Here is a 60,775-nt window from a genome sequence, read left to right as displayed (position 1 = left end):
CTTGCATTTGGTAACAGGAGGAGGTCCGTCTTAGTACAGTATATGTAGTATGAAAGACCGATGGACAGCATTGAAGAATCTAGGCCAAAGTCCAAAACAGAGAACACAGGTAACAATCCAACCGCCTTCTATTTTTTAAAGCATTTTTTGTCTCACCTGATGTGTTGTTGCGGGATTGTCAGAAGCAGGAGGTTTATCTGCTTTTGGCACGCTCGACGCATTGACGAGGAGGAGATCATCCCCACGCCTGCCCACTCTGTTCATTTGTTGCGTCTTTCTTTTCCTCTGAGCTGCAAGTTCGACATGTAGCTTAAGTTGTCCTGGTGGATTCTTGTATGTGTGGGCATGATGTTGCTTCCGAGTGTTGATTGGTATTCGGTGTTGATATGATTTGAATTTGAAGAGAGCAAACTGCTTAGCAATACATGAGCTTTTCACCCTGGAATTGGTGTTGCACGCATATCTGAAATGGATCCTACTTATGTGATGTTGTTATACCAGAGTTCTGATTGATATCCAGTGTTGCTATGCATCGAAGTTTTCTAAGACTTTCATAGTCGGAAGCATCACCCGTGACTCTTTTTTTTAAAAAGGAGGATAACCCCCGGTCACTGCATCAAGCAATGCACACAGCCATGCCCGTGGCTCTTGTACCATCGAAGTTCTCTAAGACTGGCTTACCCGTGACCATAACAGTTATGAGCTGACTGTCTATGTCAAATAGATCACTGAATCTAATATACCTTTTTAGAGGTTTTCTGCACGAGTATATATATTTCTCATTTTTTTCCATCCTACATCAACCACTACCGGAATCGCACCCTATGCCGACGGCCAGGGCCGTCGGCATAGCCCTGACTAGCCGTCAGGACAGGCCTATGCCGACGGCCCCCGTCGGCATAGGGCCGTCGGCAACATATCCGTCGGCGTAGCCAGGATGACCGTCGGCATAGGAAGGCAGTCGGCATAGACCCTATCCCGACGGTGGCCGTACATCTATGCCGACGGCCCTGGCCGTCGGCAACGCCATTGCCTATCGGCGGCTGCCGTCAACTGCTGACCAACGGCGACTCGCCACGTGGCACCTTTATGCCGACGGCCTGGCCGTCGGCATAGTACTAAACTACGCTGACGGCCAGGCCGTCGGCATAGAGGTGCCACGTGGCGAGTCGATGTCGCTCCTGGGGCTTGCCTATGCCGACGGCCTAGCCGTCGGCTTAGTTTAGAAATATGCCGACGGCTAGGCCGTCGGCATAGACGTGCCACGTGTCGGCAACTGGGCACTCCTGGGGCAGAACTAAGCCGACGGCCAGGCCGTCGGCATAGACGGCCACGTGTCAGCCACTGGGAGCTCACGCCAGGCCTATGCCGACGGCTAGGCCGTCGGCATAGTTTCTGTCCAGTTTTTTTTTTCCTTTTTTCTGTTTCTTTTCAGCTCAATTCATTTGAATATACACAACATATATAAGAAGCAGCATATATAAGAAGCAACATCACGTAACAGTAAGGAGCAGCATCACACATCATAAGAAACATCGCAAAGCATAAACATATAAGTATCATCACCACCAAGCATATAAGAATCTCACAAACAACAATAAGATAAGAAACATCACAAGCATATAAGTATCACAACATCGAGAACCGCCACAATGTGACCCAAAGGCTTAAGCGCCAGGACGTCGAGCACCGCGGAGGTCGTCACCGCCAAGAGCGCCGAAGCCCAGGTCGTCAGTGCTTCTGCCAGCGCTACCGCCAAGACCGCCTCCACCTCCGCCTCCGCCTCCGTGGATCGGAGTGGTCGGGCTCCGTGTCTCCGGAGTGCTGCGAAGACCACCGCCAACGGTAGATCCACCTGTTCCCTGGATGTTGAAAAGACATATTAATGGGATATATGACTATGTTGAAAGGCATGACATGCTTTGGGTGAATAGATTGGGGATGAACTAACCGGCGAGGGGCCAGCGTTCTGTGCCACAAACTCCTCAAAGGTCAGCAGCACTGGTTGTGCTGGAGGGCATTGTGCTGGCTGCAACTGAGGACACCTGCCAGCCGCCATTTCCTGAAAAGCCTGCTCCAGTTGGTGATCCCTCTGCACTTGGTGTTCATGAAGCCTCTGATGCCACGCCATGGTCTCCTGGCGTGTGTACTCCAGGTAGGCCTACGGTATGACATGATGGAACTCATAAAACTACTAGATGCGGAAAATAAGGTGAGCAATGAAGATAAGAGGGAAAATACTTACAGATTGTTGCTCCTGAAAGAGGGACTGTGAACTGGACACTGGCTGGCTCGTGCGCTGGCTCAGGCTCGGGTCGATCCGACGGAGCTGTGTGTAGGAGATAGTCGGAGTGACAACAGCATCGAGAACCGCCTCCCGACCGTGCTCCTTGGGCCCCATGCTCACCACCGCCCTGTCGTCCAGATCCGCCGCAATGGGGTCAGGTGTGTCAGGATGTAACTTCAGATACGCTGCGGAGTAGGCCTCCTTCCTCCACGCGGTCTTCTTGTCGTAGTACTTGGGCTCGCCAGGCTTGGGGTCCTTCCGCGTATGGGCGATCTCCCACGCCTGCATGTGTGAGAGCGGCCGCTTCAGTTTCTCCTCCTGCACCACCAAACAGATGTTAGTCATACATAAGTAAAAGGCATGATAATAAACACATTAATAAAAATGCATAAAAAGGCATATTCCTAAACTTGTAGCTCACCCTCGGCTGTAGAGGAAGTAGTCGAACAGCAGAGGGATCCTTAGGGGGACCAACGCGTCGGACAACGGTCACTCCAATGAAATGCGAAACCACAAAGCCTGCAAATTCCATCGCGACAAAAAATTAGAACATCACAACTCATAGAGCATATTTAAAACATTTAAACATGCATTCATTTATTTTTGCATCATGTAGGCAAAAAAACTAACAACATTAACAATATATTCATCATCGTCATCACATATTCATCATCATCATTATCACCTATTCGTCTAACCAAATTTTTTTACTACCTATATTCATCATCGTCATCACATATTCATCATCGCCATCACATATTCATCATCGCCATCACATATTCATCATCGTGACCAAATTTTTTTTCAAGGTATGCAACATATAGCATCTCATCTAACCAAATTTTTTTACTACCTATCTCACTACCTATCTAACTATCTAACTATCTAAATACCTACCTAAATACCTATCTAACTATCTATATCTAACTAGCTACAAAATTACTAAAAACACTAAAAACTTCAAAAAAAATCACCTTCGAGAGGGCCGGCCGGAGTTGGGGCGGGGAGGCGCGGGGTAGGGGCGGGGCAGCCGGCGCAGGGTCGGGGCGGGGCGGCCGGCGCGAGGTCGGGGCGGGGAGCCGCGGGGTCGGGGCGGGGCGGCCAGAGTGGGAACGGGGAGGCGTGGGGTCGGGGCGGGGCGGCCGGAGTTGGGGCGGGGAGGCGCGGGATCGGGGCGGACGGAGTCGGGGCGGGGCAGCGTGGGGTCGGTGCGGGCGACCGGCACGGGGTCTGGGAGGGGCGGCGCGGAGTCGGGGCGGCGCGGCGCGGGCGGCGGCGGGCTCGGGGCGGCGCGGCGCGGCCTCGGGGCGGGGAGGCGCGGGCGGCGGCAGGCTCGGGGCCGGCGGTGGCGTGCTCAGGGCGGGCGGCGGAGGTGGTGGGCGGCGGCGCGGGTGTGGGTCGGGGAGGAAGGGGGAGATGGCAAATGGGTGGTGGGGGCGAACCACAAGGAGATAAGGTCGGCCCTATGCCGATGGCCTGGCCGTCGGCATAGGCCTGGCCCTTTGCCACGTCATCGATCCGTGGACATGTGCGCCGCTATGCTGATACTTTGTATTTTTTTATTTTTTTATTATGACATATGTGTGACTCTCAGCACACTGTAAAAAATAGTCCCACCTCGCCCAAAGACAAGCATAGGAGGGCCCACCGTAACACATGGCGGCACCGCTACCCCCCTCCGGTACCCCGTCCCATCTAACCCTAACATAAACGACCGCCCGATCTAGCTCTTTGACTTCCGCCGGACTGGGTCTGGCCGGGGGACCTTTTCACATGGTTGTCGTAGCCCAGACCATAGCTGCACACCCCAACACCATTCCGGCCCAACCCACCCAAAGATACCCTCCGTGTCGGCCCGACGTGGCCGTTTCCCCCGTCCGGGACACGGCGGCAGCCACGCCCGTGAGGTCTACACGGCAGGACGGGGGCCCTGGGGGAGTAGTAATGCCACCGGAGCGTCGCACCGGGCCCTCATACATGCGGGGTGGTGTAGTGGCATGTCCGAAGAGGCGGCACACGTGTCCGGGGTGTGCCCGCCCTCACGGACGGCGCCGCCGCCGGCACCTAGAGGGGGGAAACGGACGCGTCGGGTCTACACGGAGGGGATCTTGCCGTGGGTCGGGCCCGGATGTTGCTCCAGAATGTTCCTATGGGTTGACGTAACACAACCGGGTGGGGAGGTCCACTGGTCAAAGCCCGTCCATGCAAAGTCAAAGGGCTAGATCGCGTGGTCAAACGCTACAGGGTTAGGCGGGACGGGGGCACTCGGGGGTACGAATGCCACTGGAGCATCGCAACGGGCCCTCATACATGCGGGGTGGTGTGTTGGCATGTCCGAAGAGGCGGGACGCGTCTCCAGGGCGTGGCCCCCCCTCATGTACGGCGATGACACGGTAGTAGAGGCCAGAACCGCAGAACGTCTACTACGGTGTCATCGCCGTACGTGAGGGGGGGCACGCCCCGGACACGCGTCCCGCCTCTTCGGACATGCCACCACACCATCCCGCATGTATGAGGGCCCGGTGCAACGCTCCGGTGGCATTGCTACCCCCCAGTGCCCCCCTCCCGCCTAACCCTGTAGCGTTTGACCACGCGATCTAGCCCTTTGACTTTGCACGGACGGGCTTTGACCAGTGGTCCTTCCCACCCAGTTGTGTTAGGTCAGCCCATAGAAACACTCTGGAGCAACATCCGGGCCAGACCCACAGCAAAATCCCCTCCGTGTAGACACCACGCGTCCGTTTCCCCCCTCCAGGTGCCGGCGGCGGCGCCGTCGATGAGAGGGGGCACACCCCGGACACGCGTGCCACCTCTTCGGACATGCCACCACACCACCCCGCATGTATGAGGGCCCGGTGCGATGCTCCGGTGGCATTGCTACCCCCAGTGCCCCCCTCCCGCCTAACCCTGTAGCGTTTGACCACGTGATCTAGCCCTTTGACTTTGCACGGACGAGCTTTGACCAGTGGACCTCCCCACCCGGTTGTGTTAGGTCAGCCCATAGGAACACTCTGGAGCAACATCCGGGCCAGACCCACAGCAAAATCCCCTCCGTGTAGACCCCACGCGTCCGTTTCCCCCCTCCAGGTGCCGGCGGCGGCGCCGTCCGTGAGGGGGGCACACCCCGGACACGCGTGCCGCCTCTTCGGACATGCCACCACACCACCCCGCAAGTATAAGGGCCCGATGCGACGCTCCGGTGGCATTGCTACCCCCCAGTGCCCCCGTCCCGCCTAACCCTGTAGCGTTTGACCACGCGATCTAGCCCTTTGACTTTGCACGGACGGGCTTTGACCAGTGGACCTCCCCACCCGGTTGTGTTAGGTCAACCCATAGGAACACTCTGGAGCAACATTCGGGCCAGACCCATAGCAAAATCCCCTCCGTGTAGACCCCACGCGTCCGTTTCCCCCGTCCAGGTGCCGGCGGCGGCGCCGTCCGTGAGGGGGGGCACAACCCGGACACGCGTACCGCCTCTTCGCACATGCCACCACACAACCCCGCATGTATGAGGGCCCGGTGTGATGCTCCGGTGGCATTGCTGCCCCCAGTGCCCCCCTCCCACCTAACCCTGCAGCGTTTAACCATGCGATCTAGCCCTTTGACTTTGCACGGACGGGCTTTGACCAGTGGACCTCCCCACCCGGTTGTGTTAGGTCAGCCCATAGGAACACTCTGGAGCAACATCCGGGCTAGACCCACAGCAAAATCCCCTCCGTGTAGACCCCACGCGTCCGTTTCCCCCCTCCAGGTGCTGGCGGCGGCGCCGTCCGTGAGGGGGGCACACCCCGGACACGCGTGCCGCCTCTTCGCACATGCCACCACACCACCCCGCATGTATGAGGGCCCGGTGCGACGCTCCGGTGGCATTGCTACCCCCTAGTGCCCCCGTCCCGCCTAACCCTGTAGCGTTTGACCACGCGATCTAGCCCTTTGACTTTGCATGGCCGGACTTTGACCAGTGTACCTCCCCACCCGGTTGTGTTAGGTCAGCCCATAGGAACACTCTGGAGCAACATCCGGGCCAGACCCACAGCAAAATCGACCCCACGCATCCGTTTCCCCCCTCCAGGTCCCGGCGGCGGCGCCGTCCGTGAGGGGGGCACACCCCGGACACGCGTGCCGCCTCTTCGGACATGCCACCACACCACCCCGCATGTATGAGGGCCCGGTGCGACGCTCCGGTGGCATTGCTACCCCCTAGTGCCCCCGTCCCGCCTAACCCTGTAGCGTTTGACCACGCGATCTAGCCCTTTGAATTTGCACGGACGGGCTTTGACCAGTGGACCTCCCCACCCGGTTGTGTTAGGTCAGCCCATAGGAACACTCTGGAGCAACATCCGGGCCAGACCCACAGCAAAATCCCCTCCGTGTAGACCCCACGCGTCCGTTTCCCCCCTCCAGGTGCCGGCAGCGGCGCCGTCCGTGAGGGGGGGCACACCCCGGACACGCGTGCCGCCTCTTCGGACATGCCACCACACCACCCCGCATGTATGAGGGCCCGGTGCAACGCTCCGGTGGCATTGCTGCCCCCAGTGCCCCCCTCCCGCCTAACCCTGCAGCGTTTCACCACGCGATCTAGCCCTTTGACTTTGCACGGACGGGCTTTGACCAGTGGACCTCCCCACCCGGTTGTGTTAGGTCAGCCCATAGGAACACTCTGGAGCAACATCCGGGCCAGACCCACAGCAAAATCCCCTCCGTGTAGACCCCACGCGTCCGTTTCCCACTCCAGGTGCCGGCGGCGGCGCCGTCCGTGAGGGGGGGCACACCCCGGACACGCGTGCCGCCTCTTCGAACATGCCACCACACCACCCCGCATGTATGAGGGCCCGGTGCGACGCTCCTGTGGCATTGCTAATCCCCAGTGCCCCCGTCCCGCCTAACCCTGTAGCGTTTGACCACGTGATCTAGCTCTTTGACTTTGCACGGACGGGCTTTGACCAGTGGACCTCCCCACCAGGTTGTGTTAGGTCAGCCCATAGGAACACTCTGGAGCAACATCCGGGCCAGACCCAAAGGAAAATCCCCTCCGTGTAGACCCCACGCGTCCGTTTCCCCCCTCCAGGTGCCGGCGGCGGCGCCGTCCGTGAGGGGGGCACACCCCGGACACGCGTGCCACCTCTTCGGACATGCCACCACACCACCCCGCATGTATGAGGGCCCGGTGCGATGCTCCGGTGGCATTGCTACCCCCAGTGCCCCCTCCCGCCTAACCCTGTAGCGTTTGACCACGTGATCTAGCCCTTTGACTTTGCACGGACGAGCTTTGACCAGTGGACCTCCCCACCCGGTTGTGTTAGGTCAGCCCATAGGAACACTCTGGAGCAACATCCGGGCCAGACCCACAGCAAAATCCCCTCCGTGTAGACCCCACGCGTCCGTTTCCCCCCTCCAGGTGCCGGCGGCGGCGCCGTCCGTGAGGGGGGCACACCCCGGACACGCGTGCCGCCTCTTCGGACATGCCAACACACCACCCCGCATGTATGAGGGCCCGGTGCGACGCTCCGGTGGCATTGCTACCCCCTAGTGCCCCCGTCCCGCCTAACGCTGTAGCGTTTGACCACGCGATCTAGCCCTTTGACTTTGCACGGACGGGCTTTGACCAGTGGACCTCCCCACCCGGTTGTGTTAGGTCAGCCCATAGGAACACTCTGGAGCAACATCCGGGCCAGACCCACAGCAAAATCCCCTCCGTGTAGACCCCAGGCGTCCGTTTCCCCCCTCTAGGTGCCGGCGGCGGCGCCGTCCGTGAGGGGGGGCACACCCCGGAGCCCCAAGACGGGCGTCTACGCATGCATGAACACTTTCACATATGCATCGGGACCCGTGTGATGTTTCGGTGACATAGCTACACCCCGAATCCCCCCACCAACCAGAATTCCTTCCGTGTCGGCCGTTTCCCCCTTCCGTGACACGGCGATAGCGACGTTCGTAACGGGGGGCAATCGATATACCATCGGGTATGTTTTTTTAGATAAGGCATAATTATCTTATACAAAAACAAAAACTAAAATAAAGTAAAAATAACAAAACAGAGTAAAAATAAAAAAATTAATTAAAATAAACGTATGCCGACGGCAAGCCGTCGGCATATCTGTGCACACACGGAGGTTGTCCCATGGATCGATGACGTGGCGTGGCACACGGATCGCTGACGTGGCAGAGGGGCCTATGCCGACGGCTTTGCCGTAGGCATACCTCTGCCACAGATATGCCGACGGCCGCCGTTACCACCCGTCGGCGTAGGATCAACGCCGTCAAATGGACAGCGCTGACCAGGCAGGTGGGCCCTGGCTATGCCGACGGCCTGTCCTATGCCGACGGGCCCCGTAGGCGTACCTCGGGCGGTCCCGGCGGCCTTGTCTATGCCGACGGCCCCGTCGGCATAGATGAATGTATGCCGACGGCTTTTCTACGCCTACGGCCTTTCCTTGACCGTCGGCATAGGTCCATAGATGCCGACGGGTGCCGTCAGCATAGATTTGGCCGTCGGCAACCCCAGTTTTTCTGGTAGTGAACGGAGCAACTTAGTGCTGAGTGTTGGCAGTAATTCAACCGTGAGTTGTGACCACTCCACTCCTTTCTTCTCTTGATCTCTGTCTTGCTTTACTACATGAAGCTGTCTGCCTGGCCGAGTTAACAGTAAGCTATCTGCCTGGCAACTTTTTTTGATAGTATCTGCCTGGCAACTTACCTACCATTGCACGCAGAAACTGCTGCCTCTGCCTTACCTACCGATCCGTGCTAATCTGGATCACATGCATGCATCCATCAATCCTTATCTCTTTTTTTTTTCTTTTTTTTTCTTTTTTTTCCTGAATTCATGCATGAATCTGGATAGATCCTTATAACTTCACCTACAGTATATATTGGCCAAGTTGGAAAATGACGTTATGCACGAAAGCTCATGCATGATTTGATTACATTAACATGGTTTGAGTTGGAGGTACCAACTTGCAGACCCGCCTTCATTTTTTTTGATTGATGGTTGAGTAACAATAGTTTAACCTCCAAGGAAAACGATGTTGTACCGAGAAGATACACGTTAACATTTATGACTTACAAACAAAGTTGTGACGTGCTGATGTGAGGAAATGCCTCCATGGCTCTTCCCTGTTTAGTTGAGGCGTCCCTCTCACTATGGAAATTTGTCTCTATTTTTCTATAAACTATCTCGTCTGCCGTCCAAACTACATAGTTTTGCCCTGCTTGAGCATCCATCTTCCCAATAGTTATATTTTGCATTGCTGTTGAGGCATCACGATCCCATCTACTCCATGTTTTGTGCTCATCCTAATGGAAGATGCCCAGCATCCAGCAGCAAGCAGAGTAGCTTGACCAATCTCTGCTAAACTGAACTTAATTATTAGGAGCGCAGCCTTGTTGAGTCTTGGTCCCCTTCCTTGTATTGAGGCAAAATCACCTTGCGGACATGCTCTTGTAGCCAAGCAAGCTCCTCCGTTTAGTCCACCAGCTTTTGCATCTGCATCTACATCGCCCAAGCTTGCCACAACTGCCTCTATCCACACGAACCAACCACCAGCTAATGGAGGCCACTGCGCTGAGCCTTGGCAAGTCTGTGCTCAATGGAGCTCTTAGCTACGCCAAATCAGCGCTGGCGGAGGAGGTGGCTCTGCAGCTTGGAGTCTGCCGTGATCAACTCTTCATCACCAATGAGCTGGAGATGATGCAAGCTTTCCTGATGTCTGCCCATGACGAGGGAGACAGCAACATGGTGGTTAAGGTATGGGTGAAGCAAGTCCGCGATGTCGCTTACGACGTCGAGGACTCCCTCCAGGAGTTTGCTGTGCGCCTGGAGAAGCAATCTTGGTGGCGCATTCATCGCACACTTCTCGATCGGCGCCGTGTGGCAAAGCAGATGAAGGAGCTCAGAGCCACTGTTGAGGATGTTAGCCAGAGGAACATGCGCTACAACCTCATCAAGGGCCCTGGCTCCCGGCCTCCAACCACCGATGGACAGTTTGCAGTTGCTAGTACAGCTATGTCTGGCATCGACGAAGCAAGGCGGCAGCGGGACAGAGCAAAATTTGATCTCATTCGCTTGATGTACAAGATGGAGATTGACCTTAGGGTGATCTCCGTGTGGGGGAAATGTATTGGTGATCTCCGAGAGACATCCATCATCAGAAGGGCTTATGAAGATCCAGAGGTACATAAGAAGTTCAAATGCCGAGCCTGGGTTGCTGGGTTGATGCGACCCTTCAATTCAACTGAGTTCTTGAAAGGCGTGCTTGAGCAGTTCTACGTTAATTTTCTTCAAGAGGTGGGGATAGAAGAAAAAGCAGCTCTTGGAGCCCAAGTTCTGAAGATCATGGGGACGATTGATGAAGGTGATTTTGCTCATGAGGTCAAGAAATATCTGAATGAAAGGAGTTACTTGATTGTGCTGAATGATGTACACAGCATTGGAGAGTGGGATCAGATTAAAACATGCTTCCCAGACAATAAGAAGGAAGTCTGCTCTTGGTTTCCACACAGCAAATTGGAGTTGCAAGCTTATGCATAGGGGCAGAGAATGGAGCACCAGAGCATAAGCAATTGTTTGCTGACCATACTCTTCATGTTTTCTACAAGAAGGTAATATGAAGATTCTTAAATAATCTAACTATTGCTCCTTTAATTGTTTTTTGGTTAATCTTCTTGGCTGATTTGCGCAGAGTTTTTGTTAGGAAAGTTATGGAATAATAACCATCCCACATGATTCAATTCAAATTGGATCGTTAACTCTCTCAATAGAAATATCTAGGAATTTTATCTTCTTGGATAACAATTGAAATGTGCAATTTTAACCAAAGAAACGTGGCATGTCTTGGCAACCTGTATCAGCAGGACCATAGTCAACCATGAACCCCCATTCGAAACCAACATCTGTTTGATGCAACAACATGCCGATAAAAAATCTAGCTTTGAAAATTTCTCCCACCTCAAACAATTTTCTCTCACAATTTGTATCTATTTTTTAGGGCATGTCGTCATCATAGTCAACCAGCATGTTATAAAATCTCCGTCGAGGGATTAGCCATGGGATACTAGTCTGTTGCCTATACAAATAGAATAAAAATACAGAATGATGAAATAAGAAAAAAAAGGGAATTGTGTTAAAAAATTATCAAAAAAAACTGTGCAACTAGGACAAAATAAAAAATGATAATTTATAGCGAGATGTAACCAAAAATATCCACGCAGAAATCTTGAACAAGGATCAGGCTAATCCTGCGGCTAAGGTGGACATGGACTGAGCAGTAGCAAAACTTCTATTTATATATACTGAATTAAGACTTTCAGACCAATACGATCCCTTGAATTACGGTCTGAGCTGCACTTTAGAGAAGATTTTATAGTTGTAAAATGTTTGCTTAAAGCTAAAGAATGGGAAAAAAAAGTATAGACCACTTTCAAGGTTGAACACGCGACCAGCTATCATCCTAGGAAATGAAAGAAAGCAGCAGCTAATCAGGAAGCGGATTTGTAGCATCCGGGTGCTCCACACCCCTATACGAACATTAAATACAAATAAATACCGAGAAATTTGAAAAAAAATCTGGGATTTTGGGATATCAAACCTGGGTTCCCGATCTACTCCCATGTGAAATTTTGTGAAAAAAAAACCAGGAAACGTAGTCGTGCAATAAAGACAAAAATGGATGGATTTTTGTTCGGACAATATTTACTTAGCCATGGATATATCTCCTGGTATATTTTTCATGAAATTTCACACGGGAGTAGATTGAGAACCCAGGTTTGACATCCCCAAATTTCAGAATTTTTTTAATTTTTGGGCATTTTTACATTTGAAATTCATATAGGGTTGTGGAGCATCCAAGACCTCCTGTGTATTTTCCCACCTAATCATCGCTTGCTTGTGTCTAGGGTTCGCAAGTTGGAATGGATTTAATGGAGGCGGGGTCTAGCTCAAATGTGGACACCAACAGCAGTGACAACTCTACCAGTAAGAAGATGCTCAATCGCACAGAGACGATGCTAGTAGCTTTTAAGGAATCTCAGCTCATCGGGCGAGAGAATGAAAAATCAGATATTCTCAAGCTAATTGCAAATGAAGATAGCCGGCGATGTGAGGTGATCTGCCTATGGGGAATGGGCGGTGTTGGAAAAACCACAATAATCAGAGATGTCTACCAAAGCCAAGAACTCATTGGCAATTTTGAGAAGCGTGCTTGTGTCACAATTATGCGTCCTTTCAATCCTCAAGAGCTCCTAAAAAACTTAGCTGAGCAGTTGGAATGCAAGGATGTGGAAGATTTGGTCAAACAATTAGAAGTGAAGAAATACTTGATTGTCCTTGATGATCTATTAGCCACCACAGAATGGGACGCCATAATACCATATCTTTCTCCAACTGAAACATCCAGCCGAATCATAGTCACCACAAGGATAAAGGATATTGCTAAGCATTGTTCGAAGAATTCTGAATATGAGAAAATATACGAGCTCAAAAGTCTAGGACAGAACAGCGCACGTGACCTCTTCATTGAAAAGGTACAAACAGTGTATGGTCATGTGCTTCATTTGCTTGGATTTTAAAAATGCATATATATCTTGTAGATTTTAACGTCATGTGGTCGGGTTATAAGTTATAACGCATATAACTGATTAAAATTGATGCAAATACTTATGATCTTAACTTGTATCAATTTCAGGTATTTGATAGGACTACGAATTTGAATGAGCAGTATCCCGAGTTAGTTGAACAGGCAAACCTGATCCTAAAGAAATGCAAGGGACTTCCTCTTGCAATAGTCACAATTGGGGGCTTTTTGGCAAACCAACCAAAAACTGTTGTAGAATGGAGGAAATTGAATGAGTATATCAGTGTCGAGTTGGAGATGAATCCAGAGCTTGGGACCATAAGAACTATCCTTATGAGAAGCTATGATGGCTTACCTTATCATCTCAAGTCTTGTTTCCTGTATATGCCCATCTTTCCCGAAGACTACAGGATTGGACGAGGACGCTTGGCACGTCGGTGGAGTGCAGAGGGTTACTCAAGGGCGGTGCACGGCAGGTCTGCGGAGGAAATAGGGGCTAGCTACTTCATGGAGCTTATAAGGAGGAGTATGATCCTACCATCTCAACAATCAATTCACAGTGCAAAAGGATTTAATTCATGCCAAGTCCATGACCTCATGCGTGAAATCGGCATGTCAAAGTCAATGGAAGAAAATCTTGTTTTTACACTAGAGCAATGCTGCAGCGTAAACACCCAGGGCATAGCACGGCACCTTGCTATAAACGGCAATTGGGAAGGAGATAAGACTGAGTTTGAGAGCATAGTGGACATGTCTCGTGTACGATCAGTAACAGTTTTTGGTGAGTGGAAGTCATTTTTCATTTCTGATAAGATGAGTCTTCTGCGAGTGCTGGACCTCGAAGACACCACAGGTCTTTCTGATCATCACCTTAAGCATATCGGGAGGCTTCTTCACCTAACATACATTTCTCTTAAAGGATGCGAGAATATTTTTGACCTTCCAGATTCGGTGGGTGACCTGAGAAAACTTGAGACACTAGACATCAGAGATACACACATATTTATGCTGCCAAACACCATCATCAAGCTTCGGAAGCTACAATATCTTCGTGTTGGTAGAAACTCGTATGATGAGGATGTCTCATATGAGGAAGAACTGTTAAAAGCAATTCCAGAGAAAATGAGGAACAGGCTATGCCTCTTGCCTCAGTGCTTGCTGTTTTCTTATTTATTATCTAAATATCGTGATGACTTGAAAATCCATGATAGATGCACTATGATGTGCTGTTCTATACTCCCTGCTTTTGCAATGTGCCTGGACTTGTATGGTGTTCTAGTGCCTAGAAGGATGAGGAAGCTTAAAGCCCTGCGCACACTGGGTGTTGTGAACATCGGGCGGCGTGGGAAGGATGTTCTACTGGACATAAAAGGACTCGATCAGCTGCGCAAGTTGGGAGTGACTGGCGTCAACAAGGGAAATGGCAAAGAGTTATGTTCAGCAATTGTTGGTTTGAGCCACCTGGAGTCATTGTCAATCCGGTCAGAGGGGAAGCCAGGTTTATGTGAGTGCTTGGATGGAAAATTCTCGTTTCCAGAGACACTTCAGAGCCTCAAGCTGTACGGCAACCTGGTGAAACTGCCGGGATGGATCCAGGGGCTCAAGAATCTTGTTAAGCTGAAGCTGCGGAGCTCCAGGATAACAGAGCACGATGCTGCCATACAAGTCCTTGGGAATCTACCCAATCTGGCTTTCTTGCATCTGTTGGAGAAGTCAATCAAGGGTGAAGAGGTCTACCTCAGTTTCCAGCAGGGGACGTTCCGGAACCTGGTGGTGCTGGAGCAGAGCATGGGACTCTACAGAAGGCTGAAGTCCGTCAAGTTTGAACAAGGAGCAGCCCCGAAGCTTGAGGTGCTCAAGTTTGGTTTAGGTACATACATCGACAGTTCTGTTTTGGGTCTACCATCTCTGTCAAGCCTCAAGGAAGTTGTGAAGGAAGGTGGCATAAGTGAAACCGCATTGGCATTCCTGAGAACCGAGCTTGCTGAACATCCAAATCGGCCTGTGGTGAAGACGGTCTGAATGTCTGATCGAGCTTCAGAGGTCAATCACGCTAGGCGTACTGTCGTTCTTTCATTTGTGTGCAGTATCTAGCAGTTTTTCTTTCTTCCTTTTTTTGTTGGAAGGTCATCTATGAGAAGTAAATCGTTGATATTTCCATCCGTGCTGGTCAAGGAATCGTTTCAGTTACATATGAACTGTAATTATGCGTAGGTTGCGTTGGACGGTTGATCATGCACGCATCTGAATGTATCTCCTTTTCGAAAAAAAAATTAAAAATCTGAATGTATCTGGGATGGAAACCTGATCATGCATGTATGTATCTGAAATTCTGAATCGTTTCCAGACAGTTTGTTATACTACTTGTTTATTGTTCATCCGGGTTGGCAGCCAACTCTGGAATTTGGTGTAATGCTTTCTTCTCGTATAACAGAACCGAATTTGGTGTAATACTTTCTTCTCGTATAACACATATGACCTGCCAAGTAATGTGTGCGTTTCAGTGACAGTGTCAGCTCCGGCTGCTGAAACAGCAACCGAATTTTCAGCAGCACTTAACTCTCTTTGGTGATGTATAACAGAGTGAAGGCGCTCAATTTACACCGAGACTGCATGCAGTTCCATGGCACTCGAGATCTGATGATAATGGCACCCAGAAGAAACTACATAGAGTTCCTCAAGCAGGAGTAGCCATGCTTCGAACCATCTACACATATTGCAGCTCTATCTCCCCGCCACCACCGTCAAACCTGTCGGTCGCCGCAAGTCCTATATATGAAAGTTGTGTCGTCTCCTCTCCAAACATGTTCTAAATATTACTTCCTCCGTCCCAAGTTACTTGTCGCATGAATGGATGTATCTAGACTTATTTTAATTCTAGATACATCCATTTCTATCCAATTTTGCGACAAGTAATTTCGGACGGAGGGAGTACTATTGTGCTTACGAAAATTTGGCTGAATACCTTTTTTTTATGAGTAACTATTTGACTGAATACCTATGAAGGAAAGTCAGGGCAATGATGGTACTGTATATGCCCTCCGTATGCATGTACGATACAGCTACCTATTTTTGTCCTCCTATACGGCCAATAAAGGTCAACACAAGGTTCAAACTCGCACAGCTACCTGTTTTTGTCTGTCCTCCTAAACAGCCAAGTCAGGGCAATGCAATTTATTGTCGCTCGTATGGGCGCCCAAAACAAAGCAAGCACGTACTCATGGGCCAGCCCTTGTGCGGGGCGGGAAGCCCTTGGTTTTTTCTTTTTTCTATTTAAGTTTTTTTCCTTTTTAGAAATAAGTCAGGATTTCAAAAGAGTTGATAATTGCAAAAAGATGTTTGTGTATTTATCAAAAATTCATGAATTAAAAATTAAAACAAATGATTGTGAGATTTGAAAAATGTTCATGAATTTGTAAAAAATGTTCGAGTATTTAAAACATGTTTGTGAATTCAAAAAATGTTCAAGGTTTAGAAAAAAATTGTTTTATTTTTTTGCCAAATTAAAAATATGTTGGCAATTTAAGAAAAATATGAACATTTTAGAGTTTGATGGACAAATTACGAATTCAAAAAAATGTTGGTCCTGATTTGAAAGAAAAATTGTATTTCAATAAAGTTCACTGACTTGAAAAAAAAACTTGTTCCCGGATTTCAGAAAATATACGTGAAATTTGAAAAGAAAAAATGAAAAAGAAAGAAGTACATGAAATTCAAAAGGTCACAACCTGCCGAAAAGCCATCTATCAAACAAAGTTGTGGATCGTTGGGATGACTTGTTGCGGTAAAAATTCTGCACCCTAATGCCTAGTAATTACGGTACCTAATGCACATGCTTATTATGGATGCTAATCATCTGTTGGAAATTTTTTGACCTTGATGCTCGTGCATCAGGGACAATCCATTTAGCTCTGCCCCTGGTAGGCGCTGTGCACGAAATCAAGTACCACCTGCTGCTCATCCACCAGGTCAGGAATATTATAACTGAGCATGTCTGATTCAGATATGCTAACTCCACCACACGCGAAGCCTTTGACTTTGCAAAGTAGTGCCAATTGTTGTTAAAGAGAAAATGCCACTATGGATCTTCCTGTTAGAACAACTACAGTCAGCAAGAAAATGCTGCCATGGCCCAAACCACCAGCTGGGTGGGTGGGTGGTACAATTTTACTTCTGATACGGGGTAAGCAGGGACAGGCATGGTTCTGAGAGATTCAGAAGGAAACGTAATCCTCTCTGTGTATAGGTACCTCTTCCATTGCAAAGATGTGTTAGAAGCTGAAATCAGGGCTGTATTGGAAGGCCTCTCTCTCAGCTTTCAGCTTTCAATGTTAGATGTACCTATTACGTTCTAGTTGCTGCTTTAACCAATGAATCATTGGACAAATCGGCTTATGGACACCTCATACTGGAAATTAATAAGCTCCTGGAGATGCGTCGTTTTATTCCTCAGAAAAATAGATTGTAAATCAAAATAGTGTCACCCATTGTCTAGCTAATATAGGTTGTTCTGGAGGCAGCATCGCCTGTTGGTGGCACCGTGTTCCAGACAGTATTTCAAGCTTTGTATTAGCAGACTGTAATAGTATACTAGTGGCTGGGGCGCCACCTTGTGGCGCCTGTTAAGGCGGAATTGTGCGCACTAATCTAGCTGTAGTATTTGTTAACATGTTTGTATGATATTTGTTACGTACTAATCTTGTTGGTGCATTTGTTAACATCGGTATGCTGTCCAACTGAGCGTCAATTGTTAAAAAAAGGAATACATGGAATAAAACTTCAGCCGATGGTATGGTGCCTGGTAGGTTGACGTCCTTTCCAGTTCCATTTTTCAATCTAGTGTCCAACTGAGCGTCAATTGTTAAAAAAAAGGAATACATGGAATAAAATTTCAGCCGATGGTACGATGCCTAGTAGGTTGACGTCCTTTTCAGTTCCATTTTTCAATCTAGTTTACACAGAGGAATGGATAGCTTTGTAATACCACTGAAAGTAGTATGTTGCTGCTTCTTGAAAAAGATAGATACATCAATAGAAGTAGAGTGTCATGAAATACATCTTGGCTTAGGAGCAAAGACAGGAGCATAACTATAGAATGAAATAAATGGAGACAGAGCAATTACAAAAAGTGTAGGTACAACAATATGCTGCATATTGAGATCTACTCCTATAAGACAAATGTCAGTCAATGATATCATCTGAAAAAATAGCACAAACTACACCAGCTAAAGCAAATGGATGCTCCCAAATTACACCAGCTAAGGCAATTATCAGAGGAATACTACGAACCCTACATCCAGTAAGAGCAAATGGTGGCACATTTCATATTTAGCACTGCAACATTACAGAACAAGCCATCTATATTATGCCTATGTGCTCAAACGGAAGTGCTAACTGCAAAAGTGTGAAGACTTTGTCAGAACTTGATCCTATAAATAGAGATTAAATGAATTATATGATACACATATCCTTGGAATTAACAACTACACTCATTGGACTGCTCCAAGGAAATGAAGCCTCCACCAACAATGACCCCTCTCCTTTAATCTTCTTTCTATTTGTTCACATGCTCCAATGTAAGTCAAATCATAGGCAGATGTCATCACTGTTTGTTTTACAAATTTCCTATCCACCTGTGTATTTCACAAATAAGCACATAAAACTTCACTTAATTAACCTATATTATCGGCGGATCTATGAGATATCAACCAAAACCAATTACAGAAATTAAATCATCGTATGAAATGGCTAACACATACTTTATTCAGCACATTCACAAACAAGACAGGATAGAGCACGGAGTGTTGCTACATAATCTTCATTCACGTTCATTAGCTTTGCGAGGGTGAAAACTGCAAGCAATATTCAAATTTATAATGTGTGATGTGATATTGGTATGAGAGCAAGACCATGCTAAACATGTTTATGAGCAAATAAAATTAGTAGTGGACAATCATTCTGTGTTGGATATCTTGTGCGTTGCAATCTTTTCTCAGCACATAATGTGCTTTTGTGGTGCTAGATAGGAAACACACTTTCTGCTGGGTTTTTTGGTCATTGGTGTGACATATGGAGATGGAACTAAAGACGTATTCATAAATACATAAAGCTAGCGGAAATTCGTTAGAGGTGACAGTAGATTTAATTTTGGGGAGTAGCACTCAACCGAGGACCTAGTTAGATGATGCATTTACATATATGGTAGCTGGTTCAAAAGTCAGGTGCCTGAGTATCATATCAAATAGCAACAGTTTTCAATAGGACAGCTTCTAAACCCAAAGCAATCGCAGGAACTATGCCATATGAATAATTAAGAATAAAAGAAAGCATGCTCTTGATAGCAATGGAACTTTCCAGCATCTAAATATTATAGGAGCTAATCAGAGTCATGTCAATGCATTTGCATCAACAAAAGATCACCAAAAGGCTCATCGCATTTTATATACTACATAAGAGAAATTTTAGTAACAGTATAGAAACGTCCAAGCTCATTAGTAATTGAGAAAGCATGTCCTTCTCTCTGCGACTTGATGTTGAATCCATCAACGGTTCCTCACTCACATATTAATAACCAAACGAAGGGAAGAAAAGAGGGGAGCAAAGAAGCTGAGGATCAGGGACGACTGTTGTTATGCGACCTCAGTAGATACATCATCAGGCTATCAACACCCTTTGTAGTTAACATGAAAAATTTGACAATAAATCATACTACTCGGATAAGTTGTGTCAGCCAATGAATGGTAAAGTGAAATAGAATAGCTTGCCATATTGTGTGGAACAAAAAAAATATAACCTCCTTAATTAGGTTAGTAGTCTAGTTTCTAGGGATGGGTCGGGTCAATATCTGTCCAAACAACACGATTATAACTCAGTTGTTAATATCAGGAAATATTCATTAAACTAAATGAGCTCTAGTAAATACATTGATAAATTAGGCGACTTTACACTATTGTAATTGTAAAATATTTAGTAATGCATCAGCAACAAAAGGGACTGAATGAAAAATTTAGTATCTTCCCAATTTATACCTTTGGGATCACCTAGCAGATAAGATGACCATGTTTATTTTCATGGAATAGAAACAGAAGGCAAGAGAAAGAGAAACGAAAACAGTATGATGCCTCAATACTGATATACTGAGATGGTGCCCATCTAAAGAACAATACACATGATAGCCAGTTGCAGCAATTCATTTTCTCTTGTATACAAAGTGGGGATCCGAAAAAAACGATGCTCATTATGTCGATAGCTCAGCTAGAAAATGAAGGATGATACTCACTTTATGAGAAGGTAGGTCAAGGTCTTTGTTCTCCTTGATGACCTTCCAAAATATTTGTGAGCTAAATGAAAACCATGATGATGGAACAACACCACACCGATCTCCAGCAAATCCACCAGAAGCAATAGAATGTTGAAGCGTATCTCTCAAACTGGAAACCTTCAGAAATGCAATGTTTTGCATTATTCATATTTCCATAGTTACACCGACCTGCTTTTTGAAATTATTAGTAATATATATTGAAACTGAAACTAAAATGGCAGTATCATGTTGGATTCTTCTCATAAATAACCAAAATCAGCAAACTATGAGTTGAAGATGCAGATGTCAGTTTCCCTAAATGGCTGAGATGCATCTATAGCTCCAACACACAAAAAACAAGAGAAAGTAACTACATATCTGAGAATACAGTACATGTCCAGGATAAACGGGTGCTAACATATCTAGCACCAAGGCCTGAACCAACGTGGCGCTTACCAAATTTCTTAAGTGGATAATTTGAAGGGAGCAAAAAAAGAACAACTTTCATTTTTAGTGCATCACTTTCATCGGTACTCACATGACACAGTGAGACTATGTACAAAAAGTAGAATGTGTAAGATCGACATCTTCTCAGAAGAGCAACATGAACAATTCATCCAGTGGAATTAGAACAGGTCCATGAGGCAGTACTTTCCCATCCTGCAAAATAGCAAAAGGATAACTGAGTACATAACCAACTTAATAGACATACTAACAATGTAGAAATATACATCTACTAATAGATAATCAATGCAGTTATACTACATATATGATCAGATCACCACAGATTGAAAAAAGTGACAGAGGGAAACAACAAATGATAACAACTATATTTACCTGTTTTAGAATGAAGAGGAAGTTTTTGTCAGATATTCCTGGACAATGGCTCTAGCACCAAGGAACAGAAGCCTCATCAGAAAAGTATGTGGTTTATGTGCACAAAACTGGGTACAATCTAATCTAAAGTTAAAACACTGAAACTAAATGGCAAAATTGTGTATCACAATTCACAACTTTACTGCAGAAAAGAGTAGAGCAACACCAGACTGACTCAATCTTGTGATGATCCAACTTATGAGAGAAACAATTGATTAAAATCACTATTTGTTGAATGAGCAATATCAATTTCATGCAACACCTCCTGAATAGCATAACTCCAAATGTTTTCCTGCAGAACAAGTATTAATATAGGAGTAAAATGAATCACCATGAACTCTCCCAGCCTTTTCTCGTCCAATAGGGACAAGCAAGCACAATACATAGCCAAATTGTAAGGGGTGATAGAGCAGACTACAAACTACCTTCAGTACATCAAAACACATAAACTCATAATACCGATCGTCACCGAACGTTAAGTGTGCGGACCCTACGGGTTCGAGAACTATGTAGACATGACCGAGACACATCTCCGGTCAATAACCAATGGTGGAACCTGGAGGCTCATATTGGTTCCTACATATTCTAGGAAGATCTTTATCGGACAAACCGCATAACAACATACGTTGTTCCCTTTGTCATCGGTTTGTTACTTGCCTGAGATTCGATCGTCAGTATCTCAATACCTAGCTCAATCTCGTTACCGGCAAGTCTCTTTACTCGTTCCGTAATGTATCATCCCGCAACTAACTCATTAGTCACATTGCTTGCAAGGCTTATAGTGATGTGCATTACCGAGAGGGCCCAGAGATACCTCTCCGACAATCGGAGTGACAAATCCTAATCTCGATCTATGCCAACCCAACAAACACCATCAGAGACACCTGTAGAGCACCTTTATAATCACCCAGTTACATTGTGACGTTTGGTAGCACATAAAGTGTTCCTCCGGTATCGGGAGTTGCATAACCTCATAGTCATAGGAACATGTATAAGTCATGAAGAAAGCAATAGCAACAAACTGAACGATCATCGTGCTAAGCTAATGGATGGGTCAAGTCAATCACATCATTCTCAAATGATGTGATCCCGTTCATCAAATGACAACTCATGTCAATGGCTAGGAAACTTAACCATCTTTGATCAACGAGCTAGTCAAGTAGAGGCATACTAGTGACATTCTGTTTGTCCATGTATTCACACATGTACTAAGTTTCCGGTTAATACAATTCTAGCATGAATAATAAACATTTATCATGATATAAGTAAATATAAATAACAACTTTATTATTACCTCTAGGGCATATTTCCTTCAGTCACAAACACCAACTGAAACAAATAGTTATGAAAGATAATATACCACATACGAATCATAGACCGGACGAGAGCCGACGCGGGCGGATACCAAAACCATGGCACTATATAATAACAAACAATAATACAAGTAAGAAAATTATACAAGTAGCTATATAAATCATACAAGTAAGAATTTTTTTCTTTTAAAAAGCAGATAAGAACAAGAGGCTCACCGCGGTGGCGCGGGCGACGAGATCGGCGCGGGCAATCGACGGCGGTGAGGACGGGGACGGGGAAGGGACGACACCCTACACATGTGCAAACTATGAAGTTAATTTGAGCTCAAATTGTGCATCTAAATCAAATAAACTCACATACACTACTCCACTATAAACCACAAACCACTCTACTTCTAGAGCATCTGAAATGAGCTAAACTAGCAGTGAGAGATTAAAGGATGAAGTTACTAACCTTTTTAGAATACTTGGATAGTTGGTGCACCGCCAAAACTAGACAAATCTTGGGGAAAATGAAGCTTCGAGAGGAGAAAGCTTAGGTGTGACTCGGACATTTCAACAAACACCTCATGTGCATATATAGGCAAAAAAAGAGTAGGCCACACCTCCCACCCTTCCACGGCAAACAAACAGAGGAGATTGAGGGGGGGGGGGGTGCGTGGGGGGGTGCGTGTATACATATATATATATATATATATATATATATATATATATATATATATATATATATATATATATATATATATATATATATATAGTCCCGGTTTGTGTCTAAAACCGGTTCGTAACACGAGCAGGACTAATGCTCTGATCTGGCCAGGACCAAAGCCCTGTTTTCTGCTAGTGCACACTCGCCGAACAACAACTCAGATTGTCGAAGCGCGTAGAAGACTCGTCCACAGGAGACTGGTCGCCCTGTAGGAGCGTAAAAAATATTTTTCTGAATTCGAAACTAGTGGCCAGCATGACATACGACAAGATAGTAGTACTAGGCGGCCTTTGGATCGATGTGATTGACTCTAGGTCAATTGGAATTTTTCCACAAGCTCGGTCCGCAAGTTCCCAATTCAGAAGTTGACTGTTTGGAAAAAACTTCCCTCCGAGGCTTTGAGAGGGATGGTAGCACCAAAAGCGCTCCGCTCTTGATGTCTCTAAGACAATTCTTTGCTTAGAGGTTGTTCTTTGTATATGCATAGTCTATTAACTAATTAGGTATCTTAAAAAAATCCTCAAATTCAAATCAACAAGGAATGTCCATATGATTTTTTGTCTCTCAAATGAATAAATGATTTTTGAACCATCTGTTGTACTAGGTTTAGTGTATTGCAACGTCCAGGTTGCGTCTTAGAGGCAAGAGCGCAGATTGCCAATTGCCAACACCATGCAAGTTTGCAATAAAAATCATGAGTGCCCGTCAATCCATCATTTTCGAACTTCCCAACACATATTCATGTGGTCTAGAAATAAACTTATTATTATTGTGTCAATAACATTTCGTCCATTGGTTTAGCAAGGGGTAGGTAACACATCACTTTCCATGACTCTAATATTTTTCTTACATGATGTAACGTCCTGATTGTCACCTTACAAGGAAGAGAGACTTCCCATGGCTCACTGAGATATTCCAATGTGGGAGATTCTTCTACATGGCACAAATGACTGAGCCCCTTTCTGTCCACACAATGACTGCATTATTACGGCTAACAAGCTAGGGAGAGTTCTGTTCGAATCAGCAACCATGGCGCAACTTTTGGTGAGCTCGTCCGCCGGGGCCATGGGCTCCGTCCTTGGAAAGTTGGGAACCATGTTAAGTGATGAATACAAGTTGCTAAAGGGCGTTCATGATGACATCAAGTTCCTCAAAGATGAGCTCGAAGCCATGCAAGGATTTCTCCTGATGATGGCTGATGTGGAGAAACCTGACCAACAAGCTAAGGTTCGTGTGAATGCTGTGCGAGAGATGTCCTACGAGATTGAGGACACCATCGACAAGTTTATGCTACTCGGGGAATCAGATGATTCTAGTTCTATGTTTGATGGCTTTGGGAAGGTTTGCAAGAAAATCATGAAAAAGATAGCAGACATCAAGACCTGCCATAAGATCGCCAAGGACATTCATGATATCAAGACCCAAGTTAAGGAGATCAGCAAGAGATACGCAAGGTATGTCCCCTATCATGCTCCCAAAGTCCATAATTTTGTAAGTTGTACTAGAATCCATTGTCTTTAAAGATCATAGCATGTGCACACACAAACACACGCGCGCCGCACGGCTTGCCCCAACCAGTATTGTCTTTGATCTTCCCCGCTGTGTCTAATTTCTTTATCTACAACTGAAGGTACATGGTCAATGAGCCTTCAAGATCAAAAAATGAAAATTTTGACCCTCGAATTCGCGCCATTTATAAGGATGCATCAGATCTTATTGGTGTCGATGGCCCGCGAGATGAGATTGTGAAGTGGTTGTGCAACAGAGATGGTGAATCAACATGTCAACTAAAAGTTGTCTCTATTGTTGGATATGGAGGGTTAGGCAAGACAACTCTCGCCAGACAGGTCTATGACAAGCTTAGAACAAACTATGAATGTCGGGCTTTTGTATCAATTTCCCGAAGTCCTGATATGACCAAGATTTTTAGTTCTATATTATCTCAACTCCGCAACCAAGAATTTGCTCAACCAGGGGATCTACAGCTAACCATTGAGCTAATCAGGACGTTTCTACAACATAAAAGGTATATAAATCCTCGCAAATAAGGTGCATAAATACACTTCTTTGGGTGTGGGGTGGAGGGGATTGAGAAAGACATGAAAAAGTATGGCTACTGAAACCACTCACTAACATAGCAAGTATGTTGCAAGATGTACCTTTCATAAGAACTTGCCATAAATCAAGCCTAAGCGCACAAACACACAACCTCTAAAATATTATGGATCGATGTCTTATGAAACTTGATTTCATACTCTTACATATATACTACATCTTGTGTTTGATTATTTTTTTGTAACTATATTGTAGGTACTTTATCATAATTGATGATGTATGGGACATACATACATGGCAAGGTTTGAATTGTGCGCTATTCAGGAATGATCGTGGTAGCGTAATAATGACAACAACCCGTATATATGATGTGGCTAAGTCATGTTGTCTTTCTTATGGGGACCATCTTGTGTACAAAATCCAACCACTTGGTGTTCCTGACTCGAAGAAGTTATTTTTCAAGCGAATATTTGGTTGTGAAGAGAAGTGCCCATCTAATTTGAAACAAGTCTCAGAAGATATCTTAAAGAAATGTGGTGGTTTACCACTGGCCATCAACACCATATCTAGCTTGTTGGCTACTGGGAAAAAGGAAGAAGAGTGGTATAGTGTTCGAAGTTCTATCGGCTTTGCACAAGGCACAAATTCTGACATTAATACCATGAATTACATATTATCGCTGAGCTACTATGACCTTCCCCTCTGTCTAAGAAGTTGCCTATTATATTTGACTATGTTTCCTGAAGATTATGATATTGAAATGGAGCGATTAGTGCACAAATGGATTTCTGAGGGTTTCATCCATGGCGAAGATGGGAAAGATCTTTTTGAGATAGGAGAGACATATTTCCTTGAGCTTGTTAATAGAAGTTTAATACAACCGATACACATAAGTTATGATGGGGCATCCTCTTGCCGAGTCCATGACACTATTCTTGATTTCCTTATTTACATGTCTACCGAAGAGAACTTTTGTATGTTGTTAAGCAATCATTCGAAGTCGGTTAGCAGAGTTCGTCGTCTCTCTCTTATGGGAAATGAAGATCAAGAAAGCGTGGAAAAATTGGATTTGTCACATGTTAGATCACTTGGTTCTTTTGGGTATCACCTTGAATGCTTGCCTTCCCTTCCGAAGTTAAATGCTCACCGTGTGCTGGACCTGTGCAGTTGTAATGGGCTGAGGAATTATCATCTCAAATGCATCGGAAGGCTTTTCCAGTTGAGGTACTTGAACATCTCTCTCACAAACATAACCGAGCTTCCTAGAGAAATTGGAGATTTGGAGTATTTAGAGACGCTAGATGCGTCAGGGGCGGAATTAAATGAGCTTCCTGAATCGGTTACTCGGCTAAAACGACTAGCACGTCTTTTTGTTCCAAAGCAAACTAAATTTCCTGATGCTGTTGGAAACATGGAGAACTTGCAAGAGTTTGGGTATAGTATAAACACCTTCGTGCAGTCAGTGAAGTTTCTAGAAGAGCTTGGCAAACTAACAAATCTTAGGAAACTGAGCATTCAATGGGACACCCGTGAACTCGAAGAAGCCAGTTGCAAGGGAGAAAAACTAGTGTCCTCCCTCTGTAAAATGGACGAATGCAAGCTTCGCAACCTCCACATTTTACTGTATCTGAGAGAAGGTGATGGCTTCGTAGGACATCCATCCATCCCAGCTCTCAATAGCATCCGGAGCATTACACTTGGCTGTGGGCGAATCTCTTGGATTGCCCAATGGTTGATTTCACTTACCAACCTAGAACTATTAGTCGTCAATGGTGCAGAGATGGAGCAGCAGGATGTTAACATGGTTGGAAGTATAGAAATAAACTTATTATTATTGTGTCAATAACATTTCGTCCATTGGTTTAGCAAGGGGTAGGTAACACATCACTTTCCATGACTCTAATATTTTTCTTACATGATGTAACGTCCTGATTGTCACCTTACAAGGAAGAGAGACTTCCCATGGCTCACTGAGATATTCCAATGTGGGAGATTCTTCTACATGGCACAAATGACTGAGCCCCTTTCTGTCCACACAATGACTGCATTATTACGGCTAACAAGCTAGGGAGAGTTCTGTTCGAATCAGCAACCATGGCGCAACTTTTGGTGAGCTCGTCCGCCGGGGCCATGGGCTCCGTCCTTGGAAAGTTGGGAATCATGTTAAGTGATGAATACAAGTTGCTAAAGGGCGTTCATGATGACATCAAGTTCCTCAAAGATGAGCTCGAAGCCATGCAAGGATTTCTCCTGATGATGGCTGATGTGGAGAAACCTGACCAACAAGCTAAGGTTCGTGTGAATGCTGTGCGAGAGATGTCCTACGAGATTGAGGACACCATCGACAAGTTTATGCTACTCGGGGAATCAGATGATTCTAGTTCTATGTTTGATGGCTTTGGGAAGGTTTGCAAGAAAATCATGAAAAAGATAGCAGACATCAAGACCTGCCATAAGATCGCCAAGGACATTCATGATATCAAGACCCAAGTTAAGGAGATCAGCAAGAGATACGCAAGGTATGTCCCCTATCATGCTCCCAAAGTCCATAATTTTGTAAGTTGTACTAGAATCCATTGTCTTTAAAGATCATAGCATGTGCACACACAAACACACGCGCGCCGCACGGCTTGCCCCAACCAGTATTGTCTTTGATCTTCCCCGCTGTGTCTAATTTCTTTATCTACAACTGAAGGTACATGGTCAATGAGCCTTCAAGATCAAAAAATGAAAATTTTGACCCTCGAATTCGCGCCATTTATAAGGATGCATCAGATCTTATTGGTGTCGATGGCCCGCGAGATGAGATTGTGAAGTGGTTGTGCAACAGAGATGGTGAATCAACATGTCAACTAAAAGTTGTCTCTATTGTTGGATATGGAGGGTTAGGCAAGACAACTCTCGCCAGACAGGTCTATGACAAGCTTAGAACAAACTATGAATGTCGGGCTTTTGTATCAATTTCCCGAAGTCCTGATATGACCAAGATTTTTAGTTCTATATTATCTCAACTCCGCAACCAAGAATTTGCTCAACCAGGGGATCTACAGCTAACCATTGAGCTAATCAGGACGTTTCTACAACATAAAAGGTATATAAATCCTCGCAAATAAGGTGCATAAATACACTTCTTTGGGTGTGGGGTGGAGGGGATTGAGAAAGACATGAAAAAGTATGGCTACTGAAACCACTCACTAACATAGCAAGTATGTTGCAAGATGTACCTTTCATAAGAACTTGCCATAAATCAAGCCTAAGCGCACAAACACACAACCTCTAAAATATTATGGATCGATGTCTTATGAAACTTGATTTCATACTCTTACATATATACTACATCTTGTGTTTGATTATTTTTTTGTAACTATATTGTAGGTACTTTATCATAATTGATGATGTATGGGACATACATACATGGCAAGGTTTGAATTGTGCGCTATTCAGGAATGATCGTGGTAGCGTAATAATGACAACAACCCGTATATATGATGTGGCTAAGTCATGTTGTCTTTCTTATGGGGACCATCTTGTGTACAAAATCCAACCACTTGGTGTTCCTGACTCGAAGAAGTTATTTTTCAAGCGAATATTTGGTTGTGAAGAGAAGTGCCCATCTAATTTGAAACAAGTCTCAGAAGATATCTTAAAGAAATGTGGTGGTTTACCACTGGCCATCAACACCATATCTAGCTTGTTGGCTACTGGGAAAAAGGAAGAAGAGTGGTATAGTGTTCGAAGTTCTATCGGCTTTGCACAAGGCACAAATTCTGACATTAATACCATGAATTACATATTATCGCTGAGCTACTATGACCTTCCCCTCTGTCTAAGAAGTTGCCTATTATATTTGACTATGTTTCCTGAAGATTATGATATTGAAATGGAGCGATTAGTGCACAAATGGATTTCTGAGGGTTTCATCCATGGCGAAGATGGGAAAGATCTTTTTGAGATAGGAGAGACATATTTCCTTGAGCTTGTTAATAGAAGTTTAATACAACCGATACACATAAGTTATGATGGGGCATCCTCTTGCCGAGTCCATGACACTATTCTTGATTTCCTTATTTACATGTCTACCGAAGAGAACTTTTGTATGTTGTTAAGCAATCATTCGAAGTCGGTTAGCAGAGTTCGTCGTCTCTCTCTTATGGGAAATGAAGATCAAGAAAGCGTGGAAAAATTGGATTTGTCACATGTTAGATCACTTGGTTCTTTTGGGTATCACCTGGAATGCTTGCCTTCCCTTCCGAAGTTAAATGCTCACCGTGTGCTGGACCTGTGCAGTTGTAATGGGCTGAGGAATTATCATCTCAAATACATCGGAAGGCTTTTCCAGTTGAGGTACTTGAACATCTCTCTCACAAACATAACCGAGCTTCCTAGAGAAATTGGAGATTTGGAGTATTTAGAGACGCTAGATGCGTCAGGGGCGGAATTAAATGAGCTTCCTGAATCGGTTACTCGGCTAAAACGACTAGCACGTCTTTTTGTTCCAAAGCAAACTAAATTTCCTGATGCTGTTGGAAACATGGAGAACTTGCAAGAGTTTGGGTATAGTATAAACACCTTCGTGCAGTCAGTGAAGTTTCTAGAAGAGCTTGGCAAACTAACAAATCTTAGGAAACTGAGCATTCAATGGGACACCCGTGAACTCGAAGAAGCCAGTTGCAAGGGAGAAAAACTAGTGTCCTCCCTCTGTAAAATGGACGAATGCAAGCTTCGCAACCTCCACATTTTACTGTATCTGAGAGAAGGTGATGGCTTCGTAGGACATCCATCCATCCCAGCTCTCAATAGCATCCGGAGCATTACACTTGGCTGTGGGCGAATCTCTTGGATTGCCCAATGGTTGATTTCACTTACCAACCTAGAACTATTAGTCGTCAATGGTGCAGAGATGGAGCAGCAGGATGTTAACATGGTTGGAAGTATACCTACTTTGCTCGAATTCAGACTGTTAATCAACAGCACCGGGCTCACCATCAATGGCGGGGGATTTCAGCAGCTACAGAAGCTTGTGTTCAACGTCTCTACTACAGAGTTGATGTTTGAGGTGGGGGCTATGCCGAATCTCAAAGATCTTTTCCTTGGTATTCAGTTATGTAACTACAGATCTTCAGCTACAGGTGGTGGCTTTGGTAACTTTGGCATCCAACACCTCTCTAGCCTTGATAGGATCCATGTCAAGATAGATTGCCGCGATGGTAGGGCTGCAGATTTGAAGGCTTCGAAGGTTGTTTTCAAGAGCATGGCCGACGCGCACCCCAACCGTCCAACGCTGGAAATGGACATAGTATTCACTGACATGCTGCAGAATGAGAAATACAAGCACGTTGCATAGGTACATTCAGTTATGTAATATGGACTGATAGTCTTGTTTCTGTTACCTTTTTGCTAGTCGAGTAGCATGGTATGTATATCTCCCAGGGTATGGTAGATTCATCGTGTCATGCATCACAAATTGACAGTAGCCAGTATATGTCAATTGCTTACTTATGATTGTTATTTCTTGATTTTCTTTTGCGCATATGCCATGCATGTCCCTGAATGATATGTCGATACTGCCAAGTTATGAGAGATAAAACAAGTATGCAAAAGATCAACCAGGTCCCTAATGTTTCCCATTGTGCTGCCGGATCTCCACACTTGCACGGAAGAAAACATTGGAGTCGATTAGTAGCTAAACAATAGACAGTGTACATGCGGTAAACAATTCCAGCAATAAGTTCGTAGAATTTTGACATACATTCACTGATGTAGATATCGACGATCGTCTTGACTTCTTGTGCTTCAGTCCTGTGGTCACTAAGAAGTTGATACGTGATGGTGCAAACACTTCCTAGTTCACAGGATGTGGGCGATATGGTGACGGCAGTGTCGTCTCTGCAGACAGATTTAGCGACAAGTCCTGTGATTTTATTTGTCTTTTGGCACTGTCAGATTGAGTGATAGCCAGGTTCGGATCATGTGGTGTATCACCTCAGGCTCCACTATACATATATAGATAGGAGGATGAAACAAGTAGCTGTACACACTCAGGACATAGTACTGTTACCTGATTATCCTTCATAGTATTCAGCCAAATTTTGATACCATTTAAAAAGTTGTTTGGAGAAAAGATGATGCAACCTTGACAAAGGACTTCCGCCCACCTTCCCTGTTGTTGATAGAAACCTAGAGGTTTTGATGGTGATGGGGAGATAGAAAGTGGCAACATTTTGAGATTGTTGGAAGCATGCATGGCTACTCCTTGAGAAAACCACTGTAGTTTCTTCTGGGTGCCATTATCATGAGAGCTGGAGAATTACAGCACCTGAGTAGCATGTAACTGCAGTCCCGGTGTAAATTGAGTACCTGCACTGTGTTATAGTGTTGCTGAAAATTCTGTTTCTGTTTCAGCAGCCAGAGCTGTCACTGTTGCGAACCCTGAATCATTCACTGAACCCACACATTACTTGGCAGTAAACAACGTACGAAAAGAAAACATTACACCAAATTCCAGAGTTGGACTGTCATCGCGTCTGATGCCTATAGATCGGCAGAAAAGATGTAGCCAGTAGGCTGCCATTCCCACATGAACAATAAACAAGTCGTATAACAAACAGGCTGGAACGATTATCAGGACACCGGCCGACCTCACAACGTATACATAATTACAGGTGATATGTGACTCGAACGAATCATTGACCAGCACCAATGGAAATATCAACGATTAACTTCTCATAAATGTTCTTCCAACAAGAAAAGAAGAAAGAAAAACTGCTTGTAGGTACTGCACAGAAATGAAAATACGACAGTAGTCCTAGCTTGGCTTGGATTGATGGGCCGGGTGTGATTGACCCAGAAGCTCGATCAGACCCTCTTCACCACGGGTCGATTTGGATGCTCGGCAAGCTCAGCCTCAGGTATGCCAATAATTGAGAGCCAAGGTAGCTACCTTTTAGCACAACTTCCTTTAAGCTTGCGAGAGATGGCAGGCCTGAAAGGGCATCCCTGCGCCGTATGTAGCCGCACCACAAGCTTCGGTGTTGTTCCTTGTTCAAACTTGACGGACTTGAGCCTTTTTTTGAGTCCCTTGCTCATCTCCAGCACCACCAGGCTTGGGAAACGTCCCCTGCTTGAATGGCAGTATCGTGCTCCGACATTCTGGAGCTCCGCAACTTCAGCTTCATTAGATTCTTGAGCTCTTTGATCCATTCTGGCAACTTGATCAGGTTTCATACAGTTTGAGATTAAGCTTGACTAGGGAGTAGTAACTGTCTTAGACTCGAGACGAAAAGATCCCCAGGACTATGCGAACATGACTGCAATGCTCGAGAAGTAAGTTCAATCGATCATTATCGCACCATATTGGTAACTTTGTTCATTTCCTGATATCAAGTAACTATTTTCTTTGTCTGACAGGATTTGAAAAGAGTTCACCGGAATAGTTCTGGGACTACCGAGGAGCTGCGGTTTACACACCCGAAAGTAAGTAGTACTAGCTAGTTCCGCACATCTCTCATTTATTCTAGTTTCATCAATACCATTTATCATGCTTGATTATCAGTTTGATTAAACTCTATTCCTCGTAAAGGTATTGTGGCAGGAAGGCAGGAATAATTTATATGGATACTACGTTTGCGAGTTCATCTACAACGCGACCTCTTAGCGGGGCTACTCTGCAAAACAATATGAAGTACATAAACAATAATATTCATAATTTTATTTTATTATCATCATTTGTGTTGAATTTCATTCATATATATGTATTGACCCCCTTCATTAAATTAGATGTGGCAGATGCGGGATGAACTCCTACCACATGATCGCATTTGAGCAATTCAAAAGGAATTGGTGGGATTCTTTCTTGACCACGTCATAAATGAGAAGGGAGAATACCATGTGGAAATTTATTTAGATGTTAGGGATTGTAAGAGATGTTATATTGTATATATGTAGTAGCATCGGATCGATATACGAAACTTGTTGTTCAACCAATTTCTCGGAAAAAGAGAGTTCACTTCTCTCTGTATATGTTCATGACGATCTTGTGTAATTAATGGTTCCTTCATTAGCTTATTAGCTAGCGTGTCGAGTTCTCTTTATATATATAGTAGCTAGCGACGACCAAGCACGAAGAAAGAGAGGTCACTTCTCTCTATTAATTAGCTAGCTAACACAATATGAAACCCCTAAATTAACCCTCTAGAACCCCTAACCCCCTCGCCCCCTTAAAAAAAACAAAAACCCCAGCTACTTCCAGCTGCTAACGTGTGGCCGCTTTTTTGTCCCGGTTGGTGCTACCAAATGGGACTAAAGGTCCTCCTGACTGGGCGCCTTGCAGCGGCCACATGAAGCCCCTTCTGTCCTGGTTCATAAGCGAACCAGGACTAAAGGGTTTGAGTTTTAGTTCCGACCTTTTAGTCCTGATTTCAGAACCGGGCCTAAAGGGCCTCTGGAACCGGGATAAATGGGTCGTTTTCTACTAGTGATAACTTGGCAATCTATCAGCGGTGTGCGCAAATATGATGCACACAGTTGGTAACTTGGCAAAATACAAGCGGCGTCCGCAAATATCATGAACGCCGCTATTTCACACTAGCGGGCGTGCTTTATATTTACACGCAGCTAGTAGGGCACATACGTGAAGCACTCTATCCATAAAGTAACGTGTACATACCTTGCACTGCACACTACTAATGGTGTAAGTACTAGCACCGTGGCGGTAGTGATCCGCCTCTACTAATCTATTATTGGCAAAGCATGTGGGGCTCTTTCACTTGCAGCGTCTGGCCCATCTCGAAGCCATCCAGTACTTATAATTTTGTAAGTACATACTAGCATTGTGGCATCTTTGTTCGTCACACAATTGGTATATGTGACATGGGACTCTCTTACTATTGGCATTTGTTTAGGCGGCACACTACTAGTCATTTGCTTATTCGCGGCATGATGTTTTCCCTACACGCCACTAATATATACTCCCTCCGTCCTGAAATACTTGTCCGAGGAATGGATGAATCTTGATGTATTTTAGTTCTAGATACATCCATTTGTATCCATTTCTCCGACAAGTATTTCCGGACGGAGGGAGTATGATATGGACAACTACCGTTGACATGTGACCAACCTCACTTGCTTGTTTCGCCCTCTAACTCACTTCTTCTTCCTCCCTCTACCTCTCCACCCGCTTCCTCTAGCTTCTCTCCAAATAAATCTCTCCTTTAAATCTAGTCCTATCAAGTTCTAGAGAGCTAATTTATTAATTAAGCTCTCACCACGTACTTAACTACCTATAGCTACTCTTTGTCCCTCTACCTTTATCCAATGCAATAAATTAACTCTCACACTTTCATTAATGGTTAATTATGTTTCCCTCCCAACAAATCCTCTTGAGAGAGATCTCATTAATATCTCTCTTTTCACACACATGTCGCACCCTCAATCGAGAACGATGTTGATTAACTCGGCTGGTCTCTTCCTTGTGAGTACCCTTGTGTGAAGTGGAACATATGGTATTTTGTGTGTGGAAATGCATATATGTGTGACACGTTGGTACCGGTCATCGAGTTGGTCGATGTATGTTTTATTTTTCAGGGATATATATATATATATATGTGTATGAGAGGCCAACATTTTGGCAAAATGTTGACTATGGGATGGCATAGGTGTGTCTTAATTGGAAGCCAGGATGGCTAGTGATGATCTGGGGCCGCACTAAGGGGTTTTCACCATGTGTGCTTTTGTCTACAGGGAAGAAAACCATTGTTTCCAGTTTTTCTTTAGCCATCTTAACGTGAGCTGTAATATGCTTGACATTTTCTACCACCACACGGTGGGTCGTGCGGTATTGTCGAAACACCGTGATGCTATTTTAGTTTAGTACAAAATGTGATGCAGTAATTCATGTCTCTGTCCAGGCTCATCTACACCTGATGAATAGTAAATTCAAAAAAAAACTTAAAAACAAAAAAATTGGATCTTTTTCAAATCAAAGATGCGCCAGGAGCGTGTAAATTTGCATCATGTTTTGACATTGGATCTCTAGGAAGAAAAGAAAAAATTAAGCCCCAACAGTGTACTTTTGCAAATTTTCTTTCACAGCCAAGTTTTTTTGTGCCACAACCTCCTCGAATGTCCAAATGCCACGAATTGTTTCACGTACATCACACATTCGAGCATCTTAGTTGCTAAAATACTTGAGATTTTAAAAATATTTCTTGCTATTTAAATGAAATTATTGTTCAGGTGCAGGTTCCTCTGCACCTGGGCACCGAATCGCTGCACTCGTAATATCAATTTTGCGACACAACTCCATATTTTTGTGGCAAAGTCCGAACAAGAGCGACACCATATTGGGTGTGTAACCAAATAGAAAAAGAAATTGTGCAGGAGCCAGAACCTACCCTTCTACTTGCAATCCATCCTTAATAGAGGGGTTGATTTCACCATACCCCCCCCCCCCCACACACACACACACACACATATTTTGTTCTCCCTCCAATCTAAAATATAAGATGTATTAGTTTTTTGGGAAGTCAACATGCACGTTTTGATAAAATAAGTATTTTTTCTATTTTTATTTATTTTGTATTGTAGATATCAATATTTTATCTATAATCTTGATCAAAATACATAATATTGACTAGCATGAAAACTAATGCACTTTATATTTTGGAACAGACGGTGTATCTTTATTTCCTTTTTTCAAGGAGAACAGATGAAATCTTCGGAGTCTTCATGTTTATTCCATAGACTATGTCTTGGACCTCGGATCTACTTGGCATAGAGCCACATGCTTCAACAGATTTAAGAGTATGCTCGCATCTTTGGAGTTTCTGTTATACAATTTTATCATCTACTTGTACACTGAATCACATGCTGATTCACCAACAAAAAAAATCACAGAGTGATATTAAATTTGGGAATCTATATCTAACATTACTAAGAAGTTGATCCCCACTACTACCTATTCTCTCAGCATGCACAATGTCCACATCAGCAATCAACATGCAACCATCCACCTCTTTCCACCTAAGCAGTCTAGCCAAATCATCTATTCCATCATGTGATTTAGTTTTTCTTTTCCTCTTCCTTCTGTAACCAATGAGAAATCTTAAGAGCCATCGATTCGTTACGCTACTAGCAGGAGAACCCACCAGGCCACCACAGGCTGCCCACACGGGCGTTTCTCTCCTGACAACCTATCGCTCCCTTGCATTCCATGACCGGGCTATTCCTCTTCTCGGTGTGGTTCCTGCATCCATGGTCACATGGTCCTCCTTAGTTGCCGATCATATTTCGTGGTGCCATTGTAGGGAGCCGGCCTCATGGACTGGATGCGGGTGGTGGATCCAGCTCTCTGGTCAGTTGACCGGAATCCTCTGCTATGGAGTGGATGCGACGCCGGGCAGGACCTCTGTTTGACAGAGACAACCTGGAGGGGCCACCTCGCGTGCTTCCCATCGACGGCCATGAGGAGATAGAGCAGAAGATGTGCCTGAGGCTGGGACGGGTGCGAGGCACGCGGTGGGAAACCTACAGTCACTGTCCTTGGAAGACCTGCCGCAGACTCCGGTCACGACGAGCCTGCACGCCTAACCCTGGACGAGCTCAGGTCAGTCACAAATTCACGTCCAGTTTCCTCGGTGAGTTCGGCTTCGGCCCTGTCTACTGGGGCTTCATCTATGATGGCGGCCTCCGACACGCCCTTGCCCCACAGCATCTCGCCGTCAAGTACCTCGACCTCTATAGCGACGACATCCAGGGGCCGCAAGTGGCTGGTACGTCATTATTCTTTGCTGTCATAGAGAGTCCACTCACCAAGCACAGTTCGTTGGTTCGTTCGTTGATTCCGTGATTACTGTGATTCATTTTTTGTTTGGTCGAACAGGCGAATGTGGTGTATCTAGGGATGCTGAGACCCCGCACTTGCCGCAATGGTAGCCGTTCTCTTCGAAAGCTGAGCTCCTTCGTGTGAGTAGGAAGTCCTGCTCCTGATTTTGGTTTGCGGCAAGAGCGACAAACTTCCGAGAGTACGGCGACAGGTTCTATACTCCGTTCTTCAGGATTTGTTTTTCCCTTCAGTATCTCCTTCTTATGTCATCAAGGATTAAAAAGGTCAAATTAAGCGTACAGAACCGATCGAAGTCAGCACTATCGTGCCTTCGGTTCCAGCCATAACCTATCGACTGATTGAGCCAAAAGGGATCCTACCGCAGAGCTTCGTGTCTCCAGTGCTTCTTGGTACGTCCTACACCCGTTCCTCATCTCCCCCACTTAGATTTTCATTATGTCTTTTAATAAACATCAATGCTAACAACAGCAGTTATTAACAAGTTACGTATCCTTTCGCATTGTCTCCCTCCCACCTCTTGATCCGAAACAGCTCCCCAACACCATTAAATCCCTCTGCAGAAACTGATCTACAAATTTATAGTTTCAGCTTCAGGTTCATTCATCTCTTTAAAATGAGCCACGAGAAGGAGGAACCACCAAAGTTGGGGACTCATGTATATCACGCATGCCGCATGTTTCATTTCTCACTAGGCTGAGCATGCAGGACAGTGTTAACAACACATGAAAGAATCTCATGAACTACTCTGCCTTCTTCGAGAATTAGGTGCGAGGTTGCTTAAATCATTAATTAGTGATCACTAGGTTGATCAACTTCGATTGTAGTCAAGAAGAATACTCTCAATTCAAGATGATCCAAACACATGAATCTGCATGAATAAAAACATGTCTTTTGGATAGTTTAGAGTTGATTCTTTATTATCAATTTATTATTCATGTTTAAGCAAAAAATTATTACAACCATGTCGAGAAGGCCACAAGACACTACAATGTATTCGTTATTTTGTAAAAATTCAAGTACCTATATGTATGATCCACATATATAAACATGAGTAAAATTACACTCCCTCCGTTTTAAACTAAAACCACGACACTTATTTTGGAACAGAGGAAATAAACCTTAGAGACTATGTACACATTGTTTGGATGTTGGCTCCACCACAGCTACAGTTCATATGTGACGAGAATGTAGAGATCTATTATTCTTTAATTTTATTCTCGAAAAAATTAATATTATAAATTTCCGCAGCAACGCGCAGGGTATTAGCTAGTTTTCATTACTTGCTCTCACCCAAACCGCATGACTCTGGGCGCCAGCCTGAGTAGCTCCGGCAACGCGCCCGATGGGAACTTCCTTGCAAAGAGGTAGCAAAGCGATGTGGTCCCGCCACCGTCGCTGCAGTTCCCATGGTTCCTCATCCCCTGAAGCAGGTCGACACTTACGTCATTGTAGCTATCAGGATGAGGCCCCCTTGTCCACTGGGTAAACGTGAGTGTACGGTTTGCATTCCCATGCCACTTTGAGGCGGCGATAAATGTCGGCAGGTAGTGCTCGTCCATGATGCAGGGGCCATTGCTGTGGCGTTGGAAAACCGGGAAGTAGGTCACGTCGCTGATGACCTCAAGCGCGAGACCCCGGTCAGTCGCGAACCACTGGGAGCCCTTGCGCCAATTAGCGAGCGTGACGGTGGGCGCCATGGCAGGTCTATAGCGGCCACGAGAACGTTGTGTATCGAAGTGGTCGACGAAGGAGGTAGCACCAGCGTATTGCGTGAGGTAGAAGTAGACCGTGGTGAAGTTGTAGAGAGGGACACATGTCTCAGAGAGTAGGACGAAGTGTTGGTTCATGGCATCGAGGAGAGCACTTGCGAGGAGACGACGCTCGGCCTCGACTATGCTAGACTTCCCCCAACGAGCTTCCTGTAGATCACAATAAGCAATTAAACTGCATCCTTTTGTATCCATATAGATTTGGAAAATGCGTCATTTTAGATGGGTGCACCTGCACTGCTATCTAACACAACTTTGTCTTTTTTATTTGTCCAAATAAATACAATGCATAAATTGAACATTTGCAGATCAACAGTTCATTCCACCTAAACTATACGAAAACAATATTTTTTGTGCAACATATATACATAAAATGATATAGCCAATCCGAGAAAAATCTCATTTTATATGTTTATGCTGCGCGAAAAAAATGTGAGTTATTAAGATCTTGATTCAAAGCTGGACAAAATGGGTAGGGTATGCACCTAAACCAGGGTTTAGAAAGTCCACTTTCAAAACACTAAAGTGTTTGAATGGATCCAACTGAGATCATCCTCTACATGCCCTCTTAGTCGTTTCTTCTCCGTGGTGATTGCTACATATATCATGGCCACCTGCGTGTTCCGGTCCACATCGAGGACTTCTCGGCCGCTTCTTCTACAAACTCCTGGGTTTAAACAAGTTTGCTCCGCTGAGATGAGGTCTAGAGCGGCAACAAGCTTTGCTCCTCGCACGCCGTTGTTGGATGTAGGAGGAAAAATACATCGGCACCCCCAAGGATTTGGATGTATTTTTCATTTTCTGTAAGAGTGTTTTTATAAGGGTTTGTTCTATTTAAAATATATGGTCTTTGCCTTTTCGTAACAAAAAACTGGGAGCATCATCCTGTTTACTTACAAATTAAAGTCTCAGTAAACCAGAAATATAAGCGGCATTAAAGTACTAGTTAATAAAAAGGCTGCATAAAAGATGCGATTGAACCTATGCATACGTACATAGTACATCCCATCACTACTGGAATTGGCAACTTTGCTGAGTTCCCAAATGAAACATGGACTTTAAACTTCTTGGGTCAACAAAACATTAGAGTTATAATGCATGAAAAGTAAATTAGATATTTTTTCGTCCCACATAAATAAATAAAAATATTTTTTTATTAAGCTAGTATTATTTAAAGTACTAATGGTGCACACAAAAATATGAAAGTTTTCTAATAACAGATTGCCCATCTATAGCTTTGTTGATGTGGAAACTTTTGAAGTCCCTATGCTCTCACTTTTGAGAGAAACGAAAAAGGGAAACTTCCATGTAATATAGTTATTTCGTAGAAAGATTTGAATGACATTTTGGATGGTATAGCTAAGGGTTGCACTTAGGGACGGACAATATTACAAAAAGGTCCTAGCTCGCAAGCTTAGGAAGGGCTCTGTAGCTCACCTTGCAGATAGTGTAGCTAGGCGATGGGTGTACATAGGCAGATAGCTCACCTTGCTGGGCACACGGCGGCCGTAGAAGACCGACCCCTTCTCCGGTGAGCTGAGGTATGTAGGGTCAGGGTGCACGTACACCGAGAACAGTGCAGTGTGCCCATGGAAGAACCTCTCCCACAACGGCGCCAATGGCAGCTCACCACGCACGAGGAACATGAACGCCACCTTAGGCGCGGGAGGCACCAGCAAGCTGATCCCTTTGATCCTCGGAGCCATAGACGCCCGCAGCAGCAGCTGGTCGTCCGTCATGTTGTGCAGCATCACCATGCCCCCGCTTTCGTCTCCACCACCGCCGCCACTCTCTTTTTTATCGCCGTCCCCGAGCTCCTGCGGGAGAGGCGGCCCCAGGACCAGCCCCGGAGGTGCAGAAGTAGGTGCCGCAGAGAGGTCAGCAGAGGCAAGCCAGATCACGGTACCAGTGGTGGGGAGTAGTGACTGGAGGAGGAAGGTGGACGCCATGCCGAGCATGAAAGCTACAGAGAAGAGGAGGAACCGGGAGAGGATGCCCCACGGTTTCACCATGGCCGATCTCGGCTGCGGCTTCCCCATGGTGTCGATCTCTAGCTGATTGGTGATGAACTGTAACTACCGAGTTAAGTAAGTACAGTAGCATGCAGCTTGGCTTGAGCTAGCTACTTAATTAGCTAGGCAACGGTTGACCCTGTCACTGCTTCTACTTTTTCACTTGCACGTCACTGACTTTGTGTTGATCGATGCATGCATATACATATATATTGACGTGCTACTACATAGGCTTGTTCATGCGTAGGCTTGAATCAACGGAGGGTACATAGGGGGCGTTGAACATGGGGAATGTATGCTTAGCAGACATTGGACGCCCTGAAATCCAGCAACCATTTTGGTCTTATTCCTGTGGCATTGTCAAACGGCTTCTTTGTTATCGATCAACGACTTACAAATGGAGTATATAAGAAATATGAGCCAAAATTGAAGCAACGCCTAGAAAAAGATCACCCACGGCCAACAGGGCATTGCCCCTTGTTTGAATGCACATATCATACTCACCCGCCCAAGCATCGCGCCCGTGGATTTTCTTTTATTTACTTCAGCCTGTTTTGCAAGTATGGCCCGTTGTTTTGTGAATGTAGCTCAATCAGGTGGGCATGACAATATGCCTATTTGACACGCGTACACATCACATTCGTTTATAAGCGTTTCTTGTGACAAGCCTAAACTGCATAGAGCGATCAGCCATTAATTAGCATATGCACTTCATTTGGGTATAGTATATCATGTAAAGTGGAGATGACATTTTTTGTTGTGTGCGTGTGCGCAGGTCTCTGTGTGTGTGTGTACGCGCGCGCGCGTGCACGTGTGCGTGTTAGACCGGGAGGAAGAGAGAGATGGGGAGGCGACACAACCAACTCGTGATGAAATATTACATGTTTACATGTGGAGAGATGAATAATCTCTAATGTTGCAGTTCTGTTGTTTGAATTTTTTGTGTGGGCACTGTTGTTTGAACATTGAGAGGATGTACGCATCAAAGTTTTAGAGCATCAAAGTTCTCTGCAATCTCTGTGCAAAAATATACTATAAGCATAAACTTCGACTATATATGTTTGTTCCTTCTAGATGCATTTGAGGATATCTCCAAGAAGTACACCTAACTAGTGACTATAATATTTTGTATAATACAAATCCGTTGGTGGATACAAAGACGGAGTGATAATGTGTCTAGATCAATGGCCTGTAACGGCCCATCCTAGATTTGCATGTAGTGGCACAAGTTAAGCCTGATTGAACATGTCAACCAGGTATTATTTTATCTTAAGTGCCTGGACAGTATGCTCGTGTAGATATTTTGGAGTCATGGAAACAATCGGCAAACTAAACAAAGATGGTGGTAAAATCGAAGCCTATCATGGGCCGCCATATTTTATATGGTAAATAAAGCCTACCACATAACATCCCTATAAATATGCTCCAGAACGAGAGGTCTATGGCTCTAAATCCAGGAGTCTTCATCTCATCTTGTAGCAGCAGTAGCAGCACAATGAGCGCCGGCAAGACATCCTGGCCCGAGCTGGTGGGCACGCAGACCAATCCCGGGTTGGTGATCATCAACCACGACAGGCCTGACCTCCAGATCGTGCTGCTGCAGGTTGGCACCACCGTGAGCCCACCGGGGTTTCATGCCGAGCGCGTTGCTGTCTTCTTCGATGAGCAAACTGGCCTCATCGCAGCGGTCCCTGCAGTCGGTTAATTCGATTATCTGGCCCCGGTGCCGGCAAGAGTCATGGAGTTATTTGTAGAATGACTTTTATGCTCATAGGCATTGCAATAACATGCTATGGATTGAATAAACGGTGATTTGTAAAGAACAATGATTACTAGAATGATGCTTTTCAAATATATATCTATTACTTTTTTGCTTATTTTATATGATCTGGTCCGAATTTTACAAAATTATACCATTTCACTTATGATTTTTACATAAGAGAATTTCCTATTTGGTCAAGGATAAAAATGTTCTTCACTTGGCAAGGGTGTACAGTGCCGTCTCCCTCCCTCCCTCCCTCCCTCCCTTACTGTATTATACATTCCTGTCTATACTCTTAAGAAATTTAATAACATGCATACCAACGGCAAAACTGCCTGGTCTCACATAACAAGGTTAGTAGCGAAATTGATGCAAATGTCCTCTTAGTAGCAAAATTAAGACTGAGTGCCAAACAGGTTTTCCATGAACAAATAGGGAAGCATATTTTCATGTAGGGCTGAATAAGGAATCTCTCATTTTGCATCAGTATGTTGTTTCTGTGTCACACCTAGCCATATAAACTGTAAAAACTGGTGCATTTTTCGTTGTTCTTAGTAATAAATTTATTTTTTCCAACATAATTTACAAAAAAGTATCAACATATCCGAAAAAACATAGGCAACCACATACTAGTATCACTAAATCTGAAATCAAATATGTTTTCTTATATTGAGACATACTAGCTGATACCCGCGCGGCGGCACGCCGCGCCTTACTTATTGGCAGTGATATATGTTGTTGTATAGTAAGTAAATATTCTTATGTTGATGATTTTTTTCCGAAAAAGAGATTGGCACATTTAGTTCGGCATTCATTTTTTATGGGATGGTGATCAAAGGAAGGGAGAAAATATTGGTTGGCTATTTCGATCGATGAGATCAATGGAATTTTCTATAGTTTTGGCTCTCTTCCCTTTAAACTTGAGCGGAGTGTATGCATGTTATATGAGACATATGTGGATCGAGTTCTTATACATGAGGTTTGATGTGTGGATCAAGCTCAAAACATGTGTTATCGATGCACACGTGTTACATATTCATGTGAAGGATGATGATACGATTTGTGTAGCTTGTGGTACAATGGGTTCTTTTTTATAGATATTGTTCGATCTCGAATGTTCTAGCCTAAGGGAGATGGTGCTAAAATAGGATTCGTTGTGTCTGCGGCATTGCATTGTTTCTGTATATTGTTTTTTATGTGGACTAAACTAATCATAACCTTGGAGCTATACGGATGCTATGTGGACTTGAGGAAATAGAGTGCAATACATAAAGGAAAAAAGAAGATTTTATTTCTTATAGCGATAGAGTAGATGTTCTACAGTGTTCTGGTTTTCCCTCCGTGATAATGTAGTAAATAACTTGACCGAATTATTGAACTTGGTTGCGTGCTGGTGTTGGGCCAGTATATGGATTGTAGGATCATTGGTAGCTGGGTGTTCCGAGCACATGTGATACAATCTAATATGTCGTTTGGGTACATGTGATACAGTCAAATCTTTATTGGGTTACATTGCATCACCTTGGGCAGTATATAAGTCAGGAATTCGAGAACATGTCAAGTTTATTTATTGATGTCATTGCCCCCTTGTGTATTTAGTAGGAGGTCGATGAGTTTAATAAGGTTAGCTACACGCTGCTTGTGAAGTGTGCAGAACGGTATCTTTTGTGAAAACATGGATTGACAACAATCGTGGGAGTTCCACGTGAAGAGGAATGAAGATGTGAAACTTGCATGATGAAAAATATTGCCCAGATCTAAATGACATACATGTACACGAGAGTAGAGGGATGTACAACATAACCGATAAGAATAACAGACTGAAAAACCTTAACAAACTGACTGGCTAACAGTATAGTCAGTGTTACAACATGAAGGATCACTCCCATATTGTGCAGAAGTGTACACAAAGAGCATAGTATATGTTCCTAAGAGTATGAACATCCATGAGAAAGTAAGAAATTTGCATACATTAGGAACTCGTTTCAGCATGAAATAGTTCATGTGTCGTCATATTTTCTCAGTAACAATTGCAGAGCATGATAAGAAGGATAGAACAATACTAATAGTTCCATTAGGCGGTTAACTACACAAATCATTTTCACCTTTTCTGCCCTATGATTCTCCGGAGAAATATCCTCCTCAAAGGGCTGCGAGGAAAAGGCATCCTAGGAGATATAGAATTTGGGAAATTCATTACAAATCCTACGGCCACATCCAATAAAAACTGAAAATTCGAATATGCAAACACTGGAGATAATGGATCCTTTACTGGATAGGTTCGAAATTATTGCTGGACAAATATTTTCTAATGTACATTCAGGTCAAAAATTGAAGAAAATAATGACATGGAATGTGGACCCACTTCTTTTGATAGCCTCGTACATGAGCCTGGTGCAACATTTATGGAAACAAAGATGGTAGTGGCAAACCATACAATATTGCAAATCTGTTCAACAATTCCTCAAATGCACACATGCAAAGAAAACAACAGATGACCATCCATAATGTGTGTCAGGCATCAATAATTAAGGTTAGGAAATGTATGTCAGGCATCAATAATTAAGGTGAATGAGCAGAAGCTTGCCTTGTTTCAAAAGAGACACAAAATAATGATGCAGAATGGCTATGAACATCCATAAAGGTTTTAGGAGTGACAATGACATCATTTACAAAATCTTAAATCGAAATAAAACTATATTGATAATCATGCCTAAAAGGGAAAAAAAGGAAAAGTAGCTGCAACCAAACGTCATTGAACTGATGGAGTGACATATGAGAACACCCCTCCCAACAGAACATTCTGACAAAGAGGATGTTAATTTTTCAGACTTTTTTGCAGAGACCGTGTAATCTCCCCATCTTCTAAATGATCATCAATACCTAGTTCATAAAAAAATGACATAACATTAAAATGGTGCTTTCTATCAACTCTTCATTTTTTACAGCCTCCTTAACCTACAACTGCTATTTCAAGATAGGCAATTTAATGTCTCATACAACCAGACAATAGAATATAAATTAGAGAGTATCAGAACTGGTTTAGATTGTATAATACAAGCCTAGTGTTTCCTTTCATTTGATCTTTCTCTGTAAATAATAGTACAATAGTGCGATCAACAGTGAAATAATTAAACAAAGCAACATCCGGTGACTTATATAAAAATACAATATGGCACCTAATATTCAGGAACCATCATGAGTTTGCTTCTGATACGAAACAAAGAGCTATATACTCCAGTTACTAAGAAATACGGTAGTGTATCTACACCATCCGTATACGGATCCAGTGTGAGACCATCACCTAGCTACTACACGCATGCATCAAGCCCACACATCACACATGCAGCAGCAGCTCGTAAGCCCTGCACACAATAGCCCGCGCAAGCAAGAAGCACGCCGCACACAGCGAATGCGCGGCAGCAGGGCGCACGGCAAGAGAGCGAGGAGAAGACAGTCGTGCGCTCACCGTCGTGCAGTTCAAGTGGAGGCGAATCGACAGGAAGCTGAAGAACCCTTTGTGAGGATTTCCGCGCTGATATACCGGGGGCAACTGATCCTTACGGCGACCTCACGGGCCGGAAACGGCGGGGTGCCGAAGATAGGCGCAAGGTCGACGTGACGGCTGCGAGCTCGAGATGCATGCGGGTTGGGTGAGCTTAGGTGGAGAACACCACCTCATGGTCTCACGAAGGGTCGCGGCCGGAGTTCTGCATCCCGGACAGACACGACCTCGGCTCTCCTGCATGCGCCATCGTCTCTAGACTCTCCTTTCCACGCCATGTCTGCGGTCTCTCGACTCTCGACTCTCGACTCTCTAAGTCTCGAGTCCTTCTGCGGACAACCAGAGCTCCTCCACCACGCAGGCCACGGCGGCGAGCCGCCCATCCACGGCATGTCCTCAGAAAGTACCTATCCAACCTCCCTCCCTCAAATCGCTGCCGTCGCGCGCTGGCGCGCATCGCCCATTCGCCATCGGCTTCGTCACACAAACACCGCCGTCCTGCGAGGCTGCGCGTCGTCCATTATCACGTCCAGTGCACGCCAGCAAGCAAGCTGGTTTCCTCCGCCGTGGATGTTCGCGCCTGAGACTGAAAGTGAGAGGGCCTGCTGCTCCTCAAGGCGGCGGCACTGGAGACTGGACGCAACCTCGCATGTATAAGTGATGAGCTCGGTGGATGAACCGACCGAGGAGGCGAGGACGAAGGAGGACACCGTCCACGGCAAATTGTTCATGCGGTCCCGTGAGCTACGCACCTTGGTAGGCCGCAAGTGCGTGCATCTCCTGTCGCCGCTCAAGGTGGAGGTCGTAGCTTGCATGACCACGAAGCCAGCCACCACCGTGGCCCGCGCTCGGAATCCACCCCGCCATCGAAGCCTAGGGCCGCTGCTGGCCGGCTCCACGGGCTGAAGCTGCGACCGATCCTCACCAGGCCCGACTGGTGCGGCAAAGAAGGTTGACTGGGAGGAGGAGGCCAAGAGCAGCTGCAGGGCATCACCGACGGACAGGACATGACGGCGACGGCCGGTACATGTCAAGCTGAGCGGCTGGTTGAAGGGAAGAAGGCCAGCGTAGGAGCAGCCTCCAATGGCGACCACCATGCTACAGAGGCGGCGCTGGCTGCAGGAGAGCCTCGTGATGGTGATGGAGTCGGCGGACCCAGAGGGGGACTTCCTGGAGAGCATGGCAGAGATAGTGCAGCGAAGGACAACGTCCGAGCGTCGTAGCGGGACCTCGAGGAGCTTCTCATGTGTTACCTCGTCGTCAACGCCGCTGAGCACCACCGCGCCATCGTCACCGACTTCCGGCGCGCTTGGCTCGACGGCACGACCAACATATGCTGCCACCGAACTCTGGCTGCTTGGCCTCCTCACCCTGCCCATCCTGCTGTCGCTCTCCACAAATCGGTGCTGATAGAAGTGGTGGAGAATTGAGAAAGATAGAGATACAACTGCGTCAGTGGAGATGCGGTGAATGCCCTTCATCGAAGCCAGGGGGCTTTTTATATGGGTATAAAGGCGGTGCAGGATCTGGCGCGAACCTTCTTCCCAGGGCCTTCGAGAGGGGCACGATCGAGGGCGGCAAGGCGGCTCTGCATTGGGAATCGAGAGTTGGAGAGAAAAGCGATGGAGAGAACCGACAATTTATGCTGTCAAAAATTAAAAGATGGATATCCCAAATGAGGACACGTACGTAGAACAACAACCGCATGCGAACAAAAGCCAGCAAATCGCAAGAGCCGGACCTAGTACATGCAGATTTTTTCCAACCAACAGACGTGGTCAAATCAAACTCGTACAAACTGACACAGCAAAAGGAATGTTGTATACCTCCCTACTGAATCGCTAGATGCACCCGAACGCCTACACGACCAGATCCCCCGCTAATTGGCGTGTCATCACCCCATTGGTCAGGTTTTTACAGATTGAAAAAAGTCAAAAAAAGCAGAAAAAAGAAACCTGGCTAGATTTAGTATATTTAGAATGAAGTGCATACTTTTGCGTTGCTAGTTAGACCCCTATAGGTATTTGTTTCTATACCAGTGATCTGGTAGAAGGGCCAAATTGCTATCCCATATTTCACAGAAAAACAAACGTGCTATCCAGAAGAAATAAAGACCCCTTCGTTTTCCTCTCCCAGGATCTCCTTGTCTCAGGCTACCTTATTTTTCGATGTCAAACACATTTACTATTACTCCCTCTGGCTATAAATTTTGGAGGAAGTCAAACGGTGCATAGTTTGATTATGTTTGCTGGAAAACCCATCAATAACTAAAATTTAATTTATATAATATAATAATTTATAGTTATCACCTGTCTAATTATATTTATTTCGTATTATAGTTCTTGAAAGTTGGTCCTATAAACTTGGTCAAAGTTTTCACCTTTTGACTTGAAACCAAAATTATAATCCTTCTTTACAGAAACAGTGTAACTATTAAGTGATATGGTATATTGGATATGCTCTAGTTAACTTATGAAGTGTTGATCTCTCGGCAATAATGCTAGTTCATTGTAAACTAGCAATACTAAGGGAAGAACATATCAAGCCAAGTGTTTCAGCGTATGCCAAGTGTTATTTGTCGGTTACTCGGCTTATACACCTCTATGCCGAGTATACTGTAAAGAGCACACGGCAAAAGTCAGACCCACGGCATATCATGGACCAAGACGGGCACAGCTAAAAATGCGCTCTGGTTATATCAAGTGCTCGGCTTAGAGTCGAGCCACAGCATTGTGGATGTCACGTGGCCGTCCTCGATGGTCTTAACGTCTCCGTGACAAACCTTTTTTCGCATTAGGCGAGTATGTTGGGTACTCGGCTTCGGGTTGTTATTCCTGTCGTTCAAGGTGCTCATTAATTTTATATTGTGAGGTAAACAGTAGGAAAAAATACATACTTCAATTCTTAAAAAAATAGTTAATAAACTGTAAGAAACGAAATTAAAAGGTGGACAACAAACATTTAGCATCATGCTCATGTCTTGCTATGAAATAATACAGTACATAGTTTGCCGAGTACGTGGTTTTAGAGTCTCAGCAAATGCAGACTGGACATCACGGAGCCGTTAACTGTAGATGGCCTTGCCACGTGGCTCATCTTTACCGTGTGCCGCATCCGCTATCTCGGCATACTCTCTATAAGCCGAGTTCTTTCGCTAAGCCGAGTGTCACCTTGAGGGGCTCGGTAAATTCTCCCATATGCCGTGCCCTAGTGTGTGCTGAGACCCGTACTCGGCATACACTAGTAGAAAAAGGGTCAAATGTGAGACACATTAGTCCCGGTTTGTAACAGAACCGGCACTAATGTGTCCATTAGTGCCGATTCCAACGGCTAGCCGGGAGAAGCTCTTTAGTACCGGTTCGTGGCAAACCATTAGCACCGGTTCGTGCCACGAACCGGTACTAATGAGAGTGGTGGCAGAATGTTGTCAGAGTGGGGCCCTTCCAGCACATTTAGTACCGGTTCGTCGTCCACCCGCACTCTGTTCTCCCCCCTTTCCCCTCTCCCTCTCTTTTGTTCTTCCCTTCTTCCTTTCGAGTTCATCACAAAATTTGCCCCAAATTTGTCAAGATTTGCAGGCCCTCATCCATTCAAATGATCACCAAGGTTAGCAACTTTGTCCTTTCATCTCTCATTGCTAGATTAGCTCTTGCATTGGTTTATATAGTGATTAATTGTGGGTTTTAGTAATTTGGGAGGAATTATATGTGGTAGTATTTGATTTATATGCAATTTGAGGTCAAAATAACACTTAGTTTGCATATGTAGGTGTGGTTTACTTAGTGCCTTCTAAATCTCCGTCGTAACCACCGTCGATCGCCCGCACCGTCCCGTCGCCGGCACCACCTTGTGGTGAGCCTCTTGTTCATGAAATTTTATATAAAAAAATGATGTTTGTGTGATTTGGATATATAGTTACTCATATAATAATTATCTTACCCGTACGTTGTTTGTTATACATAGTGCCATGGTTTTGATATCCGTCCCCGTCGGCCCTCGTCCTTGTTATGATTCGGATGTGGTATATTCTCTTTTAAAACTATTTGTTGCATTTCGTGTTTATGACAAATAATTATGCTCATTAAGTTGACATAGATATTTTTATCTAGGAGGTATGTGAACCGGAAATTCCAACCGACCCTATTGTCGAGAGGTTAAATTTAGTTGAAAGAGAAAACGAGTACTTGAAAGAAAAATTGAAAAGAATTGAGGGGGAGAAGATGGAATTGGAGTTGCATGTTGCTGATGTCGTCGATGATCACAAGATCAAGATGGAGAAAATGCGCTTGAAGATTAGAAAGATTAGAAAATATGCCATCGATAGTGAGGCTTGGTATCATTATGATGTTGGATCAATTGTTACCTTAGTTGCGATCTTGATCGCATTTGTTGTTGCATTTAAATGCTTTAGTTAGAGAGTTATTTGTTTGTTGCATTTAAGTGTTGTATGAACTTTATGTATGAATTTGTATTAATTTGGTCTATTCGGTGTTGTGTAATGAAGATGAGCTGGCAATGGATGTACGATGACCGATGCTCTCCCCAGTTCGTTGAGGGCGTGCATACTTTTCTGCTTGCGGCTGAGGCAAACAAGCGGGCGGATGGTTTTATGCCTTGTCCATGTGCTGGCTGTAAGAATGATCGCAATTACTCTACGTCAAGAACCATTCACGTCCACCTGTTTGAGTCCGGTTTCATGCCCCACTATAATGTTTGGACCAAGCACCGAGAAAGAGGGGTTATGACGGAAGACAATGAAGAAGAAGAGGACAACGACAGCTATCCTGGCCATGGGTTCCCTGAATACGATGATACAATAATGGGGGAAGAAGCTGAGCCGGTAATGCGGGAAGAAGCTGAGCCGGCAATGCGGGAAGAAGCTGAAGAAGAGGCATCAGATGAGCCCGTTGATGATCTAGGTCGGGCCATTGCCGATGCAAAGAGAAACTACGCAAGTGATTTGGAGAAGAAGAAGTTGCAGCGCATGTTAGAGGATCACAAAAAATTGTTGTACCCGAATTGTGTAGGTGACAAGAAAAAGTTGGGCACCACACTGGAATTGCTGCAATGGAAGGCAGAGAATGGTGTATCTGACAAGGGATTTGGAAAGTTGCTGGTAATGATAAAGGATATGCTTCCAAAGGACAACGAATTGCCCGAGAGTACGTACGAAGCAAAGAAGGCTGTCTGCCCTCTAGGGTTAGAGGTGCAGAAGATACATGCATGCCCTAATGATTGCATCCTCTACCGCGGTGAGTACGAGGATTTGAACGCTTGCCCGGTATGTGGTGCATTGCGCTATAAGATCAGCCACGATGAGCATGGTGATGTCGAGGGCGAGCGCCCCAGGAAGAAGATTCCTGCCAAGGTGATGTGATATTCTCCTATAATACCACGGTTGAAACGTTTGTTCCAAAACAAAGAGCATGCCAAGGCGAGCGATGGCACAGAGAAGACCGTAAGAAAGACGGAAAGTTGAGAGTACCCGCTGACGGGTCGCAGTGGAGAAAAATCGAAAGAAAGTATGGGAAGGAGTTTGCAGATGACGCAAGGAGCGTATGGTTTGGTCTAAGCGCATATGGCATTAATCCTTTTGGGGAGCAGAGCAGCAACCATAGCACCTGGCCTGTGACTCTATGTTTGTATAACCTTCCTCCTTGGTTGTGCATGAAGAGGAAGTTCATTATGATGCCAGTGCTCATCCAAGGTTCTAAACAACCCGACAACGACATTGATGTGTACCTAAGGCCATTAGTTGAAGAACTCTTACAACTGTGGAATGGAACAGGTGTACGTGCATGGGATGAGCACAAACATGAAGAATTTGACCTAAAGGCATTGCTGTTCGTGACCATCAATGATTGGCCTGCTCTCAGTAACCTTTCAGGACAGACAAACAAGGGATACCACGGATGCACGCACTGTTTGGATGATACCGACAGTATATATTTGAATAGTTATAAGAAGAATGTGTACCTGGGACATCGTCGATTTCTTCCGAGCAGGCATCCCGTAAGAAAGAAAGGCAAGCATTTCAAAGGTGAGGCGGATCACCGGACGAAGCCTCGCCACCGTACTGGTGCTGATGTACATGATATGGTCAAGGATTTGAAGGTGATATTTGGAAAGGGTCCTGGCGGATAACCTGTTCCAAAGGACGCTGACGGACGCGCACCCATGTGGAAGAAGAAATCTATATTTTGGGACCTGCCATAATGGAAAGACCTAGAGGTCCGCTCCGCAATCGACGTGATGCACGTGACGAAGAATCTTTGCGTGACCCTACTTGTCTTCTTGGGCGTGTATGGGAAGACAAAAGATACACCTGAGGCACGGGAGGACCAGCAACGTATGCACGGAGAAGACGGCATACATCAGGGTCATGCAAGCTATGCTCTTACCAAAGAAGAGAAGGAAATCTTCTTTGAATGCCTGCTCAGTATTAAGGAACCGTCTGGCTTCTCGTCGAATATAAAGGGAATAATAAACATGGCAGAGAAAAAGTTCCAGAACCTAAAGTCTCATGACTGCCACGTGATTATGACGCAACTGCTTCCGGTTGCATTGAGGGGCTTCTACCGAAAAATGTTCGATTAGCCATTGTGAAGCTATGTGCATTTCTCAATGCAATCTCTCAGAAGGTAATCGATCCAGAAATCATACCAAGGTTACAGAATGATTTGGTGCAATGTCTTGTCAGTTTCGAGTTGGTGTTCCCACCATCCTTCTTCAACATCATGACGCACGTCCTAGTTTACCTATGCGAAGATATTAACGTTTTGGGTCCTGTATTTCTACACAATATGTTCCCCTTTGAGAGGTTCATGGGAGTCTTAAAGAAATATGTTCATAACCGTGCTAGGCCAGAAGGAAGCATCTCCAAGGGCCATCAAAATGAGGAGGTCATTGAGTTTTGTATTGATTTTATTCCTGACCTTAAGCCGATTGGTGTTCCTGAATCGCGGCATAAGGACAGACTGGATGGAAAAGGCACGCTAGGAGGGAAACAAATAATATGTATGGACAGACATTCTCTCACTGAAGCACACTACACAGTTCTACAGAATTCCGCCTTGGTGGCTCCGTATATGGATGAACACAAGAATTTTCTATGCTCCAAACACCCGAAGCGGTCTGATGACTGGATTACACGTGAACAAACCAGGAGTTTCGCCAGCTGGTTGCAGACACGTACCATGCATGACATCTCTATTGAAGATGACATGTACTTGCTGTCCCAGTTACCATCTTCGAATATAATGACTTTTAAAGGGTACGAGATAAATGGTAATACATTTTACACGATCACCCAAGATAAGAAGAGCACCAACCAAAACAGTGGTGTCCGCTTTGATGCAGAAACCAAGACGGGAAAGGAAACATATTATGGTTATATACAGGACATATGGGAACTTGACTATCGATGTGGTTTAAAGGTCCCTTTGTTTCGGTGCAAATGGGTCAATATGACACGAGGCGGGGTAACGAAAGACCCGCAGTATGGAATGACAACCGTGGATCTCAACAATCTTGCGTATGCAGACAAACCATTCGTCCTAGCCAATGATGTGGCACAGGTTTTCTATGTGAAGGACATATCTACCAAGCCAAGAAAAAAAAGATAAGGAAGCGAATGCATCGTACGATGAGCCAAAGCGGCACATAGTTCTTTCTGGGAAGAGAAACATCGTGGGAGTGGATGACAAGACAAACAAGTCAGAAGATTATGAAAAGTTTGATGAAATTGCTCCATTCACAGTGAATATTGACCCGAGCATCCCGTTAAATGATGAAGATTTTACATGGTTACGGCGCAAAGGGACACACGCGAAGAAAAAGTTTCACACCCAAAGATCTGGGATGTGATCGGCTTCACTAGCTGTCATCACTTTCTTCTGTGTTTCGCACCGAGAGGGGAATCTCTGTAATAATTAGGGTAGTTATGTGTTTTGTCATTTGAAACGCGAAGAAATTTTATGTGCAAACAAATTCACACTAATTTCAAATAATTCAAAATTTAAACTATTCAAATTTGAAAACTACGGGCACTAATAGAAAAAATAGCAGAAAAGAAAGAAAAACTATAGCTGAAAAGAAAAAAACTATATAAAAAAACTACTCAAAAATAAATAGAAGAAAATAAATATAGCAGAAAAGAAAAAACTACTCAGAAATAAATAGAAGAAAAAATAAAGAAGAAAAAAAATTATATTTGCTATTTTTCAATCGTTTACAAAATGACCGTGAAATTGAAAATCACTACAAAATAAACTCTGGAAATGTTGAATTTTGGCAAACTAGATGAAAAACTACTCACAAATAAATAGAAGAAAATAAATATAATAGAAAAGAAAAAACTATACAAAAAACTACGCAAAAATAAATAGAAGAAAATAAAGCAGAAAAGAAAAAAACTATAAAAAAAATTGGGGCGCTGCCTTGTGGGCCTGATAGGCCACAGGTGTGTAATTACAGGCTTTAAAGGCCCAGCAGACTCACAGGGCAGCGCGCAGAGTTTAGGCCCACAAGCCTGCTAGCTATATAGAGGAGTTCGAAGTGGTAGCCGTGGCTGGGTTTATAAACCAGTACGGCTGCCCTTCGCGCGGCGAGGTGGGACTAAACTTTGGGGTGGCGGCGCGACCCCTTTAGTACCGGGTCGTGGCACAAACCGGTACTAAAGGGGGGTCCTTTAGTACCGGTTTGTGCCACCACCCCGTACTAAAGGTGGTCGCTTCCCGCCGCTTGGACTGGCCAAAACAGGCCTTTAGTACCGGTTGGTGGCTCCAACCGGTACTAAAGGTGCCTTCTATATATACTCGACTTACGAAATTTTCATTCATCCTCTGTTTTCGTCGTCTCCGTCGCCGTCGCCGCCCCCGTCCCTGTCGCCGCCCTCGTCTCCGTCGCCGCCCCCATCCCCGTCGCCGCCCCGGGCCCGCCCCCGTCCCCGTCGCCGCCCCCGTCCCCGTCGCCGCCCTCGTCACCGTCGCCGCCCCCCGTCCCCGTCGCCGCTGTCGCCTCGCCGTCGCCGTCGCCCCGCTCTGAGCTCTCCCCCTCTAACCTCTCTCCCTCGCCCCCGGCGGCCACCATGGGCGCCGCCCCTCCCGGCCCCGAGCACACACACACACACAAGCGCATAAATTAGTATATAATTTAGATTATTTAGATTATTATTGTTTTAGTTATCAAAACACACACACACACAAGCATGAATTAGTATATAATTTAGATTATTTAGATTATTGTTGTTTTAGTTATCAAGATTTTTTATATGAAACACACACACACATATGTATGAATTAATGCATGTATATATTAGTATATACGTATTTTGTATGTTTAATTAGTTTAGATTATTTAGATTATTATTGTTTTAGTTATCAAAAATTTGATATAGAAATTAGTGTTTAATTAGTGTTTAATTAGTATGGAATTTTTTTATGTTTAATTAGTATATAATTTAGATTATTATTATTAGTATATAATTAGTGTTTAATTAGTATGGAAATTTTTTATATAATGTTGTTTTTCAGTTTTTTAATGGATGTATAGAAGTTGTGTTTTCTGTTTTTAGTGTTAGATGCTTAATTAGTATGAAATAGTATATAGATTTTTGAAATAGTAGAAATGTTAGAAATTTTAGTTATCAAAATCCAATCATTAAAAAAATATTACTTTTTGCGGGCATATAGCTAGTATTTGTTCTCGGTGATGCCCGGCCCGCATCCTCGCCGTCGACCCGTCTGCGACGACGTCCAGCCGACCCATGTCCGGGACTGGGCTCCGCCGGGCTGGCACTGGGAGGTGCTGCCTGGAGGGGCGCGCCGCTTGATGAGGAACCCGGCCCCGGGTCCCGTCGTCGACCCTGATCTCGTTTGGTGGCGTTCGCGTGGGCCAGTTTCGGTGCGGAGGGACCCGGCCCCGCCGAACATGGTACGTCGCCGTGTCAGGGAGGAGGACGATAACGTCCATCGCTACATGGTTGCGTTAGAGGGCGGCAGGTTCTCCAATACCTGGCAGTATCGTCAGGGATCTCACTTCAGCTATGATCCTGTGAGGGTTCTTTCTCTTTGGGTGTCCACCGCCCGCGCCGCAGGAACCGCGAGTGTCCTAGATTCTTCTGTAGTATTCGATCTTTAATTAGCTAGCCAGTGATGTACTATTCAATATTATATATTATTCGAGACGATGTATTCGAGATTATATCTATTATTCTAGACGAAGTATTCGAGATTATATCTATTATTCGAGACGATGTAATTTGAATACTAAATTGATTTATATTTCTTTTGAATTAGTTAAATAAAAGCTATGGCAGACAATACCGACAGAGAGGGAGAACAGACCATGTTCGATATGATACGCGGGCCAGATGATGATCAGAATGAAGAAGATTATGACGGTTCCGAATTTCTAAACAACACCGGAGAGGGTGATATGATATTCGATCGCGACGACCGAATTGATGAAGTCATGAACTACGATTATGACGATGACGAAGAACATGTTGATCCTGAAACAACAAAGACCGGTGAGGTATATGTATGTATATAAGCAGGTATCTGGTGATCATCACATGTTTTAAATGGCTTGAAGATATATTAACGAATCAATCTTTGTTCTTTAAGCCATCCGGATCGAGCAAATCTTCAGGCAAAAGGACGAAACGAGGCCCGAACAAAAAGTTGAAGGAGGGCGTAAAGTACAATATCGAGGCAGTCAGACCTAATGGCGAACCATTAGCGCCTAAGAAGATTGCGGACAAGTTCGTTCGTCAGTGCGGAGTTCTTGTGAAGGACCAACTCCCGATCTCCCTTCAAGAATGGAGAGAGCCAGCAAAAGACAAAAGACAAAAAGGCAAAGAGGACGCTGCTCCACGTCCAGATATTACTTTTGTCGACAAGAATCAAAAAGATCTACTTTGGGATACTCTCATGGAACATTTCACCCTACCAGATCATTTCACAGAAGCAGATGTGCAGAAAGTCAAGGACGCTGCTCTTAGGAAGATGGCGGTTGCATTCAAGAACCACAAGAATCGTGAATGGGACAAGTACGTCAAGGGAGGAAGGAAGACTCCAGTATTCGAGGGAACACTAGAGAACCAACGTGCTCATTGGGACGATTTCGTGAAATTCAAGGATTCGGAATTAGCTAAGGAACGGTCGAGAATAAACAAGAAGAATGCCGAAAAAAGGATAAGTCCCATAAGCTGGGGCCAGGTGGCAATGCCTAAGTGGGATAAGTCTGAGAAAGAGATGGAGGATGCAGGTGCCACTCCGGTTACTAAGAGCTGGCCCCCCAGGGTCAGGACTTGGTTCTATGCGCATGGGGGGGGGAGTTGGACCCGAAGACAGGCAATGTTTCGACGAGGGCAAGTCTGAAGGGAGCCGACGATGCGATACTTGTTGCAATAGAAGAGGCACGATCGGGGGTGTTCCAGCCCAACAGAGAGAACGACGAGCTTACGCGTGCCCTGGGAAATCCTGAACACCCGGAAAGAACACGAGGCAAGGGCGCTATTCCGTGGTATGAGGGGTTTTCAGACTGGAACACCGACTACAGAACCCGTGCGAGAAAGAAGATTGCGGAGGAGAAGAAGAGGAAGATGGAGGAGGAGCAGAGAAAGCGGGACTATGAACGCCTTCAAGGCCTAGAAGCAAGTCAAGCGGAATTGGTAGTCAAATTCCAGCGGCAGCAGGAGCAGATCGACTCACTTACCCAGCAAAGGGGGTCTCAGCAGCTGCAGCAGCTAGCGAATGATCCAACATTAGATAGCACCGCCCCATCCATGCCGAGAAGCAGCGTGGGTTCCGCCCCGGACGATGCAATGCTGGGTAGATACCCGTGGATGACATCACGGAGAACACTAGCTGCGAGCTACACGTCAAAATGAAGAACATATCCATGAAGGTGGCGGACGCCGTCGCTTTTACAAATCCCCCCGGGGCAACCTTCCATTGCAACCCGATTCCAGCGGGCTATGCTCGTGTCTTGGTTGATGAGGTGGTGGACCCATATTCGGAGCTAGAGCTTGACATTCCTGGAGGTGACGACGAGCGCTTTCTCGGAGACGCCAACCATCGTATCATCCTATGGAAAAAGGATTGCATCATCTTTCGAAGGCCACCGACACCGCGTCAGCCGACTCCTCGTTGAAGTCCGCCACCGAGTCAGCAGTCTCCCGCTCCTGCAAGTCCACCAAGTCCGGCAAAGTGTCAGGCCACTCCTCCTCCAAGTCCGGCAAAGTGTCAGGCCACTCCTCCTCCTCCAAGCCCGCCACAGCATCAGACGTCCACTCCTCCTCCAAGTACGGCACAACCTCAGGCCACTCCTCCTCCAAGTCCGGCACAGCTTCAGGAGGCCACTTCTCCTCGTCCAACTCAGCCCCGTCAGCCGTCTCCGCCGCCTCAGCAATCGCAGAAGAGACACCCCGCAGCTATGGTGCGTAGCGGTACGAGTCGAGGTAGTACAGGAAGTACAGGCGGAGGCAAGCGATATAAATATGGTCCAAGCCTCACGCCTCTTCCGCAGAGGGCTTATGATAGGTCCGAGGAGGAAATCGCAGCCATATCGAAGTCCGAGGTGGAAGCCCATTTTGCACCGAAACCGCCAACGCCGCCAAGAGAGAAAGTGCCTGAGGAAACGATTGACCACTTCATTCGTATGGCTCAACCACCAGCTCCCAAGCCTGTTGACACAGACTATGAGTGCCACATCAGGAAGTTAAATCGAGCACGTCTACGTAAGGAGGCGAGCTCGGGATCGAGCAAACAAGAAGCAGCTGTAAAAAAAGCGGGAAAACCATTCCCCAGCTGGGAGAACAGGCGGCGCAATCGATCCCCTCGCTTGTTGTGCCAACAACACGTGACAGTACGCGCGCCCAATATTATTGTGGGCAAACAGTTTACGTTGCTGAGGTGGGCAATGTGGTAATAACGGAGGAGCATATAATGCAGGCTGAAGTTCTCAAAATCACTGTTGGACAACTCCTCGAGATCGAGCCCATGCCTGTGCTTAGAGAGGATGAAATAAAACGGAAATATGTCCGGGGCCAACCTTTGGTCGAGCCAGACAAGGTCAAGAACCTCCCAACAAGAATGTATGAATTGCATCAATGGTACATGAACATTACCAAAATTTCCGATCGATTGTCCCTCATGGTGAATGTCAACGAGGAGCATTACTACCATGAGAAAGCTGTGTCCGTTGAGTATTCTGAACTGTTTCAGTTATACAATCAAGACGCACTCGACAAATCTATCGTCAGTTGGTATTGTCTGTAAGTGATTTCTTTCTGTAATTTAAGTCTCAAGCTAGCTATAGTGATCCTTTTGATCAATCATTACCTGTAATTATCCTCACTATATTCTTTTCTATGGTATTATATGCAGGATGAAGATGTATGAAATGAGAAAAGGTGGACGCTATGGCATTGGGTTCATTGACCCAAACACCGTTAATGAATACACATGGAAAATAAATGCACGTCATCAAAAGGCCGTAGAAGACAGCATGCTAGAGTTCTTGAAGCGCCTCAAGTACAATGAAGATATACTGCTTCCCTACAACTTCCAGTGAGTCACACTGTCTTGTACTACAAATTCTCTATTTTTGCCTACTAGCTAGCTACATGTTTTTGCTTACATATGCCCGCTTAATTAAGACATGCAAACGTGTGTGCATACAGATTTCACTGGGTCTTGTGTATCATTAAAGTTGACGCCGGAACAGTTGAAATACTGGACTCACTACTCAAAGAAAAAACTGACTATAACATCTTGTTTGGGATAGTCAACAGGTAATTTCAATCATTATTAACTATATATCTCGGCCTATTTAGTTCGTCATTTCATGATATGAACTATTTAATAACCCCTTTATTCATTTTCTTTATCGGTGGGCAGGGCTTGGGCAAGGTTCATCAGCGTCACGGAAGGCGAATGGAAAGAAAATCTTAAATGGGGAAGACCCAAGGTAAGTAATTAAGTAGTACTAGCTAGCTAGCTAGCTGACATCTCTTTAATTATCACGCTTGATTAATTATTATCTGATCAAATTCCATTCTCGTAAAGGCCCTGAAGCAGGCGCAGGGGACTGATCTGTGTGCATTCTGCGTTTGCGAGAACATTCGCATGATGGCGTCCGAAAGGAGCAGATCTCAAAGACAGGAATGGGTACGCTTTTCAAAACACTATTCATAATTTTTACACCATTATCGATATCTAGTCACACAACTAATACACATGCATATTGATCTCCTTCTTAACAGTTCAGAGAGGTGCGGGCGAAGCTCCTAGAAACAGAGCGCGTAGAAGCACTTCAAGAGGAAATAGCGGGATTTTTGTTCGACCAGGTCATAAATCCGAAGGGAGAATACTATTACCCGCTACCGCCCCATGAAAACCACTTCCAATTGTCATCGTGCTCCGAAGGCACCAATTAGGCTAATGCCACTGGCTCCGAAGGCAACATGCATATGTAGGAGAAATTGTATATAGCTATACATGTGTGTATGTGTGAATTAATTAATATGATGGTTTGTGAGACATTAATGATATATATATATGCATGATTGGTTCTACTAGAAATTCTATTTATATATATATAACGTGTACAATGTGTAGTATCGTAAAATACCAGCAAACGAAAAAGAATTAAAATGGAAACACAAAATTAAATGAAAAAGAAATCATAAAACTAAAAACTCCCCAAACCTTATAGTACCGGTTGGTCTTACCAACCGGTACTAAAGGGCTCCAGGCACCTGGAGC

The 60,775-nt window shown here is 45.1% G+C and overlaps 3 protein-coding genes and 1 pseudogene across 3 annotated transcripts; 3 read left to right on the top strand and 1 right to left on the bottom strand.

The window, feature by feature from the left end:
• The first annotated feature begins 9,554 nt into the window (after positions 1–9,554).
• Positions 9,555–14,991, top strand: LOC123084449 (disease resistance protein Pik-2-like; annotated as a pseudogene).
• A 9,055-nt stretch (positions 14,992–24,046) lies between these two features.
• Positions 24,047–26,957, top strand: LOC123075804 (disease resistance protein RGA5-like). The gene is made up of 3 exons (XM_044498327.1): positions 24,047–24,510; positions 24,687–25,082; positions 25,367–26,957. The coding sequence occupies exons 1-3, from the start codon at positions 24,086–24,088 to the stop codon at positions 26,955–26,957; spliced, it is 2,412 nt and encodes an 803-aa protein (XP_044354262.1). The 5' UTR covers positions 24,047–24,085.
• A 248-nt stretch (positions 26,958–27,205) lies between these two features.
• Positions 27,206–30,455, top strand: LOC123075796 (disease resistance protein RGA5-like). Its single transcript, XM_044498316.1, has 3 exons — positions 27,206–27,630; positions 27,807–28,202; positions 28,487–30,455. The coding sequence occupies exons 1-3, from the start codon at positions 27,206–27,208 to the stop codon at positions 30,453–30,455; spliced, it is 2,790 nt and encodes a 929-aa protein (XP_044354251.1).
• Positions 30,456–38,239: 7,784 nt separating this feature from the next.
• Positions 38,240–40,761, bottom strand: LOC123075784 (glycosyltransferase BC10-like). The gene is made up of 2 exons (XM_044498308.1): positions 40,210–40,761; positions 38,240–38,872 (listed from the first exon to the last, which is right to left on the bottom strand). Exons 1-2 carry the CDS (start codon positions 40,759–40,761, stop codon positions 38,240–38,242), a joined length of 1,185 nt encoding a protein of 394 aa, XP_044354243.1.
• Between the last annotated feature and the right edge of the window lie 20,014 nt (positions 40,762–60,775).

This window comes from Triticum aestivum, chromosome 1B (assembly GCF_018294505.1).
Source record: "Triticum aestivum cultivar Chinese Spring chromosome 1B, IWGSC CS RefSeq v2.1, whole genome shotgun sequence".
NCBI lineage: Eukaryota > Viridiplantae > Streptophyta > Magnoliopsida > Poales > Poaceae > Triticum > Triticum aestivum.
This window is presented reverse-complemented; position numbering and strand designations above follow the sequence as displayed.

Coding starts and splice junctions, on each gene's coding strand:
- LOC123075804 (XM_044498327.1), top strand. CDS start 24,086: ATGGCGCAACTTTTGGTGAGCTCGTCCGCCGGGGCCATGGGCTCCGTC. Junction 24,511..24,686: donor ATCAGCAAGAGATACGCAAG/GTATGTCCCCTA, acceptor CTACAACTGAAG/GTACATGGTCAATGAGCCTT. Junction 25,083..25,366: donor ACGTTTCTACAACATAAAAG/GTATATAAATCC, acceptor ACTATATTGTAG/GTACTTTATCATAATTGATG.
- LOC123075796 (XM_044498316.1), top strand. CDS start 27,206: ATGGCGCAACTTTTGGTGAGCTCGTCCGCCGGGGCCATGGGCTCCGTC. Junction 27,631..27,806: donor ATCAGCAAGAGATACGCAAG/GTATGTCCCCTA, acceptor CTACAACTGAAG/GTACATGGTCAATGAGCCTT. Junction 28,203..28,486: donor ACGTTTCTACAACATAAAAG/GTATATAAATCC, acceptor ACTATATTGTAG/GTACTTTATCATAATTGATG.
- LOC123075784 (XM_044498308.1), bottom strand. CDS start 40,761: ATGGGGAAGCCGCAGCCGAGATCGGCCATGGTGAAACCGTGGGGCATC. Junction 38,873..40,209: donor GCCGCCGTGTGCCCAGCAAG/GTGAGCTATCTG, acceptor TGTGATCTACAG/GAAGCTCGTTGGGGGAAGTC.